The sequence below is a fragment of the Haliotis rufescens genome, unplaced genomic scaffold (genome assembly GCF_023055435.1).
Source record: "Haliotis rufescens isolate VD_foot unplaced genomic scaffold, xgHalRufe1.0.p SCAF_18, whole genome shotgun sequence".
In the NCBI taxonomy this organism is placed as follows: Eukaryota; Metazoa; Mollusca; class Gastropoda; order Lepetellida; family Haliotidae; genus Haliotis; species Haliotis rufescens.
Window position 1 is genome coordinate 31139538 of NW_025963868.1, and position 60948 is coordinate 31200485.

At 39.9% G+C, this 60948-nt stretch overlaps 2 protein-coding genes across 3 annotated transcripts; one reads left to right on the top strand and one right to left on the bottom strand.

Annotated features, from left to right (window-relative positions):
* Positions 1-505: 505 nt before the first annotated feature.
* LOC124117856 (cell adhesion molecule 4-like) lies at positions 506-19218 on the bottom strand. The gene is made up of 10 exons (XM_048398008.1): positions 18933-19218; positions 18028-18327; positions 15528-15794; positions 14991-15113; positions 14793-14808; positions 13558-13613; positions 3259-3300; positions 1585-1664; positions 1098-1166; positions 506-993 (listed from the first exon to the last, which is right to left on the bottom strand). The coding sequence occupies exons 1-10, from the start codon at positions 19216-19218 to the stop codon at positions 784-786; spliced, it is 1449 nt and encodes a 482-aa protein (XP_048253965.1). The 3' UTR covers positions 506-783.
* A 5062-nt stretch (positions 19219-24280) lies between these two features.
* LOC124117846 lies at positions 24281-54963 on the top strand. 2 transcript variants are annotated; one of them, XM_048398607.1, is made up of 9 exons: positions 24281-24372; positions 24732-24827; positions 28600-28647; positions 32201-32349; positions 35367-35541; positions 39116-39157; positions 39564-39599; positions 40956-41055; positions 41343-43292. In XM_048398607.1, exons 2-9 carry the CDS (start codon positions 24761-24763, stop codon positions 41410-41412), a joined length of 687 nt encoding a protein of 228 aa, XP_048254564.1. In that variant the 5' UTR covers positions 24281-24372; positions 24732-24760; the 3' UTR covers positions 41413-43292. The 2 variants fall into 2 exon arrangements, with proteins under 2 accessions (XP_048254564.1, XP_046335826.2); XM_046479870.2 differs by lacking the exons at positions 39116-39157; positions 39564-39599; positions 40956-41055; positions 41343-43292 and adding exons at positions 48762-48945; positions 50756-50812; positions 51495-54963.
* The last annotated feature ends 5985 nt before the right edge of the window (positions 54964-60948 follow it).

The following is a 60948-nucleotide window of genomic DNA, read 5'->3' on the forward strand; positions in this document are numbered from 1 at the left end:
CATTTAAAGTGCCGTATAAAACTTAAATGTCAATACAGCTCGGACACAACCTTGAATAAACACATTTGGGTGTATTATTGTATTGTTAACTTTGTGTAAATTAAAAGCACATTAGAAAGGAAAAATAAACGTTCAAAAGTGTAATATGATAATAATGTAGACAACCTTATTCCTCATATGTGGGTGATATATCCATATTTATATACATAAAATATGTATTTTCTTAATTTTTATCTCAAATAATAAACATATTGGTTGAGTGTTGTTGTTTTTTAAAATGATGTGAAAGCTAACATATGTACAGATTCCCTTTTGTGTCATCTCCACATACAAATGGCATGAAAGTTATCTCTGACTTAAACCGGGCGGTCGGGTAGACTAGTGGTTAAAGCGTTCGCTCATCACGCTGAAGACCCGGGTTCGATTCCCGACATGGGTATAATGTGTGAAGCCCATTTCTGGTGTTCCCCGCCGTGAAATTGCTGGAATATTGCTAAAAGCGGCGTAAAACTATACTCACTCACTCACTCTGACTTAAACCTCAATTTGGTATGGTTGGGTACGTCACCCGTGCCCCTTGTTTTATAACTAATGACGTCAAGTTGATATATATTTCATCATGGAGGTGCCGGAATTTAAATCTAATGAAAATGATTCTGAACTTTAGATTAACTTTAGATCGTAATATGAATTCAAAACGTCAAAGAAATAAATTAATATTTCAATGCAATAATCTCGTAAACATCGAAACAAAACCTTGATGTTCTCAGGTTTTGTTCATCTTCATTCCCAGAAGTTCTGCCTGCGGCGCTCCTCCTCCCACTCCTCCTCCTCAACCTCCCAGATCTTGTCCGGCAGCTGTGGCCCGGGGGTGAGGGAGAAGTCTATCTCCTCATACACCACGGACTCCTCCCTGCTGTGTATGACGGACATGCCGTCAATCATGGTGGGCGGGGCAAGGTCAAGGTCGGCATACGTCAGACCGTCTTCGTTCTGAAAGCGTAACAAACTTCACTAACAACCGTCTAACTTTCTTTTAGAGTAAGTTTATCAGTGAATATACGTATAAATCCACCTTCTACAGTTACTGGACCTACCGTTTCGCCGCAGTTGTTGCCTTCTGCTTTGTATTGGTCTGGGAAGTTGATGAGAACTGCTCTCTCATGCTGGAGATAACAAAATAAATATGATCTATCTTAGAGATCTCCTCAATAATCTGAGAAAAAAACATATTGTTTATCATTATCATCTATTTTGGGGCAGTCAGGTAGCCTAGTGGTTAAAGCGTTCCCTCGCCACGCCGAAGACCCGGGTTCGATTCCCGACATGTGTACAATGTGTGAAGTCTATTTCTGGTGTCCTCGCCCTGATATTGCTGGGATATTGCTAAAAGCGGCGTAAAACCACACTCACTCATGTTATTTTTTTATAAATTCCGTTCATTCTTTCACGTTGCTTGCCCCCACCCCTCCCACTGGTCCACACACAGCTTAACGAAACGCAGACTAATGGCAATAGATTATACTTTTTTTCAGCAAACGTTTTACAGCACAACAATTCCAATAAACGTAAATGCAGACTTACCGAAGGCGCTGCGCCTTCAAACGCCCTGTTCACGAACTGTTTGGATACAACCTTCCGGACTGTGGCATACACATCAGACCCTGCAGAGGGGAGAACCAGGAATTATAGATTATTTGTACCTTCATCAGGCGAGGTGAGGTGAGGTGAGGCAAGGTGAGGTGAGGTGAAAATGGGTTTAACGTCGCGTCCAAGATTATTGCACTTATATAGCGACGTGTGTGTGTGTGTGTGTGTGTGTGTGTGTGTGTGTGTGTGTGTGTGTGTGGCTGCTAGACCATCTTCCCGAGGCAAGAGAGTTAACTGACTTTAAAAGTCCAGTTTCCACCCTTGCCGAACTAGGCTGGAATTCCTGGGCTTGATCGTAGCGCCACCAGTGGCTTTTACCAGTTATGTCCTTTCTATGCCTCTCCTATTGACCAATCAGATTCAACCTCTCGTATCACTTGCATTTGCTTCAAACAAAACGATGGCGCCCAGTCAAGACGATCTGATTGAAAATCAAGATCTATATTGTGATAAAACGAGTCTTACATCGCGAAGTGCATCAAATCACGTGAGCACTTTGATTAAAAGCATGAAAAGATTTAGAAAATATATGTTGACAACGAGTTAGCGGTGAACATGCTTTGCAAATCCTGCACTCGACCGAAATCTGCATGACACTTTACGAACCGGATTTTGATTTCGGTGCGCGATTTTGATTGGACTATGCATAGACTCGTTAGTCCAGCCAAAATGTAACTCCATAATACCAGTCTAGTTCGGCAAGGGTTAACTCACTTGCCTCGGGAAGATGGTACTAGACCGGACTGATGCCGATTTTTAGTGCAAGCCCACTGAAATACCATGCCGCTGTTTAACATGAATACCCCCACTCAGACATAGTATACTGACTCCGAGCCGACCAGTCCTTGTTTTAACCCTAAATTCCGAGCGCCAGACAGGGTAACAACAAGTACCATCTTTTAATGTCTTTTGGTATGACGCGGCCCGGGATCGAACCCCCGACCTTCCGCTCTCCGGGCGGACGCTCTACCACTAGGCCACGGAGGCGGTCGCCTTCATCAGTCAGAAAGGGGGCGGTAAGGTTGAACCAAATACCGAAGTCCTTCGGGTTTTAGCCGTTTACCAATTCCGATCTGATGCTGACAAACCAGGAATCATAACCAGGGAGAATCTTGGATTCGAACCCATTATCACAGGTTTCTGGCACGCCCCAGGATCGACACTATGCTCAGCGAATTGCAACCACCCACCCTCAGAGACAAAGTGAGTGAGTGAGTTGGGTTTAACGCCACTTTTAACAGTATTCCAGTTATATCACGGCGTGTCAGCTTAATGTGGGAGGAAAGCCCGAAGTGATACAGGTCTCAGACGTTTACCACTTCGGTGAAACCCACGAGCACGGGTATGGTGCCGACAAACCTAGAAACATAATAGGGGCGAACCGGGATTCAAACCCACAATCATAGGTTTCTGGCGTGCCCGAGGATCGACACTATGCGCAGCGAATTGCAACGCTTTAGACTACCGGGCCAACCACCCACCCACAGAGACAAAGACAAATGGTCACGCCGTTAGGTAGCATCAGTCAGGGCGTAATAACATCGTCATGTTTTAAGCATCACCTCAGTTGAGACTTACTGCCCACAAGTAAAAAATAACAGGCCAAACCTTCTCTTCTGCTCCTCTTTTTGTTCACCGTGGCATACAGGTCTGGAGAAAGAAGCAAACACAATAATAAACAAATAACAACAACGAAATAATAATATCAATAGTTTTGTTTGTTGTTTAACGCCGCAATATTCAAGCTGTGAGACGGCTATATGTAAATCATCGAGTCTGGACCACACAATCCAGTGATTGACATCACGTACATCGATCTACGCAATTGGGATGCAATGACATCAACCAAGTCAGTGAGCCTGATCACCCGATCCCGTTAGTCGCCTAACGACAAGCATAGTCGCCTTTTACGGCAAGTAAAGCTAGACGAAAACCAATTCTAATCCAGATCGGGGTAGTATCAATGGTAGATGCCTGAGGTAGTGGTTACCTAATTGTGTCGATTTCTACTTTGAAATCTCATCCATTTACGAAACGGCTTATCATGCACTGCATCGTGTCCCATCGATGCTGTTGATGTCATTCACTGGATTGTCTGAGCCAGACTCGATTATTTACAGACCGCCGTCAGATAGCTGGAACATTGCTGAGTGAGGCGTTTAGCAAAAAACAAACAAACAAACAAAACAAAACCTGTATGTACTTACATACATGTGCAAATTAGAGGTTATTAAATGACAACAAATTCATCTTAAGACTGCTACTATTTCTTGTATGACCGCCGTCATATAGCTGGAACATTGCTGAGTGAGGCGTTTAGCAAAGAACAAACAAACAAACAAAACCAAACCTGTATGTACTTACATACATGTGCAAATTAGAGGTTATTAAATGACAACAAATTCATCTTAAGACTGCTACTATTTCTTGTATGACCGCCGTCATATCGCTTGAACATTGCTGAGTGCAAACAAACAAACGAACAAACAAACAAACAAACAAAGCATTAGCCATACTTCTGCCTGTGGCCATAGTGATCATTTTTAGAGAATGATGTGTGAGAATGTGAATGAGAGTTATATGTTATAGGTTTGCTTTATGTATCTGGCGTGGCTTGTTAGAGAATACATGATTGAACAATGAAAGCTATAGTGTGCTAATACCGATTTCCTCCTCAAGAGGTGTTCAAAGTTCGAGATACGGTGTTCTCCAGAGCCAGCTGTACATTTGACGTAAATTCATGAAACTCTCATGAACATTTATTCTGTAGTAAACAACCTGCTATCACCCATATGTGTAAACATATACCAGACATGACATGACAAACTCCTAACAGCCTTACTAATGCCACGTTGCACCGACTGCCTGGGTCATGTGTAAGGGACTGGGCACGACATTTGCAGTGTCATGTCTGAAAAGCTTCCTTGTTTGCGAACACTTTTCTTCTAAAAGGAACTTAAATGTCAGCTAACATATTTGTTAGAGTGTTCATCTTGTTTCTAATATTTGAATACATGATTACGTCTCCACCGTCCTTGAACGATTTTTTCTCAGGTCCTCTTCCGGTCGAACAGGAAGATAAAAGAGTCATGGATGCATGATTGAAAAGCGATATTGATGAGAGGCCAAGGAGTTCAAGTACAAGGAATCCGAAATCAAATACAAGGAAAGAAGGAGGGTAGGGTGGGTGTCAGAGGGGGAGTGGGAGGGAGTGGGTGAATTGCTGCTGGTTAGACACACATCCTTAAACAATTTCCTGTTGAGTAACGATGAACAAAATATCACATGATGTAGTTAGGACTATAACCTCTGAATTTAAAAAAACAACAAAATAACTCTTTCTCCTCTTGTTTATGTGCTTCGTGGTGACTTAGGATATAACAACGTACTTAAACTTTCGTCAAGTACAACTACCAATTCAGTATTGTAATTTGTGTTAAAGCATTCCTTACCCTATATATGTCGACTGATCAGAGTGCTATCGTTACTTGAATTATCCACAGCCAGCTGCTATCAGCAACAATTTCAATTGCTTGTTTTATTTGTTTATTTGACTTAACATTCAGACATATTCCAGCTTTGTGACGACGGTCTGTTAATAATCGAGTATGTACCAGACTATCCACTGTTTGACATAATGAGCATCGCCGCAATTGAGATACGATGACATGCATCAACCAAGTCAGCGAGCATGACCACCCGATCCCGTAAGTCGCGTCTTACGACAAGCATAGTCGCCTTTTACGACAAGCACGGGCTGCTGAAGACCAAATGTTTCCCGGATCATCTCGGTGGCAGTGTCAATTGAAAGTGTGGCTGAACTATTACCAATGAGGTCAATTACGTCATAATTAGTGTCATACCTTAATTTGGTACTAAAAATCGATATATTTCTGAGGAAATGAACATGAAGCTTAAAATGAATTAAAATAATAAATATACATTCATATATCATAAGCGTGTGTTTATGAATCACTGGATGGTATGAACGAATTTACGCGTTTAATTCTACCGAAGCTATTTATACGGCCTCTGATACAGTTGATACCCTTGTCTGCATTTACTGTTGTAATGTTGTACTGTTGCTTCTAGAGCTAACACCTTATCTGTACATTCCACAGCTAATCCTTTAACTGAAGCTTCTGGAGCTAACCCCTGAACTGTACATTCCACAGCTAATCATTTAACTGTAGCTTCTAGAGCTAACCCATGACCTGTACATTCCACAGCTAATCCTTTAACTGTAGCTTCTAGAGCTAACCCATGAACTGTACATTCCACAGCTAATCCTTTAACTGTAGCTTCTTGAGCTAACCCCTGAACTGTACATTTCACAGCTAATCATTTAAGTGTAGCTTCTAGAGGTAGCCCATGACCTGTACATTCCACAGCTAATCCTTTAACTGTAGCTTCTAGAGCTAACCCATGAACTGTACATTCCACAGCTAATCCTTTAACTGTAGCTTCTTGAGCTAACCCCTGAACTGTACATTTCACAGCTAATCCGTTAACTGCAGCTTCTAGAGCTAACCCTTGAACTGTACATTCCACAGCTAATCCTTTAACCGTAGCTTCTAGAGCTGTACATTCCACAGCTAATCCTTTAACTGTAGCTTCTAGAGCTAACCCTTGAACTGTACATTCAACAGCTAATCCTTTAACTGTAGTTATTAGAGCTCACCCCTGAACTATACATTCCACAGCTAATCCTTTAACTGTAGCTTCTAGAGCTGTACATTCCACAGCTAATCCTTTAACTGAAGCTTCTAGAGCTAACCCCTTAACTGTACATTCCACAGCTAATCCTTTAACTGAAGCTTCCAGAGCTAACCCTTGAACTGTACATTCCACAGCTAATCCTTTAACTGTAGCTTCTAGAGCTAACCCCTGAGCTGTACATTCCACAGCTAATCCTTTAACTGTAGCTTCTAGAGCTGACCCCTGAGCTGTACATTCCACAGCTAATCCTTTAACTGTAGTTATTAGAGCTCACCCCTGAACTATACATTCCACAGCTAATCCTTTAACTGTAGCTTCTAGAGCTGTACATTCCACAGCTAATCCTTTAACTGAAGCTTCTAGAGCTAACCCCTTAACTGTACATTCCACAGCTAATCCTTTAACTGAAGCTTCTAGAGCTAACCCTTGAACTGTACATTCCACAGCTAATCCTTTAACTGTAGCTTCTAGAGCTAACCCCTGAGCTGTACATTCCACAGCTAATCCTTTAACTGTAGCTTCTAGAGCTGACCCCTGAGCTGTACATTCCACAGCTAATTCTTTAACTGTAGCTTCTAGAGCTAACCCCTGAACTGTACATTCCACAGCTAATCCTTTAACTGTAGCTTCTAGAGCTAACCCCTGAACTGTACATTCCACAGCTAATCCTTTAACTGTAGCTTCTAGAGCTAACCCATGAACTGTACTTTCCACAGCTAAAGCTTTAACTGTAGCTTCTAGAGCTAACCCATGAACTGTACATTCCACAGCTAATCCTTTAACTGTAGCTTTTAGAGCTGTACATTCCACAGCTAATCCTTTAACTGTAGCTTCTAGAGCTAACACCTTATCTGTACATTCCACAGCTAATCCTTTAACTGTAGCTTCTAGAGCTAACCCTTGAACTGTACATTCCACAGCTAATCCTTTAACTGTAGCTTTTAGAGCTGTACATTCCACAGCTAATCCTTTAACTGTAGCTTCTAGAGCTAACCCCTGAACTGTACATTCCACAGCTAATCCTTTAACTGTAGCTTCTAGAGCTAACCCCTGAACTGTACATTCCACAGCTAATCCTTTAACTGTAGCTTCTAGAGCTAACCCATGAACTGTACTTTCCACAGCTAAAGCTTTAACTGTAGCTTCTAGAGCTAACCCATGAACTGTACATTCCACAGCTAATCCTTTAACTGTAGCTTCTAGAGCTAACCCTTGAACTGTACATTCCACAGCTAATCCTTTAACTGTAGCTTTTAGAGCTGTACATTCCACAGCTAATCCTTTAACTGTAGCTTCTTGAGCTAACCCCTGAACTGTACATTTCACAGCTAATCCGTTAACTGCAGCTTCTAGAGCTAACCCTTGAACTGTACATTCCACAGCTAATCCTTTAACCGTAGCTTCTAGAGCTGTACATTCCACAGCTAATCCTTTAACTGTAGCTTCTAGAGCTAACCCTTGAACTGTACATTCAACAGCTAATCCTTTAACTGTAGTTATTAGAGCTCACCCCTGAACTATACATTCCACAGCTAATCCTTTAACTGTAGCTTCTAGAGCTGTACATTCCACAGCTAATCCTTTAACTGAAGCTTCTAGAGCTAACCCCTTAACTGTACATTCCACAGCTAATCCTTTAACTGAAGCTTCCAGAGCTAACCCTTGAACTGTACATTCCACAGCTAATCCTTTAACTGTAGCTTCTAGAGCTAACCCCTGAGCTGTACATTCCACAGCTAATCCTTTAACTGTAGCTTCTAGAGCTGACCCCTGAGCTGTACATTCCACAGCTAATCCTTTAACTGTAGTTATTAGAGCTCACCCCTGAACTATACATTCCACAGCTAATCCTTTAACTGTAGCTTCTAGAGCTGTACATTCCACAGCTAATCCTTTAACTGAAGCTTCTAGAGCTAACCCCTTAACTGTACATTCCACAGCTAATCCTTTAACTGAAGCTTCCAGAGCTAACCCTTGAACTGTACATTCCACAGCTAATCCTTTAACTGTAGCTTCTAGAGCTAACCCCTGAGCTGTACATTCCACAGCTAATCCTTTAACTGTAGCTTCTAGAGCTGACCCCTGAGCTGTACATTCCACAGCTAATCCTTTAACTGTAGCTTCTAGAGCTAACCCCTGAACTGTACATTCCACAGCTAATCCTTTAACTGTAGCTTCTAGAGCTAACCCCTGAACTGTACATTCCACAGCTAATCCTTTAACTGTAGCTTCTAGAGCTAACCCATGAACTGTACTTTCCACAGCTAAAGCTTTAACTGTAGCTTCTAGAGCTAACCCATGAACTGTACATTCCACAGCTAATCCTTTAACTGTAGCTTTTAGAGCTGTACATTCCACAGCTAATCCTTTAACTGTAGCTTCTAGAGCTAACCTCTGAACTGTACATTCCACAGCTAATCCTTTAACTGTAGCTTCTAGAGCTAACCCTTGAACTGTACATTCCACAGCTAATCCTTTAACTGTAGCTTTTAGAGCTGTACATTCCACAGCTAATCCTTTAACTGTAGCTTCTAGAGCTAACCCCTGAACTGTACATTCCACAGCTAATCCTTTAACTGTAGCTTCTAGAGCTAACCCCTGAACTGTACATTCCACAGCTAATCCTTTAACTGTAGCTTCTAGAGCTAACCCATGAACTGTACCTTCCACAGCTAAAGCTTTAACTGTAGCTTCTAGAGCTAACCCATGAACTGTACATTCCACAGCTAATCCTTTAACTGTAGCTTCTAGAGCTAACCCTTGAACTGTACATTCCACAGCTAATCCTTTAACTGTAGCTTTTAGAGCTGTACATTCAACAGCTAATCCTTTAATTGTAGCTTCTAGAGCTAACCTCTGAACTGTACATTCCACAGCTAATCCTTTAACTGTAGTTATTAGAGCTAACCCCTGAACTGTACATTCCACAGCTAATCCTTTAACTGTAGCTTCTAGAGCTGAACATTCCACTGCTAATCCTTTAACTGTAGCTTCTAGAGCTAACCTTTGAACTGTACATTCCACAGCTGATCCTTTAACTGTAGCTTCTAGAGCTAACCCATGAACTGTACATTCCACAGCTAATCCTTTAACTGTAGCTTCTAGAGCTAACCCCTTAACTGTACATTCCACAGCTAATCCTTTAACTGTAGCTTCTAGAGCTAACCCATGAACTGTACATTCCACAGCTAATCCTTTAACTGTAGCTTCTAGAGCTGTACATTCCACAGCTAATCCTTTAACTGTAGCTTCTGGAGCTAACCCATGAACTTTACATTCCATAGCTAATCCTTTAACTGTAGCTTCTAGAGCTAACCCCTTAACTGTACATTCCACAGCTAATCCTTTAACTGTACATTCCACAGCTAATCCTTTAACTGTAGCTATTAGAGCTAACCCCTGAACTGTACATTCCACTGCTAATCCTTTAACTGTAGCTTCTAGAGCTAACCCCTTAACTGTACATTCCACAGCTAATCCTTTAACTGTAGTTATTAGAGCTAACCCCTGAACTGTACATTCCACAGCTAATCCTTTAACTGTAGCTTCTAGAGCTGAACATTCCACTGCTAATCCTTTAACTGTAGCTTCTAGAGCTAACCCATGAACTGTACATTCCACAGCTAATCCTTTAACTGTAGCTTCTAGAGCTGAACATTCCACTGCTAATCCTTTAACTGTAGCTTCTAGAGCTAACCCATGAACTGTACATTCCACAGCTAATCCTTTAACTGTAGCTTCTAGAGCTAACCTCTGAACTGTACATTCCACAGCTGATCCTTTAACTGTAGCTTCTAGAGCTAACCCATGAACTGTACATTCCACAGCTAATGCTTTAACTGTAGCTTCTAGAGGTTGTCCCTGAGCCGTACATTCCACAGCTAATCCTTTAACTGTAGCTTCTAGAGCTAACCTCTGAACTGTACATTCCACAGCTGATCCTTTAACTGTAGCTTCTAGAGCTAACCTCTGAACTGTACATTCCACAGCTAATCCTTTAACTGTACATTCCACAGCTAATCCTTTAACTGTAGTTATTAGAGCTAACCCCTGAACTGTACATTCCAGAGCTAATCCTTTAACTGTAGTTATTAGAGCTAACCCCTTACTGTACATTCCACAGCTAATGCTTTTACTGTAGCTTCTAGAGGTGGCCCCTGAGCCGTACATTCCACAGCTAATCCTTTAACTGTAGCTTCTAGAGTTAACCTCTGAACTGTACATTCCACAGCTAATCCTTTAACTGTAGCTTCTAGAGCTAACCCCTGAACTGTACATTTCACAGCTAAACCTTTAACTGTAGCTTCTAGAGCTAGCCCCTGAACTGTACATTCCACAGCTAATCCTTTAACTGTAGGTTTCAGAGCTAACCCTTGAACTGTACATTCCACAGCTAATCCTTTAACTGTAGCTTCTAGAGCTCACCCATGCACTGTACATTCCACAGCTAATCCGTTAACTGTAGCTTCTAGAGCTAACCCCTGAACTGTTCATTCCACAGCTAATCCTTTAACTGTAGCTTCTAGAGCTAACCTCTAAACTGTACATTCCACAGCTGATCCTTTAACTGTAGCTTCTAGAGCTAACCCATGAACTGTACATTCCACAGCTAATCCTTTAACTGAAGCTTCTAGAGCTAACCCATGAACTGTACATTCCATAGCTAATGCTTTAACTGTAGCTTCTAGAGGTTGTCCCTGAGCCGTACATTCCACAGCTAATCCTTTAACTGTAGCTTCTAGAGCTAACCTCTGAACTGTACATTCCATAGCTAATCCTTTAACTGTAGCTTCTAGAGCTAACCTCTGAACTGTACATTCCACAGCTAATCCTTTAACTGTACATTCAACAGCTAATCCTTTAACTGTAGTTATTAGAGCTAACCCCTGAACTGTACATTCCACAGCTAATCCTTTAACTGTAGGTTTCAGAGCTAACCCTTGAACTGTACATTCCACAGCTAATCCTTTAACTGTAGCTTCTAGAGCTCACCCATGCACTGTACATTCCACAGCTAATCCGTTAACTGTAGCTTCTAGAGCTAACCCCTGAACTGTTCATTCCACAGCTAATCCTTTAACTGTAGCTTCTAGAGCTAACCCCTGAACTGTACATTCCACAGCTAATCCTTTAACTGTAGCTTCTAGAGCTTACCCCTGAACTGTACATTCAACAGGTAAACCTGTAACTGTAAGTTTATAGCTAGACCTGTCAGTGTAGGTTCTAGAGCTAAAACCTGTCACTGTAGCTTCCATAGCTAAAACATGTAACTGTATGTTCTTGTGCTTACAATGTGACTGTAACACGTTGTGCTTTCCCTTAGACTGTAACATATTGTGCTTACCCTGTGACTAAGATCTGGTTCTTACCTTGTGACAGTAACTTTTAGAGCTTACCTCGTAAGTGTAATTTCTTGAGCTAAACATGTATCCATAGCTACTAGAGCCAAACCTGTAGCTATATGTTCTCGTGCTTACCATGTGATTGTAACGTCTAGTTCTAACCCTGAAGGCCCTCTGATACATTCAATGTAACCGTCTGGTTTTACTGTTGTAATTGGGGATATCATAATTTCGACTAGTGATGGCTCTGACAGAAGCATCCGACTGTGATGTCATCCTTGAAAGGAAGTTCCTGACTTGGAGGAGGCCACAGAAAGAAACCTCTGACATACTTACGAGGGGATGCTGAAACGTTTTGAGCCCAACTGTGAAGGATGTATGGCCCACCCTTTACAGTTTACATGTATATACTTTCCTTATATATACTCACACGCAACAGAAACGAAAGTAGTTTTAAGCAAATAGGTAACAAACACGGAACCATAAATTGATATGGGTTTTAGCATGTAGTGAAGCCTGATGGTGTTATCAATATTTTTGGTTGATTTTGGAAGCCCCGAGTTAAAACGCAACATAAAGAAACGAATCGCCAAAACGCACCATTGCAATGAATATGTGGGTATCATGCACCCATTTCTCGCGAAATAGAAAATGCACGAACTGTCACGAACTGTAGTGGGCATAAAAATGTGGCCGATTCTTGGACCTTCCACTCCTTGGTCAACAATGCCACGCCTAACTCACATTCAGAGAAACCAGGCTATCGGACGTTTGGAAGCTGGAGAGTCTGTCCAAGATGTTGCCCGTCATTTCAACGTTAACATAACCACAATTTACCGTCTCCTGCATCGATACAATGCTACACAGGCCACAGGTGACCTTCCTCGGAGCGGTCGTCCTAGGGTCACCACACCTCGACAAGATCGGCAGATTACCCGTCAACACTAGCGACATCCGTTCCTAACTGCAAGTGAAAGTGCTCGACAGACCATAGCAACACATAATCGACACATTAGCCGGGACACTGTGATCTGACGTCTCCGTTCCAACAACCTCAGATGTCGCCGACCAGCACGTCGTCCTGTGCTCCAACCACGGCATCGACAAGCACGACTTCAGTGGGCACAGGGTCATCACAATTGGCGTCATCGTGAGTGGAGGCGTGTCATCTTCTCTGATGAAAGTCGCTTTTGTGTCTCTCATGCAGACGGAAGTGTCAGAATTTGGCGGCGCGGAGGTGATCGTTGCGCTGACAGATACGTTGTGGAAAGGGATCCATGGGGTGGACCTAGCGTCATGATATTGGCAGGGATTGGACTTAATGCGTGACTTGGACCCATGTGCCATCTGAATGTTGGTCAAGGTCGGGGACACGGCGTCACTGCTCAGCGGTATATCGACCAAGTGAACAGACCCCACGTTGTTCCATTTTTTGCACAACAAGGTGCGCCCAGTCCCTACAACTGCCGATGAACTACGCACAGCTGCTCTGGATGTGTGCAGAAACCGTCTGATCCACTCAATGTACAGGAGATGTGTGACAGTGATCAATGCTAATGGTGGTCACACCAGGTATTGACTGACATTTTTCGGTATTGACCCGAAACTGTGTAAGCCCTCAACAAGTGAAAAAAAACACTTACGCATCTGCCTTTTAATCCATTAAACTGTCTTCTGTCAATTTTTTTGACAATCTTGCCCTATTAGTATTTCTTGTCTTTATTGTTGAAAATAAATAACATGTATACTGCATACTCGACTTGCGTTTCTTTTGCGTGTGAGTATATATTGTAGGTATTGGTATTAACCGACAATTCAATACCATAGGAAGACCTGCCATACTTACCGCTGGGATCTTGCTGAAACTGTCCTTCATTGTCACCCATATTTGGGTCGCCAGCTCTGAAAAGAGAGACATGTGAAGTGAAGGAAGAAGTAACACACATCTTAGTGTGTTATACATTCCAACGCTTGAGCTTTAGACCCTTGTGTTTACCCTGTAGCTATAACGTCTAAAGCTTAACTTGTACAGGTAACCATGTAACCTTTACGTGTACAGGTAACCATGTAGCCTTTACTTGTAGAGGTAACATGTAACCTTTACTTGTACAGGTAACCATGTAACCTTCACTTGTACAGGTAACCATGTAACCTTTACTTGTACAGGTAACCATGTAACCTTTACTTGTACAGGTAACCATGTAACCGTCACTTGTACAGGTAACCATGTAACCTTTACTTGTACAGGTAACCATGTAACCTTCACTTGTACAGGTAACCATGTAACCTTCACTTGTACAGGTAACCATGTAGCCTTTACTTGTACAGGTAACCATGTAACCTTCACTTGTACAGGTAACCATGTAGCCTTTACTTGTACAGGTAACCATGTAACCTTCACTTGTACAGGTAACCATGTAACCTTCACTTGTACAGGTAACCATGTAATCTTTAATTGTAGACGTCATCCTGTAACCTTTACTTTTTGAGGTAACCATGTGACCTTTACTTGTGCAAGTAACCCTGTGACCTTTACTTGCAGATGTATCCCTCTAAACTTTACTTGTATAGGTAACCATGTAAGCTGTACCTGTAGACGTAACTCTGTAACCTTGTTACCTTTACTTGTGGACGTAACGCTGTAACCTTTACTTGAACAGGTAACCATGTAATCTTTAATTGTAGACATCATCCCGTAACCTTTACTTGTAGAGTTAACCATGTAACCTTTAGTTGCAGAGGTAACCCTGTAACACTTGCTTTTAGAGGTAACCCTGTAACCTTTACTTGTACAGGTAACATGTACCGTTTACTGGTAGAGGTAACCATGTAACGTTTACTGGTAGAGGTACATGTAACCCTGTAACCTTTACTTGTACAGGTAACATGTAACGTTTACTGGTAGAGGTAACCATGTAACCTTTACTTGTAGAGGTAACATGTAACCTTTACTTGTACAGGTAACTCTAGAATATTAACTTGTAGATGTATGCACTATTCTTCTCACAGTTCTTTAAATGTTCTACCGTCAACAGTTACCCGCTGTAACAGTGTATCAGTCGTGGAAGGAAGAGCCCATACCTGTATACTTCACCTCCTGAAAAAGATAATAAATATCCCAGTAAATGAACACGTTCAAAGCAAATCATGAATTTAAAAGTATTTAGAATTTGCGGTAATTGTAGTAAAACAACTGACAATAAATGCCTGGCAAGATAGATGCCCCTAATATCAGCACAATTCGGAATTCTGTTATCTCAAACATTACTAAGACAATACCTTTCTTGATTCTGTTTTTGTAAGCAACGACGAAGACGAGTACAGCAATGACGACGATGAGGACAGAACAGACAGCAGCAACGTAGACGATGGAAGCGACGCCAACTCCAGTAACCTCACGCGCTGGAACATTCAAAATATAACAAGAAAATTGTTCGTGATTCTAATGTTTCCGATGTATATATGGGATAATATGACATTTTAATTTGAATATGTGGTGAAATACAGTACAAGTGTGGAAAAAAGAGTTATTGGAACAGTGTATTTTTTGTCGAATTATGTATTACGTAAACAATGGGTTACTGTCTTCAATGCAGAACTGTTTTTATTTAAGTTTGAAATGACAGAACTGTTTTTGACATTTGAAGAACCTGAAAGTTCCTGATCAATAGTTCGTGTTGGAATGACTTATTATTTTGAATCTCTGTGGGTTTAGAGAAAGTTGGAATGAATGAAAAAGAAATTGGTCATTACAGAAGTTATCCAAATAAATGTTACAGATTCTGTCTATCACCAGCAATGTTGTAGAAGTCTTACAGAAAACTTCCAGCGTCAGACTCCGTGATGTATTCCCATGTATGTTGTTGACGTGACAGATGTACTGTCCAGACACAGATCTGTCTACAGCTGGTATATACAACACAGCCTCCCTCTGTCCTGTGATCTCCCTCTGTCTGGATGTGTCCCACCAGGTCACAGTGCAGGCGGGGTGACAGTCAGCAGAACATCTCACTGTGAGAGGGTCACCTTCTACTGCATTTAGCCTGCCACTTGCACCGTTAAACTGTATCTGGTCAGGTCCATCTGAAATGTTTGATGTACTATGGTCAGTAGTTCCCCACTGTATCACCAGCTAAACGGAAAATGCTACTGCACGCGACAGCGGATCCTTCTGATCCTAAATAATGTGATGTACGCGTACAGTTTGGTTTTGTAATGTATGTGTGAATAGCGAGATAAACATGTGCAGTTTGTTTCTGTGACATGTACATGTGTGACTACTGGAAATACACATGTGACGGAGGGGCCAATATTGTACAAAGGGGAGGGGTAGGATGGGGAAGGAGGGATGAATGAGTGCAAGATTGAGTGAGTGAGTTGGGTATAACACCGCTTTTAACATTATTCCAGTTATATCACGGTGTGTCGGCTTTATGTGGTAGGAAAGCCCGAAGTGATGCAGGTCTTAGACATTTACCACTTCGGTGAAACCTACGAGCACGGATATCGTGCTGACAAACCTAGAGACATAATCGGGGCGAACCGGGATTCGAACCAACAATCAACTCTGCACAGAGAATCGCGGTGCCTTAGACGACTGGGCACTGGAAGGAGGGATGAAAAGGAGGAAACGCTCTAATTTTCACGATCAATTAAGGTCAGTGTTTATAGTTAAGGGAATACCCAAACATAAATTATTGAGGTTATACACACTTTGCATGATGATTTCAATAGTGACCTTGACCTTGACAGTCAACTCATCTTATGACAGTGTAATCAGTTTTAAATATTTAGGGTTGCTGAAGAGTATGTTGGTATAGGACGTATGTGACAGACAAAATTGGATAGTCAACATATTACAAATGGTTTCGTTGTGACATGTGCAATGACTAGATCTTATGTCATGTTTAAGACGGGTGGTGAGGTAGCCTTGTGGTTTAAGCGTTCGCTCGTCACGTCGAAGACTTGGGTTCGATTCCCACATGGGTACAATGTGTGAAGCTCATTTCTGGTGTCCCCCGCCGTGATATTGCTTGAATATTGCTAAAAGTGGCGTTAAACCATATTCACTCACTCATGTTTAATCCGGGTCCTCTGAAGTGTTGTAAAGAATATATCCAACGTTTTCTGAGGAGAGGAGATTGGCACTAATTTCAAAATGTACTGCGGCGGTGGACATTTGAATTTGTCGAACCTCCAAGTAGAAAGTGGATGTAGAATCTGGTATGTGAACATGAAATTGATATGTTCAATAAATTTGGAGTAGAATAAGTTTCAATGCTAACAGACGGACCGACCTGTGGACAAGGGACGTCGGACGAGGCCCATTTTATAATTTCACACTGACAAAAAAGGGATAGTTTAATTGGTGATTAGCAACAGTGCATATAGCGTACATATTTAATGGTATCTGCAAGGAATTCTTCCAGGTAGAATGTACTCAAGCGGAAAGTATTCTTAGACAAGGAATGCAGAAAGCACGTATCGCAGTGTAATGGGAAATATGATCCGGTGCTACCCTTCTATCATGTTCATGGTTCATAAATGACACAATCAGGAACCTGAAATATCGTTTCTTATCATTATACCACCACGTGCAAAACAAACAGATTAAAACAATATCGACATATCTGTTTTAGTGCCAAGGTAAACATTTGAAGCCAATGTTGGTCGGTAAATGACCACTACTCAGCAATGTTTGTTCAAAATGTATGGTATATGGTATATGTTTAGTTGATAGTGGGTTTCGTACGTTCCGGTTTTTCGCAATATTATAAATTTTGACCTTTGTTTTCACTTTTGTGTTTACCATGCTCATACATTCTCAAAACATGCACATTTGACTCTGTAACCTTCTCTGAAATTGCCAGACTGAGGAATATGAACTTAAGCATCCATGCGTCTTCTTATGATGTAATCATATGCCGTTCAAACTATATAGTTTAGCATTAGGTGTTGATCCCCTGTATTTACCTTGAGTGTTAAGTGTCTGTCTTTGATGATAATAATAACTCTGGACAATATATCCAGGTGAGCTACAGTGCCGTGACACTATTGTTATAGTGATCATGCATGTTCGGTATACCCTCTGACACTGTAGGCCCATGAAGCTGAAACTTTGGCTATTTTGTCTCTAATTCTAATCCGACCCGCCAACAAACTTTGAAAATAATAATTCAGGGTATGAAGACTCTTTGTACACGACACATATTACTTCAGCCAATACAGTTCTTACAAAACTGTCACTCAGGACCACAGTTGCAAAGATAAGATATACTTCGTTCTCATACCCTAAACAAGGCAAGTTCTTACTCACACTGAACCTCCAGTACATGTCCGTGACTCCAGTCAGACTCCAGCCCCTCTTCCACAGCCTGGCAGGTGTAGATGTCTCCGTGGTTCTCTCTGCTGATGTGGGTTATTGTCAGGACATCTCCGCCTGTGTGAGACCCGTCACCAGATTCCAGCAGCGTCCTGTTCCTCCTCCAGGTGTAGGTCATGTTCAGTGGGGGGTGGTCCGGGGGCAGACTCTGGGAGGAGGAGGAGCATGTCAGGGTGACATTCTCACCTGGTACCGCTGAAGCAGGTCCTGTGACGTTAGGTGTGGCCGGCCGCTCTGTTGAAAATATTAACACTTCAATATTAAACCAGTCTACCAAGACCAAATCATGATCACTGCGTCGTATTATATACTGAGTAAATGGAGTTCGAATCAAGAATGTTCTATCATTACATCACTGTAATATTCGAACCTCATCATATCTTATCATCAACTACGTGATGAGTGTCTTACACAGATCACGTCAGTTTTCCATCGCACTAACTTAACTCAATTTAAATTGTCGAGTTCAAGTTCATCTTCCTGTTCTTTTCTTCATTATGTTTTGCCTTGAAATTTAATTTGTAGTCGATGGCATGAGGTTTTGAGAAATTAAATTACATGTGATATCGATAATCCCCATGGCACATTTCCCGTGACACAACTGAGAGGCACAAGCGATAATCGTGACGTGCAGGACATGGCCTTGCGAAATATCTAAACTATCCTGAAACTTTGAAAAGTATTGTCCCGCTCTTATCCTTATACTCCTAACGGTTCTACTTACTACACAACTCTAAGGATACCAGCAACATAACGTTTTTATGATTGTTTTACGGCATTGCAGTTATACGCACATTTATTTTTTGAAACATTATGTGGTTAATTTCTTATGTACTTACGTGACACAACGAGGACCTGCCTACATCCATGTATTATCTTCTTGCCGTTTCCTTGACAGTAGTAAGTACCAGCGTCCTGTACAGTAACATTGTAGATGGTGAAACTCAGCTGTCCGGTATGTGCTTGTGAGTCCTCCCCTGTGTATCTGATCCTGGTCGTGTAGCCGGTGTGACTGCTGTTGAGTACCTCTACACGGTGTGACTTAGGTACAACCACTAACAGTCTGTCAGCTTCTGAACCATTCACCCATACGTAATATAGGTCGCTGACATTAGCTGGGTTCATGGTTATGTTAACATCGTAGCCAGCACGTGTGACAGTGTGTGGGTCGTCAGCTGTCACGGAGACCAGACCTGCATGCAAATCAAATAAACGCCATTAACACTTATATTGGTATTAGATGTTATTAAGGCTGAATGTAATATAAACACAGCTCAATATTATGCCAGGTTCTATTTGAAAAGGCAATAACGTACCACACACACATAGCCCTCCAGACACAACGTAAAACAGAAACATAGTCACCAGCGTGTTGAGTGAATATTGACAAATATAGCTTTTGATTTGGTCAGTTTCGCTCGGTAATATTTCCCTATAGAAGTGGGCCATTTCCCGTTGAACTTGAAGTTGTGGAAACATATTACTGGATATCATGAATTTCTGGATATCATGAATTTCTCGTCGTAGTTTTTGGGGACCCGGGCTAGAACAAGTTGCCCCATCACTCTGGTTTTTTTAACGTCTCAGTGACTTGACAGATTGCTGTCACCGACGGCGTTGATCGCTTGTAGTCATCATCATCATCATCATCATGATCATCATCATCATCATCATGATCATCATCATATATTTCTAAAAAAAGAACCACCCACGGTGGCACAGGAGAAAAACTTTCTTGACATGATAATCATTAATTTTCAACAAGATGCCGGTTATACTGTACAAATATTTAGCAATAAACATTTTGCTTGAAGATTTGTACGAACATTTAAACAGAAACACTTACATAAAGAAACACACATATACCGGGGCGGTTGGGTAGCCAAGTGGTTAAAGCGTTCGCTCGTCACGCCGAAGACCCGGGTTCGATTCCCGACATGGGTACAATGTGTGAAGCCCATTTCTGGTGTCGCCCGTCATGATATTGCTGGAACATTGCTAAAAGCGGCGTAAAACCATACTCACTCAATCACTCACTTATCTATTATTACATATGAATTTTGCAAGGTTCTTGATTTCTTTTAAATTTCTGGTACTCATTATTGTTTTTGTATTTTGTATTACTTTCGGAAATTGCGTATATTTATTCGAGATAAGTTTAGAGCTAGATTCACGGAACGCTTCACATTTAAACAGGTAGTGGAATTCATCGGCTATAGCTGGCGACATACGCAGTTTACATGTCCTAAATTCTCTATCTGCACCAAGCCAAAGGCCAACCTCGACAGGTAGATTATGGTTAGATAGGAGAAGAAAGTTTTCAAATGAGAGGATATCTTTAAATACTTTCAGTTACTTGTTTGCCTGGCCCAGACTTGATTGTTTACAGACAGACGTGATGTATCAGGAATGTTGCTGACTGTGGGGTATGTCAACAAAAACAAAAGTAGAGTACCACAGTCATGATTGTTTATAGCAGTGATACTCGCATTTCTTGGCCTACTTGGTGCGTGGGAACATAGGGTGTGTAGAGCTTGACCGATGGTCTCACAAAATAACGAAGCGATATACCTTTATAGCATATTGAGGTTAACAGAGAACATAAGTGTTACCTCTGGCAATCTATATTTATTATATACAGAGCTTTCAAAAGAAACACAAGAGATAAATGAATAGCGTTGAAATGTTGAGAGAATGTTCAGCTGTCTGATTAGGGTATGTTGATCGTATCACATAATCATTATAATACTTAACGGTATATAAGCCTAGTGGGGTTTTCTGACGTTGAAGGTTAAGTCAACAAACTGGGGAAACTTCAATGTGTATCAATCTGCGTAGTGCAAAGGTACGAATCTTGAAAACGGTTTACTCTTCGATTTAACACATAAATAGTCACCAAGACATCCTTAAAGAAAACCAATTTAATGTTTTTTTGTTGACATGCCTTGAATGGATGACGGAGCACGGGTGGCCCAGTCGTCTAAGGCGCCGTGATTCGCTGTGCAGAGTTGCGTCCCTTGGGCACGCCAGAAACCTATGATTGTGGGTTCGAAACCTGGTTCGCCCCGATTATGTTTCTAGGTTTGTCAGCACCATACCCGTGCTCCTTGGTTTCACCGAAGTGGTAAACGTCTGAGACCTGCATCACTTCGGCTTTCCTCCCACATTAAGCTGACACACCGCGATATAACTGGAATACTGTTAAACGCGGCATTAAACCCAACTCACTCACTTACTTACTTGAGTAGATGAATACAGAAACGCGAATGTCAGTGACAAGGTTTTTACATAAAAAATATATAATCATCATGTAAATATTTGCATGGGTGTAGACCATCGGCCCATTCAGCTTAAGATATAATGTAGCCAACTAGCAGACTTTGAATTACACGTTAACACTAGTGTTTCTTAAATGCATTGCATGAGACACAAATATTTCGAAATGTCTAACAAAAAACAATTTCACTGTTATCAACAGACATTAATATATTATATTTCTGTAAAGTGGGATGTACATAGTATTTCTTGTGAAGATAAATTTGACACAGATCCGCATAGGCCTCACAAACAAGCAAAAAGAGATTTTTCAACATATCCATAGTTGCGTACTTCACAAAGTTCTTTCTTCTCTTGTATATTTATTATATCAACCTGTTTCTTCTATGTTTATTTTATGGGATCGACATCGAAACGTATTAACTGTAATATACTTTATATAATGCGCAACATAGAAAGATGTTTTAAACAATGAATTTGAGCGAGTGTCGTAGTGAGGTATGCCAGCCTTGTTCATGTATACATTTTTTGTCGTGTCATAAACTCTGTTATAAAACTATCAATATGCTAATGCGCTCGGTTCCAAGTTTAAAAAAGAGGTATCTACTCTAGTCAATTACAAAACACAGCAGGTTTATCTACTAAATAATTCCCGTTTGGATTGCACAATAGCACCATAAAAGTACTTATTCCAAGACATATTTCTTGAGAATGTTATAATTATAAGAGGTATAAGAGGTAACACATTCAATAGGAATTTCCATCAAATACCATCCAAATTAGAGCTAGATCTAGAGGACTCCTCCAATTTTGAAAACAACAATATTACTTTTATCTAGATTAACACTCAGATTATATATTACAATACTCCTATAATGTATTAATGCATCTTTGAAGACCTGTTACAGTATCAGAAATAATGAATACCCGGATAACACGAATGTTCTCTATTGTAGGCCAATTCATTTATAACTATGGAAAACAAGATGGGATTCAATACACAGCAGCCCTGACGAAGGCCGACACTGAATTCAAACATATCCGAAAAAAGACTATCAAATTTCACACATGATTTAACTGATTCATAAATAACCTTAAGACAACCTAGCATTTTGGGGAAACTCATTTCTGCTCTGGGACGAACCATAATTTAGACTTATTAGAACCATATCGAATTCCTTAGTAAAGTCAACAAAGAAGACATTAATTTTACCCGCTTACTAAAAATAGTTAGTACTGCAATACCTCTACAGTTATTTGCAGCGTGTAAATCTCCCTTTTAATGTAATGGGACAATCAAACCAACAGACCATGTTGTAAGGAATCCACCGCTATTGAACAATCTGTTGAATATAACTGTGAGAAAGGGCAGCAAAACAAAAATGTTTGGGGAAATAATTAGGGATATATATACTTTGAAAATAAGTATACCATACCTGTAATGTAATATTAGATTTAACTGCAGGGTATACCAAAACGACTTATTATTGTATAGATCAGCCATCAATCTCTGCGTAATATTACTCATATACATGCACCTTTTATCTTTTAAAACGAGTTCTGGCTGATATATAATCCTGTAGAAAATCATCACTTCTGTATTTTCTAAACACTTTAAGAAGTCTATCACTTTCTTAGCGAAAATAATCATAATCCTTGTAAAACAATGGTTGGGATCGATGACAGTAGGAGACATCCTTCCAGCAGCTTCACAAATGGCATCAGTCAAACGCATCATTACTATTAGTCATCATTACCTCAACACTTTTTTTTCTAACAAACTAATTATATTATCTGAAAGTAAAATTTCCCGAAACGGCTAACCCTTGGTATCGTGACCCGTGAAGATCCGGGGTAGAATAGGTCTTCAGCAACCCATGCTTGCCGTAAAAGGCGACTATTCATGTCGTAAGAGAGACTCGATTATTTACAGACCGCCGTCATATAGCTGGATTATTGCTGAGTGCGGCGTAAAACAAACAACCAACCACCCTTGGTATTGTTCCAGTCAAAACGAAAATCATCATCACAATCTCGTGTAACATTATCGTAATCGTGGCGCACTGATACAGCACGTGACTGAAATGAACACCCTAACGGTAAGTGATCCGAGTCGGCACTGAACACAATAGTGTGACATTCACACTGTGTAAAAATACCACGTAAATTTATTATGTAATCCATAACAATTTTTTCCAGGTGAAAATTATATATGTAAAGCCTACGACTTCAGCATTGTCAGAGTTCTCACCTGTTCTGGCATTAAAATCGCAACTGTATATTTTTATCTTGTGCAGCTTCCTTTTATTTTTCTCGGTATTATTTTCTAAATATATTGCATAAGCCTGATATTATATATAAATGTTATACTTTCCCGACACCAAATACTCAATAGCAACCCGCCCGCAAATCTGAAGCACACAGGTTTGTGAAATACAAACATTTTCCGGAGCACTCTCACTCCCTTCCTGATTTCCCTACCTGATGGTGAGACAAACATTACGTCACTTTGATACAGTTGATGACCTCATATGCTCCAGCGACAGCTGTAGCATAGTGTAGAGAAAGGAGTTGTTCTGATAAATATTGATAATATTTACAATATGATTAATGCGTTAACCATTTTCGCCAACTTCAAAAGTACGTTGTTTTCCCCAAATTTGTGTTTGAAAACAAAAAAAACACTTATCAAGAAAAGTAATCATACGTAATGAAAAGAAGAATTCCGGGTTTGAATTCCATTTAAGAACAGGAATAGGATGGAGTATAATTAACATAAATCATGTTTGATAAATGTAAGCATGCCACAAGGTCATTTTGCTAAATTCACTTTAAACGTTTACATGTTATAGCATGCAGTTGACGATAGTCCGATGTACGTTGTTGGGATCAGGAACTCTGGTGACGCAATTGCCCCACGCGAGATCCTTTCAATTACGCGAATGCGCCATTTTGGATCATTGAGGTTGTGTGCGAGTGTGTATTGTTGGTTTTCCCGTTTTTGTAAGTATTGTTATATTATATACAATATACTGTTAAATGTTGTTTAAATCACAATGGGGTGTTTTGTTATCAGCAGGACTATCTTTGACTGATGTTGCTTCGACACTGTACGTGGCCGACATACATGCCTTATATTGTTTGGTTAAACTTGATCAATCACTTCGGGCTTTCCTCCAACATTATGCTGACAAGCCGTGATATAACTGGAATACTGTTAAAAGCGGCGTTAAACCCAACTCACTCACTCACTCACTCACAAACTTGATGCAACTGATATATTTTACATTTGGTGGAACGTTTCTAGTTTGGTGTGTCAAAATAGATAATAGAAGATTTTCACAAACAATGCATTTTTGCAGGTGTACGCTCGTCTTAGGATGATATCTAAATGGATATCGTGGATTATACTGACGCAAGTCTCCGGCTAATAAAGGGAATTCAACGTTTGCTGAGAGGTACAAATACTCCTTCATTCTAAACTTCAAGTTACTCACAGAATCCCAATCAGATTTTTAACATAGCATCTTGAAAAGGTTTACCATTTACCATCTTGATGTGCTGTATGGGGCGCGCGGATTAGCATTTCATCCGTTTAATGTACACGCAGAGTCGATGCCTGATGAGCAGACACTTCGGTTACCTTTTTAGCTGACATGCTTGTTCCCATCACTGATGACATCTTAATGTGTTCAAGATGTTCGAATCCGATTTTCGATATGGCCGCCACAGCATCTATATTGAAACCCCTATTCATGGCCAGTACTCAGTCATGTTTTGCTCACAATGTAATGAAATTCAGTACAGGTGCAGTAAAAACGGGGCTCAACATAATATATGTTCCGTTTTTCGCGATATTTTCAGTTTTCATCTTCTTTACTTCAGCAACTAGATAATTTTAACTGTCACGTTTAATCAATTTCAAGATCCCTTATATAGTGAAATTTTGATGAGAAAACATCAAGAAAAGTAGTAGTTATGTCATCTGACATATTTCTAAGTACTCTTTCATTCATCTGCTCAAATGTGTTATCGCCTTAACCAATGTCTTCATCATTAAAGTTTACCAATATCTACATCATTCACCAATATCTAAATCCTTCACCAATATCTACATCATTCACCAATATCTAAATCATTTACCAATATCTGCATCATTTACCAATATCTAAATCAGTCACCAATATCGACATCATGTACCAATATCTAAATCATTTACCAGTATCTACATGATTCGCCAATATCTAAATCATTTACCGAAATCTACATCATTCACCAATATCTAAATCATTTACCAATATCTAAATCATTCACCATCTATCTAAATCATTTACCAATATCTACATGATTTACCAATATCTAAACCATTTATCAATATCTACATCATTCACCAATATCTAATTCATTTACCAATTTCTACTTCATTCATCAATATCTACATTAATTGCCAATATCTAAACCATTCACCATAATCTACATTATTTACCAATATCTAATTCATTTACCAATATCTACATTATTCACTAATATCTAAATCTGTTACCAATATCTAAATCATTTACCAATATCTACATTATTCACTAATACCTAAATCTGTTACCAATATCTAAATCATTTACTAATATCTAAATCATTTAGCCAAATCTACATCATTTACCAATATCTAAATTATTCACCAATGTCTACATCATTCACCAATATCTGAATCATTCACCAATATCTAAATCATTCACCAATATCTACATCATTCACCAATATCTAAATCATTTACCAATATTTATATCATTTACCAATATCTAGATCAGTCACCAATATCTACATCATTCACCAATATCTAAATCAGTCACCAATAACTACATCATTTACCAATATCTAAATCATTTACCAGTATCTACATGATTCGCCAATATCTAAATCATTTACCGAAATCGACATCATTCACCAATATCTACATCATTCGCCAATATCTAAACCAATCACCAATATCTAAATCACTTAGCAAAATCTACATCATTTACCAATATCTTCATCATTTACCAATATCGACATCATTCACCAATATCTAAATCATTCATCAATATCTACATCATTAACCAATATCTTCATCATTTACCAATATCGACATCATTCAACAATATCTACATCTTTCACTAATACAGCATTCACCAATATCTACAGCATTCACCAAAAGGGCGGTCGGGTAGCCTAGTGGTTAAAGCGTTCGCTCGTCAAGCCTCAGTCCCGGATGGAGTCCCGACATGGGTACAATGTGTGAAGCCCATTTCTGGTGTCCCCCGCCGTGATATTGCTGGAATATTGCTGAAAGCGGTTGCGTCCCTTGGCCCCGCCAGAAACCTATGATTGTGGGTTCGAATCCCGGTTCGCCCCGATTATGTTTCTAGGTTCGTCAGCACCATACCCCTGCTCGTGGGTTTCACCTTCGGGGTTTCCTCCCACATTAAGCTGACACGCCACGATATAACTGGAATACTTTTAAAAGCGGCGTTAAACCCAACTCACTCACTCACTCCAATATCTAAACCATTCTTCAAAATCTACATCATTTAACAATATCTACATCATTCACCAATATCTACATCATTCACCAATATCGACATCATGTACCAATATCTAAATCATTTACCAGTATCTACATGATTCGCCAATATCTAAATCATTTACCGAAATCTACATCATTCACCAATATCTAAATCATTTACCAATATCTAAATCATTCACCATCTATCTACATCATTCACCAATATCTAAATCATTTACAAATATCTACATCATTTACCAATATCTAAATCAGTCACCAATATCTACATCATTCACCAATATCTAAATCATTTACCAGTATCTACATGATTCGCCAATATCTAAATCATTTACCAGTATCTACATTATTCGCCAATATCTAAACCATTCACCAATATCTAAATCACTTACCAAAATCTACATCATTTACCAATATCTAAATTATTCACCAATGTCTACATCATTCACCAATATCTAAATGAGTTACTAATATTTAAATCATTCACCAATATCTGAATCATTTTCCAATATCTTCATCATTCACGAATATTTACATTATTCACCAATATCTAAATCATTTACCAATATCTAAATCATTTACCAATATCTACATGATTTACCAATATCTAAACCATTTATCAATATCTACATCATTCACCAATATCTAATTCATTTACCAATTTCTACTTCATTCATCAATATCTACATTAAGTGCCAATATCTAAACCATTCTTCAAAATCTACATTATTTACCAATATCTGCATCATTTACCAATATCTAAATCTGTCACCAATATCGACATCATGTACCAATATCTAAATCATTTACTAATATCTACATTATTCACCAATATCTAAATCATTTACCAATATCTTCATCATTTACCAATATCTAAATCAGTTACCAATATCTAAATCATTCACCATCTATCTAAATCATTTACCAATATCTACATGATTTACCAATATCTAAACCATTTACCAATTTCTACTTCATTCATCAATATCTACATTAATTGCCAATATCTAAACCATTCACCATAATCTACATTATTTACCAATATCTAAATCATTTACCAATATCTACATTATTCACTAATATCTAAATCTGTTACCAATATCTAAATCATTTACCAATATCTACATTATTCACTAATACCTAAATCTGTTACCAATATCTAAATCATTTACCAATATCTAAATCATTTACCAATATTTTCATCGACAATTTTCATGTGCCTCCAAAATCAAATGCTAAAATAACAGTTTTGAATCAACATCTTTGTCATAAATCGTCTCGTTTAGTTAACGTTTCAAATATTTCTCTTGGTTCTATATGTGCAACTGGTGACAGTTTAAACTTCCATGACAGACTTTTTGAAACGTGTATGAATAAAGATTGAGTGGATGTATCTGTTTGCTCTGTCATCTGTCATGAGTTGCATAATTGAAGGGAAGTAACTCTTCCAGTAAGAAGCTGGTTTCAGTTATACGGATATTCGTTTATACGGACGAATTGTGAAATGACGCAAGTGTCCGTATAAACGAGGCAAGACTGTATTACTTTTGTGTTTCAATGCTTATGGGGAATGATTTAAATCTTGTGAGACATCAATACCAAACTATGTGAAAAGTCCTTGTAATTCATAATATTAGTGAGTTTCCTTATTCCTATTATATTGTGAATTTCAGATTGGAAGCTGATCATACTGATGTTGTTCCGGCTTACATCATACGCAGGTGTGCTATTTTTTTGTGGTTGTGTGATAGTAATTCAACACAGGTATGCGCACTGTTCTAATTGATTTTAATCAAGGAGACCATAAATTTGGGACTGTTTCAAATATGTTATAGGTTATGTGTTCAAAGTCAATCCCTCGTTGCTGAAAACAAACCACAGATACAGTTAATCACAAAATCAAACAGTCGTGTCCATTGTGATCGGTCTTTTTCGTCGATATGTATCTTCCTGATTTAAGGTCAGTTTCGTGTGTCACACACTTAATTACATGTTTTGTTTGTGTTTGTGTAATTTGCGTTGAATTGTATATGGTCTAATTCATCAGTAGTAGCGATGTACACGGTTGCTCATTTGCTCAAATACATGTAAATTAATTAATGTTCAATAATGTCACCATACAACTGGCTATTAATATAATGTAGGTGAATCTAAATTATTTCCAAATATATTAGTCGTAAAAATGCACTCCTCTCCGCCGCCGCATATTGAAAAACACGAACTGATCCATGATGCGGTAACTCGAACGAAGCGGACATAATATGTTAAAGGGACATGGCACTTCAAGTTTGAAAGTATTGAAATATAGATAGGCTTTTTCTTCGCCGATTCAAAATTTGCTCATTATGGACTAGGGTGAAGCTATCGGTAAACATCGTATTATTTACAATAAAAAAAACTACATAGTACCCCCTCGGAGAATTAAGATAAACGCACAGGTGATGATTTACTATTTAAGTTGTATTTTTTGTTCCGCTAGATATTGTTTTATATACAGAAACAAAGATTACCGTGTGTATTAAACTAAGCCAAAGAAACCTTTCGGATGTCACGTGTCTTAGTAACAATCTAATATTTTAAAATATATCCATGGTAGAGCGTTTCGGGATATTTCGACACGTGTTCGTTCCTCAACTGATCATGTAAGCTGATAGATGTCAGTTCTCATTGATCAGCAGAGATAACACACGTGGCAGATATGTTCATGATATCTACGGTGCTAAAGCACACCGAGACACCATGCCGCAGTTTAACATGAATATCCCACTCAGACACAGTACAGTATACTGACTCCGAGCCGACCAGTCCTTATTTTATCCCATAATGCCGAGCGCCAGGCAGGGTAACAACAAGTATGACGCGCCAAGGGGATCGAGCCGCAGACGCTCTATCCACGACACGACGGAATCGGTCTCTAAAGAACACAACAAGACTTCAACTTTGACCTTTCTTTGAACTTAGGCTTATGTGAAAGGTCACCTGCGAACACACCCCTCTTTGAAGCGAACGCAATATTTAAAAATAATGTATAGGTGTTCGGGTATGCTTAAATGACTATGAGCTTCTTATATTATTTGGTGACATGTTGTTACGGCTTTCCAACACGAATTGCCAAATCACAAAATTCACCCCACCTTCTGCAAAAAGTTGTATTCGTGCTTGCTGGGGAAATACGACTGATGAAAATAGACAGGTGTGAATCAACACGTGGCGGCAAGGGGTTGCCTCAAAATACAGATACAATAGTATCCATAGGTAAATTGGTGCAATGATAACAATGTATATATTAGTGACGACATAGAACTACATATGCATTTTCAATAACATTTCGAGATTGATTTACATATTGTTATAGCTTTTTTCAGTATTGTTCCTTTGGACTTCAGCGAGATTTCACTCTCAACTTGAACTTTTTTCCCTCTTGTTACTTGTCTTTTCTTTATTGATGCACTCTATCTATATTCAAACCATTGGTAGTAATAACGTTGTTGGTTAGTTATATTCAGGATTGGTATACAAACTTTTAAAAAACTGATAATTGTAGGCCAAAAATGAATATATACTGAACAACAAAAGTTCCTGTGTCACTGAATAAGATTTAATGCAAAGTTATGTTTTTTACCAAATCTGAAACAATTTCGGTTTGCAACAGATAAAAGACTCCTGTCAGTGTTCAAATGGTTTAATTTGCCGTACTGACTTCAGAAAATGCGTGATTTCATAAAAAAACAACATGAACATGCCAAAATGTCAATTTACAAATCAATAGCGTGTGTGTCCACCTCTGGTTGCGATGCAAGCAACACATCTTCGTCTCATATAATGGACCAGGCGTCGCACAAAGTCCTGTGGGATAACTCTCCATATCTGCTGGAGCATGTTTCGAAATTCCTGGAGTGTCTGTGGAACACGTGGTTGACGTCGGAGGCGCCGATCCATCTCATCCCACATGTGCTCGATTGGTGAGAGATCAGGGAGCGAGCGGGCCAGGGTATGACATTCACGTTGTTTTGTTGAAGATTTTCCTGAACAAGTCGAGTAATATGAGGCCGGGCGTTGTCATGTTGAAAAGTAATGCCTGGGCCATGACGACGCGAAAACGGTAGAACAACAAGGTCGATGATCTCGTGGCGGTAGCGCTGTCCATTGAGATTTCACTCTACCACTATCAAACGGGTCCTCTGTCTTGCTGTAATCCGACCCCATACCATAGCGCTGCCGCCGCCAAACCGATCTTCTTCCATGACACAATGATTGACGTAACGTTCACCTCGACGTCGGTACACTCGAATCCGTCCATCGCTGTGGCTGAGATGAAAACGAGACTCGTCAGGGAATAGAACTTGTCCCTACTGCATGGCCGTCCAACGTAGATGCTGTCTGCATCACTGTAGACGTGCTTGACGGTGGTTTCCTGTCAAAATGGGACGTTTGGCGGGTCTTCTTGCGACAATCCCTGCACATCTTAGGCGGCGACGTACAGTTTGTGAAGATATTCTTCGAAGGCCAGGGATGCTTCTTGCAGTCACTGTTACTGGCTGGAATAGATTTCGTAGGTGTGTTGTTCGAATTCAGTTGTCTTGTCGATTATTGGTTACGAGTGGCCTGCCACTCCGAGGATGATCTCTGACCGCATTCGTCTGTTGCCAACGTTGCCATAAACACCAAATGGTGTTTCTGTGGACGTTAAATTGTCTTGCAACATCACGTTGACTCGATCCTGCTTCAAGCATACCAATGGTTCGCAGACGCCCATTTTCGGACATGCGTGGCATTTCGTAATGTTGAATAATTGCGTAGTTTTGTTGTTTTTCTGAGTGGTTGTTGTCAGCACGATGCTAAACAATGCTTATGGAATCCCGTTAACGCAAATGTTTTTATACCCATTCTTGGGTAGTGAAATGCATGGGGCTTGCATAAAAGTCAACTTTAGCATTGAATGCATGCTTTTCTGTAGCAGTTGCGTTTTTGTGACTTGATTCCATACATGTATTACAATATTGAAAACCAAACTTTAGTTGTTTGAAAAATACACTAAAATATTGTTGTCACAGGAACTTTTGTAGTTGAGTATATTTACATTTAAACGCTAATATTTAAAGGACCAAAATGAATTAGATACGTGTGGATGTATATCTCTCCTGAGAGGATCAAATGCTTGTATTTATGACGTGATTGAAAACCTATTCAGACCGAAACGTATTAAGACTAATATTCAACAAGGAATGGGAGATTGTTGTCATCTTTCTTCAAACATCCTTTCATTACTTGCAGATTCCAGCGACCAATTAGAGACAGTGACCAAATGCCTAGGGGAGAATGCTTCATTTACCTGGGATTATGAAGTCCAGCCATTCATTGCAATCGAATGGTTTTTTGAGAATACACAAATTGCTGAGACATCTGAACCATCGTTTTCAGGGGTATGTAAACATGACTACTTCCAACATAGAATAAAGGGACACTAATCATGTACGAAACTAGAGCAGAAATATATTTTAAGATCAGTCTGTTTCCCTGGGTATTATGACGCACAAATGACGCCGATTATGCCCCGTTTTCTCCCTTTGTAATGAAAAAAGCACTCTGATTCGTAATAATTGTGTTTAATGATAGGGTCTGTCATTGGTTTTGATATTTGGCCTCTGGAAAAGCCATTTATTTTGCAATTGGTTTCTTATTACATTATGAAATTACTCATTAATAGATTTAATAATTTGTAAGACATAATTGATGAATTGGGTGTTCCTGTAATAATATCGGGGCTAAATGAGATAATAATAAAGAAGAATATAAAAATTATTTTTAATTTGGTACAATAGTCTGTATCATTTGTAAAGAGATTTGCCACACATCCATGTGTATTCTATATTTCACATGATGATGGAATTGCCATTGCCCGACGGCTAGTTACCGAATGTGTTTGTGATTATTGGTATGAAAACAGGTCAAAGTCGATAAAGATTGGTCATATATGACATGGCTGTCTATGATATGTCTGTGGTATCTTCAATGATGAGCAGCATGATCTGACCAAATGTATGAGAGAAATAGTAAATGTTGGTTCTGGGGGGCGGTCGGTAGCCTAGTGGTTAAAGCGTTGTGTTCCCCGCCGTGATATTGCTGGAATATTGCTGAAAGCGGCGTAAACCTAAATTCACTCACTCACTGTACTGCTGGACGATACAGAAATGAGTTTTAACCAAGCAAAGTGCCATATAAAGTCGGTGCCTCTGGTTTGGTACCTCCCAATCTGTTGACTGACAATGGGAGAGTACCCGGGTTTGCTACCAAGAATACAGCCCCTCTGACAATCTGTGAATGCAGAAGGCTGCAGTGTTGGGGGGGGTCTTCACATTCTCCGAAAGGTTCAGGGTGGGTTTGACGAGGCAGCGCTTCCTGGGAGAAGTCCCATTCGCTGTCTGGGCTGCGTGTAGAGGGTGGAAGGGCCCTGAATTGATGAGTTGCCATATTCACCCATTCGGGCATGTTCATAGCGCTACATAAAACATGAAAGCATAGCAAGAGGGTAAGAACAGATGGGAATTAGAAGTAGCGACGTCTGAAGAGTGTTTTTAGGACTGGTTTGAAAGAGACCAGGGAGGGATATTGTACTCAGACGGGATACCTCTCTGTGTGAAGATCAAAGAAAACCGCCTTAAAACGTCACGTCAGGTGAAACGTGAGATTGCCCAATTTAACCGAAGGGTGCGTGGCTTCTTATAAAACGATTAGGTTTCATTCGTTTCCACCTCGATTCGAACATATCGATCTTAACAAAAGAAACTGATAAAGAATATACATATTCATTCGATACTATCCCCCTAATGGAGCAGATGCCATGGCGCTCAAACTCAACAAGTTTGTAAAATATCCACCTAAAACAAATAGCGGGGCCTATATTATTTCCATTCGGTACTGCCCGTTTATGAGATAGAGAAACTATATATGCTGCTCTAAATGCGTCACTCGCTTGTATCGAAACTTTAGAACCCTCGATTCTGATCAACTGATTAGAAAGTTCATATGACACTATTCACGATATGTCTGAAATATTCAAGCTAACACATTCATAACGTCCAGATAAAGCAACAAGGCGAGTTTCGGCAATTGTAAGCTTTCATGATATCCACTTACCTATTTCTTAAATAGGTAATCGGATAATGATGATAAAACGATTTTACAATAATATCTGTCATCACATATTTCCCAATGATTGGGCTTTCCGCTCAGTAACATGCATGAGAAAATACCGTGAAATGCCTCTGTTTTCGATCCTTGCTAAGTGAGTGAGTGAGTGAGTGAGTGAGTGAGTGAGTGAGTGAGTATCATCAAAATATATTACGGTACAGTAAACTCGCCAGGAGTATTTTTGTAGTTGTAGAACTTCTAGAATGCCAATCAAACACTTAACATATATGAAATTAAAAGAAATGTTTTGGTTAGATCGAAAGTTTTAAGCAGGACACATAAAATTATTTAGCATCGTATATTTATTATGCTAGGTTACGATCTGGGAAAAAGATTTCTCATGCATATATTTCGTCATTAAACATAGTATCCAAGCCGAAAAATCGAGGCGACAATGCTGAGATATCATGTGACTTACATTACAAGATCACACGAATGATGGAAATAATTACTTTGATGTAAGTTTGACAATTTTTAGAAATAGTTTTGTTGATTTCATTTATTAGTTTTGCTCGGAACGTTTTTATGTTGCTCTTTGACATGTTTGGGGACTCACGAAGTCTTGGCTGGTGCACAGCGGTGTTAAAAGAGTTAAGTAACACACCTTGTGATTGGTGAAACTACGAATTACAACCAATCAAAACATTTTTGTTATTGACAGTGTTACAGTCACTCAAACAAGTTAAAGCAGGATAACGTTGATCTCTCAACCTTAATTCGTTTCGGATGTTAATTTGATTTTTGATGATTGTATTGATCTGCAGAACGGGAGAAGGTTATATTTTGATCAACTAAAGTTTCAGTGGACACTTGGGCTGGGGACATTTCAGAACCGTTAGTCCGACCGACATTTTACTAGTCCCGGGCGAGCGGGCAGGTGGCTATTTCGCACACTGCCTGTAACAGAGGTATTAAGTTTACCGCATGAATTTAATAAGTCTGCAATGAACCAGCTTCAGGTCAACCTCTTAATAATAGATACTGGGCCAAGCAAACCAGTGACGGATGGCATGGGAATCGTTCCACGCCGTTGTAGACACAACTACACAAAATCAGCCAGGTCACACATGGTAACTCGCCGAGCCTCATTCTTTTACTCTCAGATGTGTGAATCATGTACAGACTCAGAATCAAAACTTACATCACTCACTCCTCTCATACATCTGGCCTTCATTGTGAATCCATCCCTTTATTGAATGAGTTATTTGAGCTTGTTGTCTCTAAATACCTTTAGTCGTTCCTTTTACAGGATGTACTCCATATCAACGAAAAGTACAATCATCGTTTCGTCCTGCAAAGTCCCGGCAATGTTGGATTTAACATAACACATGTGACGAAGAATGACGAAGGCGATTACAGATGCGTCTTGACCTTGAAAAGCACTGCTATCCCGAAGGCGTTGAAAAAGAAGTTACGAGTTGAAGGTAAATTTTATATTCAGCAATACTAGTTTTGCGAATTGATTAATGGATTTCTATCAAACAATGCATCTTGAAGATATGAAGTATAAAGTGACCAGGACAAATCATCGATGAAAACATATCATCAATACATTAAAATGTGTACAGAACAATCACACATTATCACAGTAACTACCGTTTAGAACCTGCAAACAGTGGCACACCACTCAGTTTAAAACGCTTTATAGTTCAATGTTTGGACTAAAGATTGCCAAGGGGTAACCAGTGCCCAGAACAATTTAAAATATTTCTGAAAGAGACATAGATTCCCACACTCTAAGACAAGCGAAACAAACACAAGGGAGGAATGACAGTTATATCAAGTGTTTCTCGTCAGTTAAAACGTTACAGTCAGTTCTGTAACTGGCATTTAAGAATTTAAGTAACGTGTATTTATTGACGTTCTTCAGCTAATGAAGAAGGTGGATCACGCGAGCAAATACTATGATGCGCAAATTCCATATTGGCAATGAAAAACACCAAAACGCGATTAAACACCAAGCATCATAACCTGTGCATACTGCGGACAGTTACGTTGTCCCTAACGTTAGATCGTGAGTGACCTCCCTTAGCCTAACACGTAATATATATCTTGAAATGTAAGTTGCATCCTGTAAAGATAGACAGAAATCAAGATGCCTGGAGGTAAGTGAACGTTCTCTGAATTTCGGGTGGGAGTTTGATCCCAACTAATGCAAGATGAGATGTTACTAGCGGGGATTGTTGCCAGAGGCAATGAAGGACAATCTAGAACTGAGATTGGTTGTGGTAAGTGGAGCAGTCTCTGTTGTAACTACGAATAGATGGTTAATTTCAGTGCACCGCGTATATACATTATCTGGCCCGCCACGAATCCATCATCATTCATTGTCTGAATAGAGGTAGCTCTTTAATAGTAGACTGCAGACTTTGACACTTTAAATTGAAACTAATTTTCCCTACAATTTGCTGTTGCACCTCATTTCAGCATTATCTAGCGTCACACGTACAATTCTGATGGATAGTTCGTGGATGCCATTTATTTGAGAAAAAAAGACAACTCAATCTTCGGTTGAATATTTGTAATCTAAAGAAAGACCATTCCTATTTCTGTATCTCTCTGCTCACCTAATCAGCATTATGTGACATACTGGCGTTCGTCGGAAATAGACGACAGTGACAGTAAGAGTGTTCATCTAAGGGAAGTAACCCGCAACTTTCAATATCAAATGCGAGCAAAGTTTTGTTTACTTGTTCAAGTACTACCATTGAGCTGTTCCTACTTTTGGGAATACTATCTTTTTCGCTTTCCGAGTGAACTTTGCCATGGCGCATTGTCATCTGTTGTTTGTCGTCTGTCCGTCGGATACCTTCCGCTCTGAAATCGTTGACGGGAAAAGCCTTAAACTTCGGGAGAATGTGTAGCATCATAATCTAAATGAGATTTGTGAACTATAACTATAACTATAACTATATATATATAACTATATATAACATAAAATGCTTCATTTATCCGGAAATCGGATTTCTGGATCCGGAGAGTGAATTTTAATTTTCAACAATGCAAAATAAACACTAGTGTGTCCCACTTACAGAGCAGCGACCAAGCTTGACGATATTTGTTTTGCAATTCATCAATTGACATCCAACATCAGAGGGGCGGGTATCATGTGATCGCAGTGTTAATTAATCCTGTAATTGCTTATACTGGTTATAAAAACGTATTCAAACGTGTGGACTTATGTTTGTAATCTATTTAACTTTTATTAAAAATTTCATTCAATATTGATTGCATTAATTTCGGTGGAATCGTGATTGATCACACCAACTCACCGTTATTTACACCAACCGCGATCAGATTATCACTGATGACGCATTGCTGACGCAAGGTAACTAAAGGTACTATCATTAATCAAGGGGATGTTATGCATCTTCCCTGGAATACAAAGTACATATTTGTTAATTTGCCGTCAAATATCAGGACCAGTGTCATTGACAAGTTTATGAGTGTATGTCATAACATCGGAGTTGCACGTAACTTTTAAGAAGGTGTTTTCCATCTTCCCGAGGCAAGAGAGTTAACTGACTATAAAAGTTGAGTTTCCACCCTTGCCGAACTTGGCTGGTATTATGGAGTTACATTTTGGCTGGACTAACGAGTCTATGCATAGTCCAATCAAAATCGCGCACCGAAATCGAAATCAGGTTCGTAAACTGATTTCGGTCGATTGCAGGATTTGCAAAGCATTTGCATCGCCAACTCGTTGTCAGCAGATATTTTCCAAATCTTTTCATGTTTTTAATCAAGGTGCTCACGTGATTTGATGAATTTCGCTATGTAAGACCCGTTTTATCACAATATAGATCTTGTCTATCGATCAGATCGTCTCGACTCGGCACCACCATTTTGTGTGAAGCAAACGCAAGTGATACGAGAGGTGGAATCTGATTGGTCCATAGGAGAGGCTTAGAAGGGACGTGACTGGTAATAGCCACTGGTGGCGCTACGATCGAGCCCAGTAATTCCAGCTTAGTTCGGCAAGGGTGGAAACTGGACTTTTATAGTCAGTTAACTCTCTTGCCCCAGGAAGATGGTGTTTTCTGGCGTAAGTAGGTCTGCTTCAGTTGATGTTTTTTCCCGAGAAGAAGAAATGTTTCTCTTGTAGCTGTCGTCGTTGATTTCCGCCCTTTCTTCAATACATAGCATTATGAATGGGAATTCATAAACACAACACTTGAGTCCCTTTCTGGTTCTCTCATTCCTGTAATACTCAAAACACAAATTACCCAATTTAAGGTATTTCGATCAAATACATTCTTAACGATAACACATCCTTCGTGTGAATTTCTGCATTGTAAATTTCCAGTTAACACTCAAATTCGTGCTAAAACGATTTAAACCAAATATGTCTAACACCATAATAAGACTCATTGCGTGGAAATAACAATCATATAAACCTCTAAACCAATGCCTCTGAAACGTGGTGTGCATGTCCAAGCGAATGCTGACACTTGAATGTGTACATTACAGTCCGATTTGAGTATATCACAGCCGCAATGATCAAGCATGGTATATATCCTTAAAGATGTATACCTTACAAGCCCTTTGTTTTCACCTTTTCGCGAACAAGTGGTATCATCGATATTTGATACTGATTCATTCACAAATGCTCACGATACAGTCGGAATCGTACAATCTGTATTTTAAGCAGAGATTTTTTTGTTGCTTTTCTCCTTTATTTAGCTTCAAGGTATGTCATAAAATGTGCATGATTCCTGATGAACGATTATTGCCAGATACGACAGCATTACAGCAGGTGAGATATGGTCCTGCATATTTTGCTTTTAGATATTAGGATGCTGTTTCATACGTGATCTACGGCACTACGTCAGAAAGTCAAAAGTCATGAGCTTTATGTTTGTTATGCAAATTTCACTAATATCAGTGGGTCGTATTCAAGAGTAATGATTTGTGTATTCCTTATTTCAACGCATAATAAAATAATACCTAAATCTAGTCATATTTTGAGAAATGCCATGTTTCATATTCGTTTTTCAGATTGTCCAGGACATAATACGTCGCCGAGAAGCACCACAACAGGTACGTGGTTGCATCTATAAGTGAGTGAATGTTGTTTAATGCCGTCTTCAACGAACAGTTCTAAACATTCATCATCATTTGTTGTCGAATTTGTTTCCTTCACACATTTAGGGCACGCCTATCTCAGTAGTTCATTGTGGAGAGTTACGTCCCTTAGACATGAGAAAATCCTATGATCGAGAGTTTGAATCTTACATTGACCATGATTACGATACATGGTTTGGATGCGACCACCATAACAGTGCTCGTGGTTTTCACTCACCCACCTCTACCACACACTACAATCGATGGCAATTAGTGTTCGTCATGTTGTATTTTTGTCTTACGTCATTGTAACGAATGATGACGTATTTTAAATACTAGTAATGTGACATGGTGACATTTACTGATTTCCTTCTTGTTTCAGTCGGAAGTACGACGCCACTCACTCCTACTCCTCCAGGTTTGCTTTTCTGTATATCTGTGTTTGAAGTATGCGCGCGTGTGTGTATGCATGTGCTGAGGCGGGGGATGATATTCTCTAGGGTAGATTATAAACAATAATACACATATTTGAGGAGGGTCATGAATAAATGTCCATTCAATAGTAACATTTAAGATAATGGTGTTAATGGAGTGTTTAAGTAAGCAAGAAGAACACTTTAAATACAAGTCTAGAAAAGAAACGGATCCTGAGAACCAAACTGGAATTGCAGTAATTGCAGTCTTTTCCTGATATTGAAGACTTTCAGATGTGTGTCAAGTTTGATTCATAACATTTCAAACTCGTTTGAATAGCGGTCAAAGTGGAACCGCACTTTTATATTACTTCCTTACATGGAACTAATCCAAACACCTTTGTTTTATCAGAGTTAGTGTTTAGCCCTGATAATTTATGGAAAGTAATTAGAGTGTCCATAGAGGACCTGAGACTCTTCTGTGCTGTTCAAGAACAGTTGTATGTCATCTGCATATTTGCCCTTATTTATATTCTTCAATTTTTAGTTCTATCCATTTAATGTGTTTATTGCTTCTTACCATAAACCCCAAGTATTTCAGAATGAGTGAGTGAGTTTGGTATCACGCCGCTTTTAACAGTATTTCAGTTATATCACGTCGTGTCAGCTTAATGTGGGAGAAAAGCCCGAAGTGATGCAGGTCTCAGACGTTTACCACTTCGGTGAAACCAACGAGCACGGGTATGGTGGTGACAAGCCTAGAAACATAATCGGGGCGAACCGGGATTCGAACCCACAATCATAAGTTTCTGGCGTGCCCAAGGGACACAACTCTGCACAGCGAATCGCGGCGCCTTAGACGACTGGGCCACCCGTGCCCCATTATTTCAGGATGAAAAGATAGGGCGATGTTGGGTCACCCTTTCTACTGCTGTTTGTGTTGGAAAAAACAGATGACATTTTGTATCACTCAGGACGTTGCATCATTAGTCATTCTCCCATGACATTGAAAAATGCTTGATTCTGATTTTTTTAAAAGAGATAGTCTTTTTCCTATTGAAACCTCTTTCAATATTAAGCCTTTTCGCACAAGGGTCTTGCGTATGAATACAACGATAGCCTACATATCGACCCTTCAGAAATAGCTGCATTCGGTAAGGTAGTGTGGTTCCACTATGTCAGAACTTAACGAACACAGATCTTTTGCATGCAAATGATAACGTTTATAAAACTCTTAGCGACATGTTCAGTAATTTCTTCATTGAAACAAACGAAAATAAGATTTTGAGATTCTATTAACAAGTGCTATAGAACATATTTCGTTTTGTCTTCATGTTCAACTCTCTGGTTATTTATTGCAGAGGATGGTATCACCTTAGCCATTGTGTTGGGAGTTTTGATATCTTGTGGAGTTCTTGCCCTTGGAGTATCTGCATATATATATCGGAGATACAAAAGAAGGTAGCCCACTACCACAATTAAAGACTTCAGTGTAATTTTGATTAGGTTCTTATTATATCTCCCTGAGTAAGTTGACAGTGTTCTTGATGATAGGTTTAATAACTTGAATTTAGAAAAGGATACATAAGTTCTTGGACAAGGTTACCATTTTTCTTACACATTACTTGTGAGTCGAGCGTATACAGCTACAATTACCTTGATAAGACAATAAGACAATAAGAAACAATACCAGTTGATAGTCCGATAATTTCAATAATGAACTTTAATAAGTTTTTGCTTGTCCTCAGGGGGCCTGGCCACTCCACAGAAGAGAATGAAGCAAGTATGCGACCCATGACGGAGGAAGTGAAACTGTGACCTGAAGAAAGAAGCCTGGAGAAAGAAGGCTAATTACACATCCACATTTGTCTGCCACATTGAAATGATACTTCCATTTGGATGTTTTCTTAACGGGGTTAGCATGTGGAGTTCATGTCATTTGTCATGTTCCCATGGCATGGTGTAATGCATACCGCCTGGCTATAGTGTAGGACTTGTTAATTACGTCATTATTTCGATATTAAATTTAGTGATGCCCAGTAATGTCACTGTTAACAATCTTGTATTGGACCAAGGGAGCTAACCCATTTGATGAAAGTCCATCATAGTCTCTATTGACGCCCTGTTTAGTTTTCAGTCACTCATGGGCTCCTTTGTGATACTATACTGAACAACAAAAGTTCCTGTGACATTGAATGAGATTTCATGCAAAGTTATGTTTTTTTTATATCAAATCTGAAACAATTTCGGTTTGCAACAGATAAAAGACCCTGTTAGTGTTAAAATGGTTTAAGGGGGCACGGGTGGCACAGTCGTCTAAGGCGCCGCGATTCGCTGTGCAGAGTTGCGTCCCTTGGGCACGCCAGAAACCTATGATTGTGGGTTCGAATCCCGGTTCGCACAGATTATGTTTCTAGGCTTGTCATCACCATACCCGTGCTCGTTGGTTTCACCGAAGTGGTAAACGTCTGAGACCTGCATCTCTTCGGGCTGTAGTGATTTTACTTCCGCGAACAATATGGTGATTAACTGCTCTGATGGTTCCGCCAATTAATAGTGTGATCGCCCGGCACGATCTGCGTAGTGTTATCTTAAAATGCGGTCCGCGACTGTTAGCTCAGAACTAGGGATTTTACCTTTCTTGAAGCTTCGTTGCAGACGATCCCTTTTCCGGCAGCGCTCGGCCACTTGCATCTTGGCCTCGGTTGCCCGAACACTTCCGAGGGAAACTGAATGTCTCCGACGGAAGAAGAGATCGCCTCACACAACACTCCTCCCTGTTTTCTAAGCTCGGGTACATCCGAGGACGTCCGTCATTGCTGAAGGTCCTCCCCCCATCATTTCTGCTCAGGCACATCCGGTGGCGTCCGTCATTGCTGGAGGAACACCTTGTTTTTTAGCCGCTCTGGCACATCCGAAGACGTCCGTCATCGCTGGGAGGGATGCTTTAATATTGCTGGAAACCCTACTCCACACATTCAGTCATGCGAGACGTTAAGGGTTTGTACCCATGAATGGAGACTGGTACTTGATTTACGGTGTCAATATGGAGTTTCTATATTCTTGCAACCCTACTCCACACATGCAATCATGCGAGGTGTTAAGGGTCTGTAGGTTTAATGGTATCCCCACAGCCTATGGCATCAGATAATTTAAGATGCAAAATACCCATGAATAGACACGGGTACTTGATTCACTGTGTCTTGTATTTCCTTGTATGTAGTTTCTAAATCCTTGCAGCCCTACTCCACACATTCAATCATGCGAGGTGTTGAGGGTTTGTACCCCACAATTAGCATCGGATAATTAAGATGCAAAATACCCATGAATGGACACAGGTACTTGTTTGGGAGTTGTGTATCGTGGCTGTACCACTTCCCTGACCCCCAGGAGTAACTCGATCTGCGTAGTGTTATCTTAAAATGCGGTCCGCGACTGTTAGCTCAGAACTAGGGATTTTACCTTTCTTGAAGCTTCGTTGCAGACGATCCCTTTTCCGGCAGCGCTCGGCCACGTGCATCTTGGCCTCGGCTGCCCGAAAAAACTTTCGAGGGAAACTGAATGTCTCCGACGGAAGAAGAGATCGCCTCACACAACAGGGCTTTCCTCCCACATTAAGCTGACACGCCGCGATATAACTGGAATACTATTAAAAGCGGCGTTAAACCCAATTCACTCACTCATTCAAATATTTTAATTTGCCATACTGACTTCAGAAAATGCGTGATTTCATAAAAAAACCCACATGAACATGCCAAAATGTCAATTTATAAATCAATAGCGTGTGTGTCCACCTCTGGTTGCGATGCAAGCAACACATCTTCGTCTCATGGAATGGACCAGGCTTCGCACAAAGTCCTGTGGGATAACTCTCCATATCTGCTGGAGCATGTTTCGAAGTTCCTGGAGTGTCTGTGGAACACGTGGTTGACGTCGAAGGCGCCGATCCATCTCATCCCACATGTGCTCGATTGGTGAGAGATCAGGGGAGCGAGTCGGCCAGGGTATGATATTCACGTTGTTTTGTTGAAGAGATTCCTGAACAAGTCGAGAAATATGAGGCCGGGCGTTGTCATGTTGAAAGGTATTGCCTCGGCCATGACGACGCGAAAACGGTAGAACAACAAGGCCGATGATCTCGTGGCGGTAGCGCTGTCCATTGAGATTTCACTCTACCACTATCAAACGGGTCCTCTGTCTTGCTGTAATCCGACCCCATACCATAGCGCTGCCGCCGCCGAACCGATCTTCTTCCATGACACAATGATTGACGTAACGTTCACCTCGACGTCGGTACACTCGAATCCGTCCATCGCTGTGGCTGAGATGAAAACGAGACTCGTCAGTGAATAGAACTTGTCCCTACTGCATGGCCGTCCAACGTAGACGCTGTCTGCATCACTGTAGACGTGCTTGACGGTGGTTTCTTGTCAAAATGGGACGTTTGGCGGGTCTTCTTGCGACAATCCCTGCACATCTTAGGCGGCGACGTACAGTTTGTGAAGATATTCTTCGAAGGCCAGGGACGCTTCTTGCAGTCACCGTTACTGGCTGGAATAGATTTCGTAGGTGTGTTGTTCGAATTCAGTTGTCTTGTCGATTATTGGTTACGCGTGGCCCGCCACTCCGAGGATGGTCTCCGACTGCAATCGTCTGTTGCCAACGTTGCCATAAACACCAAATGGTGTTTCTGTGGACGTTAAATTGTCTTGCAACATCACGTTGACTCGATCCTGCTTCAAGCATACCAATGGTTCGCAGACGCTCATTTTCGGACATGCGTGGCAATTCGTAATGTTAAATAATTGCGTAATTCTGTTGTTGTTCTGAGTGTTGGTTGTCAGCACAATGCTAAACAATGCTTTTATACCCATTCTTAGGTAGTGAAATGCATGGGGCTTGCATAAAAGTCAACTTTTGCATGGAATGCATGCTTTTCTGTAGCAGTTGCGTTTTTGTGACTTGATTCCATACATGTACTACAATATTGAAAACCAAACTCTACTTGTTTGAAAAGTACACTAAAATATTGGTGTCAAAGGAACTTTTGTTGTTGTGTATAGTTATCATTTTCAGTTTCTGAGTCCCATGCAATTTCATGTGAAAAGTCCTACCATCTTCGAGGACCAATCTCTGGTTCCAAGGTTCACCTGCTTCTAGAAAGGCTCGTATCTTGACTTGACTTTCAAATCATATTTCGCAGGACTGTGACTCACAAACCAGTGGTTGAAATTATGATTATAACATTATGCTGTCCGGTTACAATGTCATACAATCACCGAGCCTGACCACCCTTCGACAAACAAAGGTTACCTGGGACTAATTCAACCTCAATCTCCACAGTGATATTTTCATTTCAATGTGTATCATGATGCAAGTGCTGATCTGTTTCTTTTTGCATATGAATTGGAGTTTCTGCTCGGATTGGCAAAGTCGAAACATAAAAGTTTAACTTTAGCTTCAGGTACATCGATGATCATATATCGTTCAATAACTATCAAATAGCCAAGTCCACTGATTTTCCCACCGGAATTCGAAATAATGCAGATCAGTGAGACCGCCCCATCTGTTTCATTTTTAGATATGTGCATACAAATTCAGAGTAATAAAAAAATTCCCAATGAGACTGTGTGACAAGAGGGATCACTTCAACTTTTGAAAAGTCAACTTTGTGTCGAGCAGTATTCCAGCAGATCCAGCCTTTGGTGTTTGCTTTTCACAACTTTCTAGTTACAAAGGCGTTCTCTTTTTACAAAGATGCGTCACGAGACTCTTGCTCAAAAGTCACATTCAAGGCCTCAGAAAAGCTTTCAAAACGTTTTGTGGCAGATATGTAGATGACATTTCCAAATTTGACGCAGTGACAAAAATGATGTCCGATGCAATTCCCAATTTTGACTAGTATCATATGTTCCCATGTTCAGGTGAACAATTGACTTGCGTTTGCATGTGTGTTCTTTTGGTGACGGGTGCCATCGATGGAATTGGATGCGCTCTCCGTTTCGCGAAAACCCGGTATCATCACTATTTGATAATGATTCATAAACACATGCGCATGAAACAGTTGGAATTGAAAAATCGACTCTGCTTTTAGCAGAGATTCTTGTGGCTATGGAAAGGGTTTTGTCGTTTTTATTTCAGCTCTTTCTTTTGATATTTGATATTGTTATGTGGCAGCATATATTGTAAGTTTATTTCTGAAGATTGTTAGTGGAAGCTGTTTGAAGTTTGTTGTAGAATATTTGGTTGAGGAGCAATGTCATCGTTTCCAGTCATGCATTATAGTCTCTATTGACGCCCTGTTTAGTTTTCAGTCACTCATGGGCTCCTTTTTGAAAATAGTTATCAACCACTTTTCAGTTTCTGAGTCACATGCAATTGCATGTGAAAAGTCCTACCATCTTCGAGGCTTCAGTGTATGTGCAGGACCAATTTCTGGTTCCAAGGTTCATCTGCTTCTAGAAAGGCTCGTATCTTGACTTGACTTTCAAATCATATTTCACAGGACTGTGACTCACAAACCAGTGGTTGAAATTATGATTATAACATTATGCTGTCCGGTTACAATGTCATACAATCACCGAGCTTGACCACCCTTCGACAAACAAAGGTTACCTGGGACTAATTCAACCTCAATCTCCACAGTGATATTTTCATTTCAATGTGTATCATGATGCAAGTGCTGATCTGTTTCTTTTTGCATATGAAGTGGAATTTCTGCTCGGATTCGCAGAGAGTTTATGAAACTGAAACTGAATCGCTGTGTTATTTTATATAATATTTTTCTGGCCTAATTTGCTTCAGAATGTTTTGCAAGACAGACCATGCATGTCAGCTGGTATCAAAACTTAATCGGAAAATTCCTTCTGATCCTTGAGAGCGGTTCTGTCGGGTCATAGTTGATTATGTTGATCACTTGGTTAAAGCAAAGTCTGGTAATCAGTTTTTGTTTGTTTTGTGGTTTACGCCACACAGTATTCCAGCTATATGACGGCAGTATATGTTGATATGTGAGCTTCGACCAGATTCCCTGAAGCGTTTCTTTTAAGTACTTTGCCAGTTATTGGTATGGCTTAAATAAAGGTCTTCCCCATAGTTGGCTTATCCAATGTAGTTCAGTCTGATCAATGGTCGAATGACAATGGTCAGTGTTAGGGCTGTTTTAGCAGGTTACGTATGTGTTGGAGTATGCGTTAGACAGCTCAAATATGGTGAGTCATAAGATGCACTGGTGCAATAAATTCTCTCCTAAGGTGCAGACACAGGTGACATATTGGGTATGGATGTCACAAAGTGTGGGACCATAATAGAAACCGCCTGCATCACAACCTAAAACATATATATATAACCTGAGACATTGTTCACTGAAACATTAGCACACTTGAGTCTTACAAAAGTTCTCCACGTCAAACATGTTATCCCGAGCTTAAGCACTAAGTTTTAGTAATATTTTAGCTAAAGGAGGAGAACCTTATCAGGAAGAGAACCTTAACACGTTGAAAATCGAACATGTCCTTTGGGCATGACGAACAAACGCTTAAACCACTAGGCTTCCAGCATCTTCCCCTTTACTGCCTTGATATAGTACGGGTGAAATCAATACATGCTCATATCATCAAAGATATTCTTTTTGTAATTCTACCCCCTCTCCAGAGGTAATGGAGCTCACAGATCTTCGTTCATGCATGTACAGCTGAATATAACTGTCCTCTGACCTTTTGTGTTCCTGAGTGTTCTGTACATTCTGCCACCAGGTTTATGATGTAATATGTTTGCTACAGTGTAACAGTGAAGCATAGAAATTTAATTGTTCCTAGTCATTTATATGCTGACTGTGTTTGTTATAAAATCACACTATTTACTGGTTTACTGTTTCTATTGATCTTGCGTTGTCTGTGTGCAATAAGTGGGAAACTGTCATGTAATGTTTTTTCACACCACGATGTTGTATAATGAAATGTTGAATACAACTTTTCTCTAGGCCGTGTTTCTTTGTTCTTGTGTCTGTCATAATGGTTGTACAAAACCAAGAACACACATGCATACTTTACCAAACACACAAAACATCCGTGTAAATTTCCCGAATCAATCTCAGTTATGAGACATACTTGATATTGCACTGGATTGGTTTGACATTATCATGTTGGGAAATGTTTTCACACGATGATTATCACACGCAGTTATCCTTCGAAACCCATTTATATACGTTTTCGGCCAACACTCACATTTGTTTTACAATGTTTGATAGCTCAGCTAAATAGCCATTGCGCTTTCCGCGATTGTCCGCTCGTTTTAATGTATTTAATATAAATAAATCTGTCAATGTATGGATGTTTGCATGCATCATTGTGGAATTCCATTAACCATTATCCCAAATAAATTTTAAAAAATGTTGCATTTCGCATCTCATAAAATTGTGTGAGAGGCCGGTGCTTACCCCTCGAATACCTGATTTTCAGTGATCCATTTATATGATTTTCATCACTATTTCGCATTTTACGCCCAATGTAATCTGTTGCGGCAGACAATCGAGACTTATTATACTCTATCATTGACGGTTTGACGGTACGCGTGTTTTAGAAATTCTTCGATACACTTGGCAGCAGGTTTCTGAATATTCTGATGTCTGATGCCAATTGCAAAACATACTGTTTTACTTTATTGCATTTCCAAGCCTTAAAGTAAAACAAGAACCTGGTAATGTGTACGTAGTTTGTGTGTTTTTTACTTGTTATGATTCCCCATTTGGGTATACTGTTGGAAGGTTAGAATGTTGCTAAAGTGGCGTAAAATGTTCACTCACTTTTATGTACACATATATCAGGTAATTCCGATAGGCTGCACGACGTCCAACATTCCTTTGTATAATATGTATATCCTTTTAATACGGAGCATGGTCGCCCAAGCAGCCGAAATTTGAAATGTTGAAATTGTAATTATGTCCGACTTCTCAACTTTGGAGCATTCATAGATACATGCTGAACAGCCTATGTTAATTAAACAATCTATTTTTGAGATATTACTTTAACTCCCTTGAACCCTTTTGAACGTTTAACAGTCAAATAGAAGTGTGTAGCGTTTCACGTTTAAAGTCTGAATTGAAATGTCATCTAGACCTAATTTTGATCATGCTATACTGCCACACTATCTTTTTTTGCATTATCTAGAGCAGTCTACGACTGCTATCCCCACTGATTACAGTTCAACGAAGATCATCCCTGAAGAAACTGTGCCAAACGCTCAGCCAATTGATGTCGGCATCATCATCGGCATCATCATCGGCATCATCATCGTCGTCATCATCATCGCTATTATAGTCTATCGACATAAAAGAAATACCCCATGTCCTAGGTAAGATATTTCTTTTGGAGTACATATCCCTTGAAGCAACCGTTTTGCAATATACTGTATTTTGTTGCAGAACAGTACAGTTATTCTGTCAAATGTAACGACCTTGAAGGTGTTTTGATAACTGACCACTCCCTAAGAAACACATATGATGCCACAAATAGAAAGGGATCACTAAAGTGTTACAGGAAATCAATGTAATCATTAATACCAGAGAAAGCTTGCAGATAAGCATGTTCATTAACAGTCAACGGGTTGAAGCGAATGTGTCCAACCACTAAGGAATTAACCTATCGCCACACTCAAATATCAGGCGAGAATAATATTGTCCACATGTACGTTTGTAATACATCGGCATGCTCCTAATAATATGACATGTTACATTCACGTTTTTCATCCATCACTGCATATAAAATAAAGTTAGTCAGTTTATTATTCCATATTTTTTATCGATACGCACTGTACAGAAACAATATTCAACATTCTTTATTGAACGTTGACCTGAATCTTTTTGACAAACTTTTGACAGACTATCTGATTGGTCAGTTATGTTATGTTGTTTGATTAACAGGTGTCACCTGGTGTCATCACTGAATATCAGTGATCCATTCATGCAATTTTCACCACTATTTTGCCTTTTCAGAACAATGGAATCTGATTCCACGGCTAATCGAAATTAATTTTGTTCTGGTGTTGACGCTTTAACTACAACACAATATTACAGAATTGAACTGTGAAGATGCAAGAAACACAAACACTCGCACCCACAGGGATTTTTATTAGATGATGTTGAGCGTTAATCACAATGTTCAATACAAACGTTGATAAGAACAATATTCATTCAGACATAGTCGTCGGTGAAGGAATTGAGTTGAAGAGCTGACGTTGAACGGTAAAAACGACTTCAAAATACAACTTCAAACTATGTTTACGTTCTAAGGCGTTATAATGAGGCAATTTCAGTCTCGTTATAAGACGACTATCTTTGTTTACATTTGTTTACGTTGAATACGTTGTTGGGTGAGGTTCAGTAAACTAAAATAGAAAGAAAATACAATCCTCACTGAACTAATTAAATAATCAATATTACCAATATAAAACAATAACAAATAACTTTCTGACAAGATACTTAAAACTGCTTACAACTGCAAAATAATTACTGAATTGAAGTTATAAATGCATTGAACACTTGATAAATAAAATAAAATTAACTTTGGCATTGAAAAATAGGAGTTTACTTACATTTGTGTTGCTTTACACTTTGGAGAATTTAACAGTGGTCCTAACAAGATGGAGATTTGATTGATTGTGAGGGGAACGTGTGCTTTTAAGATCATGTGACTTGAAATGAAAATTGAGGCTGTAAACAAGTTAATAATTTATCTGCAAAAGCTTATTGAGAAATGGGGATTTGAACTCACAATCTCTAGGTTTCAAAGGTCATGTGACATATTAGAACGAAACACTTTATCCACAAAGCCAAAGTGAGGAGGTTCAAATGAAAATAACTTTAAGTGGACCAAATATTTAACTTGGAAAAACCGTGTTTTTAAAAAAATAAAAGAAACTTAAGCCTTTAACAAAATAAAGAAAATGAACTTTAAACAAAACTCTTGAAACAGATGAAAAACACCATTTCTGCATTTACAAACTGTATTGGTGAAACAGTAATTTCACCGTTGTTTTTCTTGGTTTATTCACACAGCTGCCGTTGGTTAGTGAAGCCTATAATAGAAAAGCAGGGGTTGTTTTGTTGGTTCAAAAATAGTAAAATCTAATTTATGTCACACGTTATCATGTTTTGTGTTGACAGGAAGGAACAACCGAGACCAAAACGGGAAAACAACTTGCTGACTTGCCTGTTTAAAAGGTAGAAATTAAATAGTTCCTGATGCGTAAATTATTTTTATAAATCGTTTCAGTTAAGTTTGTATATCAACAACATTTTCGACAGGTCTTTAATCACTTTTAGCTCACCTTGGCATTTTGTCATTCCGTCATTCTGACCTACAATGTACGTGTACCTCATTGAGTAGCATATGCCACATTTCAGATTGGCCTGCATCAGGCAGGTTGTATTTATAGGCTGTTGTCCTCCAGTGTAACGTACAGTGCTGACTTTGTTGTGATTGAGAACATATTTTGCTTCCTCAATTATAAACCCTTTTAATAATCATAAGAGTGAGCGAGTGAGTATGGTTTGAACTAGCTTTTACCAATATTCCAGCAGTATCACGGCGGGGGACACCAGAAATGGGCTTCACACATTGTACCCATGTGGGGAATAGAACTCGGGCCTTCGGCGTTGTTGTGATCACAATTGATCGCAAGCTATTCACGATATTTTGGGCCATTTTGTATAAGGGACGAAGTTATTATTGTCGACAATATAGAAATAACCTGTGATTATATCAATATACTTAATGAACACATTACGCCTTCGTAATGAAAAATACCGTAAACTATGTAATGCTGTACAATGTATTGCTTGTTTCACAATTCAAAATAGCAAAATGCTAACATGACAACGTTTTTTTCTATTGTGTTAACAGATCAAGTCATACAACAGTTGACACCAGCAGCGATGATGAAACCTAAACATGCCTGTAGCCAACTCTGTCATCCATATCTGTCGGAGCATTCTGTATGGCGTTATACCTAGTATTACTTCTAACAGCGGTCCACGAATAGCAAGTGTTAGTTTCAAGCATACTCTCCGTTTGCGTGTAGTTTGGTGTTGTAGATTGCTTACAATTTTACGAGCGCTTCCGGTACAAAACATCCGAGTTCGGGGCGCCCTGCTAATGTTAGAGTTGGTGAGGATGAATAAAGACAGCAGGATATCCATGACAAACCTTAAGATGGATGCTGCTGGAATTATTGGTGTCATTTGGATGAGTGGGCTATTGGTTGTCAGTAGTGGGAGGAAATGTAGTAACATCTATGTAATTTGAGCCAGCTGCTTTGTAAGAGTATTATTAATCTTAATTTCAGGTTCTGTTTTAATAGGTTATTTACAAGGATTGTAGAATATGATAGTTATCAAAGACAAGAATAGCTCTAAGTATGTCCTAGTTTATCATGTAATTGATGATTTAGATGTACTGGACTCCCTTCATCTTTGAAGGATGATCTCTTCATATTACATTTAACATTAAACTTTTATGTTGATACCAGCATACATTACATAAGCCCAATCTACCTTGATATGTCCTGAAAGGTAACTTCGTGGATTTGCAGTTACAAGACTGTATGTAAAACTGTATGGCCAATGCAGATTTTCTGCCAGCATTGGTTCTGTAGCAGTGCCTGTCTCTGGACAGGTACAAAATCTAGGAGTGTATTTTGATTCAAGTATGAACAAGCAGGTCACCCATGTGTGCAAGTTGGCATCCCTCCATCTTCATCACATCGATAAGCTTAGGCGTTATATTTCAGTGGATCCAGCAAGAACGCTGGTATGAGCTCTTGTCATCTTCCGCCTAGATTATGCAGATTCTTTGCTGTAACGTATCTCATCATCACCATCACAAAGTCTTCAGGTTATCCAAAACCACAGCATCCAGAATCGTGACAAGATGCTCACGTAAACAACACATCTGTCCAGTAATCCGAGAACTTCACTGGCTTCCTGTTGCTGACAAAATTCATTTCAAACTTATCACTCTTTACAAGTGTTTGAAGACTGACTCAGCTCCTTCATATCTATCATCACTCCTCCAAAGTCACATTCCATCCCAACTCACAGATCTCAGGACAAAGACTTACTCATCAGACCTAAACCAAGAACAAAATATGGCGTCGCTCGTTCCAGTGTGCGTCATCTGTGCTTTGGAACAATCTTCCAATACAAATCAAGCCTGCATCCAGTCGCCAAGCTTTCTGCAAGGAACTAAAGGCACACCTTTTTTCTTCCACATAAACTGCTTCATGTACTTTGTTTAATCGCCTGTGAGACGCCAAGGTGGAACTCGGCGCTATATAAATAGATTATTTGTTTTCCCAGCCGAAAGCCCTCTTGTAATCGTTGGATGTATTATTTTTAACTCCATAGAAAACACAAAAAACAGTATTCCATAGCCCTAATAACCAAGGGCAGTTAATCCAAAAACAAGTACAGTTCAACTCAATTTCAATTCAATTTCTTTATTCAGCATAAAGGCCACAGGCCCATGTACAAATAAATATTGACATATAGAATATACATATTGGTGCAACATTAAACAAGTATTACACATGGAATGAACGTCATACAATAGCCTCTTTAATGTATTTACAGCATTGAAGTAAATCAGTGAGTTTGCCTGAGGTTATATGCTTGAATAACTGAAATTTACAATATATATTTGGAATGTGTTGTTGTCTGATATCATCATATATTGGACATGATAGCAAAAATGTAATTCGGTTTCAATGATGTTCTTACAAAAAGGACAAAATCTAAAACTATTACCAATGTACTATTACTTTTTTTCCAATATTCACCATGATATTTAATTCTCCAATTCTTGATAGTGATAACATTCTTCTTAGTTCTTTACAAGTGATTTTTAAAATATATGATTCAATAACAAATGCTGTTTTGAATGACGAATAAAATTCTAAATGTTTATAATCATTAACTTGCGAATGCCATGTTTGTATATAACAATCTTTAACTCTTTGTGAAAACCCACATATAAAATGAATCAGTATGAGCAACAGATTGATTTTCCCATACAAAACCCAAACCATATAAATACAAAATATTCTTAATGTTAGTAGCCCATATAACTCTTCCTAGTTGATCTAATCTATATATGATATTATAACATTGTCTAGGATATCTTTATTTGACATAGTGGTTAGATGACACCAATATTTCAAACAATGTACATAAGTCTCACAATACAATTTATAGCGTCCACATTCACCCCAAATAGCAACATTTGTACAAGATTTCCCGACACCAAGGAAATATTTACACAATTTAGTTTGTATGGCTTCTACAACATTCCAATGTGGGTTCCTCACATTTCTGAACAATAAAATAATATTGGTTATATTTGCATATCAAACATTTGAAACAATATTGGTAAAGGAAGGGAGTTAAGTTTAATGTGTGATTGCTTTATGGGAATAAGAGCTTTATTAGCTTTCTGGACTTAAGTTTTCACACATTTTGACCGTGATAATCGGTTTGAAAATACAACACCTAAATAACTATAATATGTTCATATCTTTATATGTACATCTTACTAAAACCATTTTTCAACATTTTTAAGTTTTCCAGCATTTTGGAAAACTAATATTTCAGTTTTATCAAAGTTAACTTTACAAAAAGAAGATAAAACATTAATTTTTCTTTGCAAACCAATAACTGAGTCATCAAATATACATAGATTATCAGCATACAACAATAAAAACAGATAATTAAAATCTTCTTCGACAAATATACCTCTACCGCCATACGTCTGTAATGAGTCTTCCAATTGATTGATAAACATAGAAAATAAAAGAGGACTCAAAACGCAACCTTGTCTAACTCCACTAAGACATTAGAACAAATCTGATAAAGAAAAGTTTTCAAGTTTCACACAAGCAATCGTTTTTGCATAAATATCACGTATCATATTCAACATCTTTCCATGTATACAATTTGTAGATAAAACATGCCATAGCCAATCTCTATTCACCGAATCAAAAGCCTTTTGAAAATCAACATATATACAGTACAGTGATTACATGTGTCTGCTGCTGTATGATCTTGACATTTTATGTTCTTGGATGCATTTTGCTATTGTTTAGGATGCATGTCTTCAAATCCTACTCCTTTGAACAAATTGGATGAAATGCTTCCGACTTTGTACGATTTGTCTCCATGCTCCATACATCAAGCTGTCGTAAGCGTTTTTGGATATCTGTTTTTGTTACGGCTCTATTAGATTTAATTCTGATTGCTTTTGTGCTCATAAACTTTACTTTAATATCATATTTTGTAAGGTTCTTTATAGAAAATATTAAAAGTTTGCTTGAAGTTTCTATTCGATTTTAATCCTGATCTACTCTTTCTCTGAAAGATATATTATTATCAATTATTCCGCCGATATTTTTACAAGAGATAATTCAATAGCAAGTCACTTGATCATGTTCAAATGTTTCACGTGTATGTAGTGAGTGAGTATGTGGGTTTTTAATGCCGCTTTGAACAGTATTGTGGGAGGAAAGCCCACAATGAAACCCACGAGCAAGGGTATGGTGCTGACAAACTAGAAAGATAATCGGCGCAAACCGGAATTCGAACCCACGATCATAGGATTCTGGCGTGCCCAAAGGACGCAACTCCGCAAAGCGAATTGCGGCGCCTTAGACGGATAGGACACAGGGGACCAATTTCGTGACAGGGCAGATAATACAAGAACAATTCATTTCTGAAACTGTCAAACTTTACATGTGTCTTCTGCTTTAGATGCATGACATTATAAATTCATTGACTGGGACACGTCTCAAACCATACTACTCTGAACCTACCACATCACATGCTTCCAAGCTTTCTAAAAATTGTCTCCATGCATTATACATCAAACTGTGTTAGCCGTTTTCTGATACATTTTTTGTTGCGGCCATATAAGATTTAACTTATGATCGATTTTATTCTCAAAAATATGTTGTAAGTTCTTTCATAAAAAAATATTAGAAGTGTGCATGAAGATGCGTGCGTGCGTGCTTTTTGTACATGCGTTTGTTTGTTCGAGCGTTATTCATGCTTGCGTTCGTACGTTTTTTCGTACGCCTGTGTGTGCGTTTGTGCGTGCACACGTATGTGCATTTGTTCGTGCATTTGTGCAAGAGTGCATATAAAGCATAATTTACATCACTACATGTAACTCCGATATGGAATCCAAGCAAACAAGGCCTTATGTTATCCCCTTAATGTCGAGCATGGTAATAGCAAGCACCATATTTTAACGAGGCGATCTGGTAATGAGTGAATCATAACAAGGAAGTGCTGGTATACGTATTTGACAAATCATGGTTAAGTATGCCCTCTTGTATTATTGAGCGTAAGTGAAATAGCTCATCATGGTCATCCAGAAAAGGTTCTGAATTTGTATGCAATAGGTGTGTTCATGTAACGGGGATATCAACCACAACCCAACAAGCAATCGTTGATGCGACGTGGCATCCCCTTATAAACCAAGTGTCATTTGATGCTATCTGTCCACTGAAGTACGACGTCTAGTTTGTCTGGGGACATTTCACATGAACAGCTTCTATTCGCCCAGTGCCTACATCGGCGATCGATATAAGCGTGGTCGACGAACACGCAGATGAGGTGCATCAAGTCTTTTCATACACCTGTAGGTGATTGACGATTTGATTGGCTACTTTTCTCGATTTCACAGAGCCTGCCCAGGCTGCTTATGTGCTGGAAAGGGTCGGTCTCTTGGGATTTAAATGGAATTTGTTCCACAATCAGATTCTGCTTCTCACAGAATGTAACACGATGAGGTTTTTTTAGGAAACTAAATGCCAAAGAGTCACCAAGCGACCATACATTCAGTGTATCATTCAGCAGTATTCAAGCTATGTAAATAAACAATTCTAGACCAGATAATTCAGTGAGTGATATTATGAGAGACGGGGTCCGATGACACCAGATCAAACAATTCGCGACGTTGTAACATGATATATGGATTAGTAAGTTGTTTTTGGACATTAACGTGTTACATCTAGGCCTTGTGAAATAATCACAATCAAGTTTTGATTTTTTATTCGAACACACGATCATCGGATCCTGGTACGGTTTCAGGGCGCAGCTGTACACAGCGAGTACATAAAGAACAATGTGTTAATTCTCATATCTAATGTGTTATATATTAAGTTTGAAGTAGATAAAGAGAAACATTAATCAATAGTTTCTATGCATGCGTGAGTTGTTTCCCTGTTACCAATTGTGAATGCATGGGTTTAATAAGTTATTTGAGCAGTAGTTCAGTTATATCACGGCTTGTCAACTTAATGTGGAAGGAAAGACCAAGGTAATGCAAGTCTCTCCACGTTTACCCACGTTTACACGGGTATGGTGTCGACAGCCTTAGAATTTCTGTGAGGGCGAATCTGAGATAATTGGGTTATGGCACTGTTTCGATACAGAAAAGTGAATTACGGCGCTTTGGACGACTTGACCACTCGTGACCCTCTAATAAAAATGTCCAGTTTTATGTGTATAGTGTATCTGATCAATGAAAATATAACGATAAAACAGCTATGTGTTTGTAGCATCATCAGAAAATTAGATAACATGTTAATGTAAAACAGGCTGAACTAAAATGTCACCTGTGCATGTGTGCAGTGACTGATATTGTGAGCAACGATGACATGACCTAAGGTTGCACCTGGTACAGTGGTACTCTGAGGAGGAAGTTGAAGGGTGGAGAGACGTGTAGATGTAGAACTGAACCCCTCCCATATGGTTGCACCTGCTGCTGTGATCCTCTGTAGAGGAAGCTGTTGGCGGAGAGACGTGTAGATAAGAAACGTTCCCCTCACAACAGGCTGCACCTGCTGCTGTGATCCTCCGTAGAGGAAGCTGTTGGCGGAGAGACGTGTAGATATGAAACTGTCCCCCTCACATTAGGCTGCAGCTGCCGCTGTGATTCTCTATAGAGGAAGCTGTTGGTAAAGCGACGTGTAGATATGAAACTGTCCCCTCACAATAGGCTGCACCTGCTGCTGTGATCCTCTGTAGAGGAAGCTGTTGGTAGATCGACGTGTAGATATGAAACTGTCACCTCACAATAGGCTGCACCTGCTGCTGTGATCCTCCGTAGAGGAAGCTGTTGGCGGAGAGACGTGTAGATATGAAACTGAACCCCTCCCATATGGCTGCACCTGCTGCTGTGATCCTCTGTAGAGGAAGCTGTTGGCGGAGAGACGTGTAGATATGAAACTGTCCCCTCACAACAGGCTGCAGCTGCTGCTGTGATCCTCCGTAGAGGAAGCTGTTGGCGGAGAGACGTGTAGATATGAAACTGTCCCCCTCACATTAGGCTGCAGCTGCCGCTATGATTCTCTATAGAGGAAGCTGTTGGTAAAGCGACGTGTAGATATGAACCTGTCCCCTCACAATAGGCTGCACCTGCTGCTGTGATCCTCTGTAGAGGAAGCTGTTGGTGGAGAGACGTGTAGATATGAAACTGTCCCCTCACAATAGGCTGCACCTGCTGCTGTGATCCTCTGTAGAGGAAGCTGTTGGCGGAGAGACGTGTAGATATGAAACTGTCCCCCTCACATTAGGCTACAGCTGCTGCTGTGATTCTCTATAGAGGAAGCTGTTGGTGGAGAGACGTGTAGATATGAAACTGTCCCCTCACAATAGGCTGCAGCTGCTGCTGTGATTCTCTATAGAGGAAGCTGTTGGTGGAGAGACGTGTAGATAAGAAACTGTCCCCTCACAATAGGCTGCAGCTGCTGCTGTGATCCTCTGTAGAGGAAGCTGTTGGTGGAGAGACGTGTAGATATGAAACTGTCCCCCTCACATTAGGCTGCAGCTGCTGCTGTGATCCTCTGTAGAGGTAGCTGTTGGTGGAGAGACGTGTAGATATGAAACTGTCCCCTCACAATAGGCTGCACCTGCTGCTGTGATCCTCTGTAGAGGAAGCTGTTGGTGGAGAGGCGTGGAGATATGAAACTGTCCCCTCACAATAGGCTGCACCTGCTGCTGTGATCCTCTGTAGAGGAAGCTGTTGGTGGAGAGACTTGTAGATATGAAACTGTCCCCCTCACATTAGGCTGAAGCTGCTGCTGTGATCCTCTGTAGAGGTAGCTGTTGGTGGAGAGACGTGTAGATATGAAACTGTCCCCTCACAATAGGCTGCACCTGCTGCTGTGATCCTCTGTAGAGGAAGCTGTTGGTGGAGAGACTTGTAGATATGAAACTGTCCCCCTCACAATAGGCTGCATCTGCTGCTGTGATCCTCTGTAGAGGTAGCTGTTGGTGGAGAGACTTGTAGATATGAAACTGTCCCCTCACAATAGGCTGCACCTGCTGCTGTGATTCTCTATAGAGGAAGCTGTTGGTGGAGAGAAATGTAGATATGAAACTGTCCCCTCACAATAGGCTGCACCTGCTGCTGTGATCCTCTGTAGAGGAAGCTGTTGGTGGAGAGACTTGTAGATATAAAACTGTTCCCTCACAATAGGCTGCACCTGCTGCTGTGATCCTCTGTAGAGGAAGCTGTTGGTGGAGAGACTTGTAGATATAAAACTGTTCCCTCACAATAGGCTGCACCTGCTGCTGTGATCCTCTGTAGAGGATAAGTTGTTGGTGGAGAGACGTGGATATATGAAACTGTCCCCTTACAATAGGCTGCACCTGCTGCTGTGATCCTCTGTAGAGGAAGCTGTTGGTGGAGAGACGTGTAGATATGAAACTGTTCCCTCACAATAGGCTGCACCTGCTTCTGTGATCCTCTGTAGAGGAAGCTGTTGGTGGAGAGACTTGTAGACATGAAACTGTCCCCCTCACAATAGGCTGCATCTGCTGCTGTGATCCTCTGTAGAGGTAGCTGTTGGTGGAGAGACGTGTAGATATGAAACTGTCCCCTCACAATAGGCTGCACCTGCTGCTGTGATTCTCTATAGAGGAAGCTGTTGGTGGAGAGACGTGTAGATAAGAAACTGTCCCATCACAATAGGCTGCAGCTGCTGCTGTGATCCTCTGTAGAGGAAGCTGTTGGTGGAAAGACTTGTAGATATGAAACTGTTCCCTCACAATAGGCTGCACCTGCTGCTGTGATCCTCTGTAGAGGAAGCTGTTGGTGGAGAGACGTGGAGATATGAAACTGTCCCCTTACAATAGGCTGCACCTGCTGCTGTGATCCTCTGTAGAGGAAGCTGTTGGTGGAGAGACGTGTAGATATAAAACTGTTCCCTCACAATAGGCTGCACCTGCTGCTGTGATCCTCTGTAGAGGAAGCTGTTGGTGGAGAGACGTGGAGATATGAAACTGTCCCCCTTACAATAGGCTGCACCTGCTGCTGTGATCCTCTGTAGAGGAAGCTGTTGGTGGAGAGACGTGTAGATATGAAACTGTTCCCTCACAATAGGCTGCACCTGCTGCTGTGATCCTCTGTAGAGGAAGCTGTTGGTGGAGAGACTTGTAGATATGAAACTGTCCCCTCACAATAGGCTGCACCTGCTGCTGTGATCCTCTGTAGAGGAAGCTGTTGGTGGAGAGACGTGTAGATATGAAACTGTTCCCTCACAATAGGCTGCACCTGCTGCTGTGATCCTCTGTAGAGGAAGCTGTTGGTGGAGAGACGTGTAGATATGAAACTGTTCCCTCACAATAGGCTGCACCTGCTGCTGTGATCCTCTGTAGAGGAAGCTGTTGGTGGAGAGACGTGTAGATATGAAACTGTTCCCTCACATTAGGCTGCACCTGCTGCTGTGATCCTCTGTAGAGGAAGCTGTTGGTGGAGAGGCGTGTAGATATGAAACTGTCCCCTCACAATAGGCTGCACCTGCTGCTGTGATCCTCTGTAGAGGAAGCTGTTGGTGGAGAGACTTGTAGATATGAAACTGTCCCCCTCACATTAGGCTGAAGCTGCTGCTGTGATCCTCTGTAGAGGTAGCTGTTGGTGGAGAGACGTGTAGATATGAAACTGTTCCCTCACAATAGGCTGCACCTGCTGCTGTGATCCTCTGTAGAGGAAGCTGTTGGTGGAGAGACTTGTAGATATGAAACTGTCCCCCTCACAATAGGCTGCATCTGCTGCTGTGATCCTCTGTAGAGGTAGCTGTTGGTGGAGAGACTTGTAGATATGAAACTGTCCCCTCACAATAGGCTGCACCTGCTGCTGTGATCCTCTTTAGAGGTAGCTGTTGGTGGAGAGAAATGTAGATATGAAACTGTCCCCTCACATTAGGCTGCACCTGCTGCTGTGATCCTCTGTAGAGGAAGCTGTTGCTGGAGAGACGTGTAGATATGAAACTGTCCCCTCACAATAGGCTGCACCTGCT

Excerpts from the sequence above, each read along its gene's own strand:
- LOC124117856 (XM_048398008.1), bottom strand. The coding sequence starts at position 19,218 with ATGAACCCAGCTAATGTCAGCGACCTATATTACGTATGGGTGAATGGT. Across the intron at positions 18,328-18,932 it reads GCAGGTCCTCGTTGTGTCAC|AGCGGCCGGCCACACCTAAC; the intron begins GTAAGTACATAA and ends TATTTTCAACAG. Across the intron at positions 1,167-1,584 it reads TTGAAGGCGCAGCGCCTTCG|CATGAGAGAGCAGTTCTCAT; the intron begins GTAAGTCTGCAT and ends TGTTATCTCCAG.
- LOC124117846 (XM_046479870.2), top strand. The coding sequence starts at position 24,761 with ATGGATATCGTGGATTATACTGACGCAAGTCTCCGGCTAATAAAGGGA. Across the intron at positions 48,946-50,755 it reads AGAAATACCCCATGTCCTAG|GAAGGAACAACCGAGACCAA; the intron begins GTAAGATATTTC and ends TTGTGTTGACAG. Across the intron at positions 50,813-51,494 it reads CTGACTTGCCTGTTTAAAAG|ATCAAGTCATACAACAGTTG; the intron begins GTAGAAATTAAA and ends TTGTGTTAACAG.